Source organism: Arvicola amphibius, chromosome 10 (genome assembly GCF_903992535.2).
Source record: "Arvicola amphibius chromosome 10, mArvAmp1.2, whole genome shotgun sequence".
NCBI lineage: Eukaryota > Metazoa > Chordata > Mammalia > Rodentia > Cricetidae > Arvicola > Arvicola amphibius.
The window spans coordinates 88,089,737-88,143,430 of NC_052056.1; the positions used below are offsets into that span (position 1 = coordinate 88,089,737).

General features: G+C 48.0%; 1 protein-coding gene and 2 long non-coding RNA genes across 3 annotated transcripts; 2 read left to right on the forward strand and 1 right to left on the reverse strand.

The window, feature by feature from the left end:
• The first annotated feature begins 17,103 nt into the window (after nucleotides 1–17,103).
• LOC119825556 lies at nucleotides 17,104–23,338 on the forward strand. The gene is made up of 3 exons (XR_005287237.1): nucleotides 17,104–22,460; nucleotides 22,836–22,972; nucleotides 23,108–23,338. It is a non-coding gene; the product is annotated as an uncharacterized LOC119825556 (long non-coding RNA).
• Nucleotides 23,339–25,696: 2,358 nt separating this feature from the next.
• Asl (argininosuccinate lyase) lies at nucleotides 25,697–40,981 on the reverse strand. The gene is made up of 17 exons (XM_038344792.2): nucleotides 40,897–40,981; nucleotides 40,672–40,726; nucleotides 35,583–35,777; nucleotides 34,983–35,066; nucleotides 34,699–34,755; nucleotides 34,455–34,552; nucleotides 32,061–32,138; nucleotides 31,875–31,952; nucleotides 30,703–30,755; nucleotides 29,801–29,863; nucleotides 29,273–29,387; nucleotides 29,064–29,148; nucleotides 28,910–28,969; nucleotides 28,572–28,655; nucleotides 26,205–26,285; nucleotides 25,991–26,097; nucleotides 25,697–25,896 (listed from the first exon to the last, which is right to left on the reverse strand). Exons 2-17 carry the CDS (start codon nucleotides 40,681–40,683, stop codon nucleotides 25,752–25,754), a joined length of 1,395 nt encoding a protein of 464 aa, XP_038200720.1. The 5' UTR covers nucleotides 40,684–40,726; nucleotides 40,897–40,981; the 3' UTR covers nucleotides 25,697–25,751.
• On the forward strand, nucleotides 40,482–48,682 carry LOC119824581. The gene is made up of 3 exons (XR_005287115.1): nucleotides 40,482–42,067; nucleotides 48,065–48,163; nucleotides 48,472–48,682. It is a non-coding gene; the product is annotated as an uncharacterized LOC119824581 (long non-coding RNA).
• The last annotated feature ends 5,012 nt before the right edge of the window (nucleotides 48,683–53,694 follow it).

The window sequence follows — 53,694 nt, forward strand, 5'->3', positions numbered from 1 at the left end:
TCACCATTGTCTGAGGGTCAGAGAGTTTGAGAGACTAACAGGCATAATTGCACCTTCTAACTCAGGAGGTGGTTACCTGGCTCTTTTGAAGTTAAGACAGCTCGGTGCCATCCCGACAGGTGGTCAGGATATGCAAATGTGCTTCTGCTCCTTCCATTGTAACTATGAGGTCACCTGGGGAAGGGCTGTTTTCTGTGTGTGTGTGACACAGTGTCTGTGAGTGTAGGTGACTTGGGTCATCTGGCTAGCTAGGCCACAGAATGCTGATGATGGGAAGTCTCATAGTGAGGGTGTGAGATAACTTTGCCGTATCATGTTAATGAAGCATTTTGTTACCTTCCCTCTAGCTTATGGTGGGTATAAAAGCTGTGAAAAATAAATGTGGGTGATTTTAGAATCTGAGTGATTCCTGAAACTCCCTCCAGATACTGTTTTATAGTTTCTGTCTTGTTATTTTATGCATCTTCTCCAATTCCAATGCCTAAACACTGGTATGAGTGATTTTGTTGAGGCTGGTCCTCAACACTGAGGGAGGTCAATAAGAGTGTGATCGACATACATCCCACAGTGCCTAATCCACATACCTTACTAGCTCATTGCCCCCGGATTGGCAATGGTATATTATCCTAGACATAAAAGATGCCTTTTTAGTCTGCTCCAAAAGACCCCCCAAAAGCCAACCATATTTTGCCTTTGAATGGCATGACCCAGAGATTGGGGCCAGCAGTCAGCTGACATGGACCAGACTACCCAAGGATTCAAAAATTCTCCTACCATCTTTGTTGAAGGTCTGCATGAGGACCTGGGTGAGTACTAGACCCAGAGCCCTGATGTTAGTCTGTTGCATTGTTGATGACCTACTGGTTACAGTTGTAGAATGGGCGACCTGCTTGGCTGGGACTGAGCCACTACTGTGAGCCCTGGTGTGTTGTGATCTAGCTGCCCTCATTCCCCCTGACCAACATCAGAACTCCCTTGTGGTCTGTAATTGACAAGGATGTTTGTGTTCTTTCTGGCCAATGGTTTTCCACAGAAGCAGTAGGCTTTAGCTGAGGCAAAATAAAGGTTTCTGTTTTTCCACCTGAAAAGAAGCCTCCGTGTCTCAATCCTGGCACCCCCAGCCAGTCTCTGCTATCCAGGCTGCACCAGCAGCATGACAAGTAGAGGTCCCACTGAGATCTGGAAAGTGGGTATACGTGAACAGGGTCGCTCCGTCCACCGGCTAAATCAAGGAACATATTGGGGAAGGTAATGTGTTTTTTTTTTCATTCCCAGAGATACTCTGAGGGACACCTTCCAAAAGACTAGCAAGTATATAGAAGAGATGGAGGGGGGAGTGAATTGAAGGCCTCAAAAAGTAACTGAAACTCTTAAAGCAATAAGGCACAGAAGTAACAAAGAAGACAGCCAAGGATTTCATACAAACAATAGCTCAAGTTAGCCCCTGGTTTATTACAGGAGGGGGTTTAAATGTTCCAGACTGGGAACAAGCCAAGTCAGATTAAAAGGAGTATGTGTTTTGTCATCCCCAGAGACGCTCTGAGGGATGCCCTCTGGAAGATTGATCAGTAGGGAAGTAATAAAGAGGAAGCAGGGAGGCGAATTGAGGGCCTCAAAAAGATAGAATGTGTACAGATGTATGTTATTATGTTGATTGTGTTGTCTTTTGTGTTCTGGACTGGAGAAAGACATTTGATTCTAGGAACTGCTAAGAAAGGTATTTTGACTTTTTGATGCTTTGGAAAAGAGGTTCTGCTTTTGTCTCCACAGAGGATGAGAACCTGTGGATTCATTGCAAATTTATGTGGTTTGAGTCACCAAGACCTCCTGAAATGTTGATGTAAAATACTCCCAAGAATGCAGTACTCCCACTCAGCAGGAAGTAGCCAGACAGGTTGGCAATGCCCAAATTCCCTAAAAGATTGTTTAAGTGGGGCCCCTTCAATGGTTCCACAACAGTAGCAGTGAGCCTGCTTCCCTGAGTTCTGCTCCACTACATGCAGCAGTTTGTACCCAGAGCGAGTGCATCTGTGGCCAGAAGGCAGCTGGAGCAGAGCTTTTCTAAGCATGTTGCCATGGCCCAGTCGGTGCCCAGCCTGGGGAACACCACGGCAGTGTCAGGAGTATCAGCAAATATGGCAACAAGTGCTGGACCATAGAAGGTCAGCAGAAGAGAGACCTTGGAATCACCACAGCTGTGGTTGCAATTACTGCCATCTCTGCCACTGCAGATACTGCTGCCAGAATTGCTCTTTCCCAGACTGTGCAGATGTCTGAGACTGTCAACCAGCTAGCTGAGTCAGCAATGCTTTGGATATTGACTTTAAACCAGCAAGTGGCTCTGGTTCAGGAGTAAGTGGACTTTTCAACAGTTAATCATGTTATGGCACTGTATTGCATGCTTCTGCTACTGTTATGGAACTCAACCATCATATGAGAGGGGTTTGGAATACTGCTTTTGTTAATTTTACCACCCAGTTAGTGCATGCTAGATGGTTGCAGTGCTGGTCTGGCTGGTTGGTGCTATCAGTCCTGGGGATACTTGGTTTAGGGCTATGTGTCTGGGTAGACATGGATGGGCAATAATTGGGGGCAGGATGCCACCTAAGACAGGGAATATTAGAGGGCTATTCCCCCATGACAGGCAAGGTATTCCATCAAAGTAACAAAACAGGCACCGTTTATTTTATAAAATAAAATGGGGGGGGAGTTGTTGTGATCCAGCTGCCCTCATTCCCCCTGACCAACATCGGAACTTCCTTGTGGTCTGTAATTGACAAGGATTTTTGTGTTCTTTCTGGCCCGTGGTTTTCCACAGAAGCAGTAGAGGTATAAAAGGCTTTAGCTGAGGTAAAATAAAAGTTTCTGTTTTTCCACCTGAAAAGAAGCCTCCATGTCTCAATCCCAGCACCCCTGCCAGTTTTGGTATCCAGGCTGCACTGGCGCAGCACTGGTGGACATAAGATACCATACCTCAGTTAAGAAAGCCCAAATCTGCAAGCAGCAGGTAACATACCTGGGGCACATCCTAAAGGGAGGACAGTGGTGGCTCTCGGATGCACAAAAAGAGATGGTGCTTAAGTCCCGACTCCCACCATGGCTAGACATGAGGGAGTCCTAGCTGGATTTTGCTGCTTGTGGACTCCAGGCTTTGCTGAACTGGCTAAGACCTTATATGAGGCCACCAAAGAATAGCACATTTTATGGGCAGAATACCATCAGCAGGCCTTTGAGAAACTCCAACAAAGCCTGCTCTTGGCCCCAGTACTGGGCCTGCCAGATGTGACTAAGCCCTTACACTTAGTTGTGGATGAGCACAAAGGAATAGCTAGCTAGAAGTGTCCTGACCCAGATCATGGGTCCTTGGAAATGACCAGTAGCCTATCTGCCCAATAAATTGGACCCCGTGGCAGCTGGATGGCCTCCCTGTCTGTGCATAATAGCAGCTGTGGCCTTCCTAGTAAAGATGGCGACAGATTGACTTTAGAACAAAATCTCACCATAACGACCTCTCATGCTTGAGGCGGCCTCAAGCAGCTCCCGATGGGTGGCTGAGTAATGCCAGAATGACTCACTATCAAACCATGTTACTCAATCCTGCTAGAATAATGTTCCAGGTACCCTCAGCCCTGAACCTTGCCTAACCCAGACGTGGAAGCACCCTTGCACAACTTCTCTGGAATCTGGGTTCAGGTACACTGTGTCTGACCTGATCTGAGGGCACCCCTCTGCCTGATGTGGAAGTCACCCCGTACAGTGATGGGAGCCGCACTGTGCAGAATGGACAGAGAGGTGTGTTGGGTTGCGGTCAGTACCTCGGAAGAAGTAGTTTGGGCAGAGCCAATGCCTACTATCACCTCCGCTCAAAGAGCAGAATTAGTGGCCCTGATAAAGACTTTAGAATTAGGACAGGAGTGGAAGATTAACATTGACACCAAGAGCTGTTATGCATTTGCAACTGCCTGTGTACACGGGGCAACATGTAAAGAAAGGGGACTGTTGACTGTGGAGGGAAAGGCTATCAAAAATAGAGAAGAAATTCTGGGCCTTCTCAAAGCCGTGTGGAAACCCTAGAAAGTGTCTGAGGCACCAGAAGGGGGACGGGTCTGTCCCTTGGGGCAACAATTTGCCAGATAAAGCCACCTGGGAGGTAACAGTACAGATCAGCCCGATCCTGGCTTCAGTTCTAGTAGACCCAGGACCCTTGTTTTACCTGACACTCCCAAATACACCTGGGAGGACCTGGCCTGGACAAAATCCCTCCCCATGGGGCAATGCCTGGAGGGATGGTGGTGACAGATGGACAGCAAAATTATTCTGCCTGTCCAAATGTTACTGTGGGGTTAAAGGGACAACTGGAGCAGGAAACCAACCAATCACTGAGCTCTCTGACTCTGAACCCAGAGCCAGTGAAAGAAACACACCCTGTATTTGAGGCCTGGGTCAGGAAAGAAACATCTTTATCCCTGAATCCAGGACTTAAGACCTGTGCCCTGGCTCTGAAGCTAGTGTCAAAAAACACACTTTGTCCCTAGAATCAGAGCCAGTGAAAGAAATATGCCCTGGCCCTAAGATTAGAGTCAAAAAGCTAAAAAGGACCAGTAAAATAAACACACTTTGGCCATGAAGGCAGAACCATCCCTGCCCCTGATCAGCTAAACTGACCAATCCCTGAGCAGGGGTAAAACTAACCAATGCCCCTTCTCCCTGGGAAAACTCCGCCCCTAAGAAGCCCTACATAAGCCTCTCCACCCCTTCAGTTAAGAGCTGCTGTTAATCCCTCCCTGCAAAAGTAGCCACTCTCCTGGATTCCTCCCTCACAAATAAATCTTTCTCAAAAGAGTCTTGGGTGACGACCTTCATTTGCAGGTGCAGAGCAGAGGAACCTGGCTGGAAAGTCCCTTAGAGGACTGAGTTGAAAAACCTGGCTGAGATGCTCCCTAGGGGGCCTGAACTAGGCGGAGCATAACAGAAGAGCCTTGCTAGGATGCTCCTTAAGGGGGCTGAACAAGGCCAGCGGAGGAAAAGTAGCAACTTTTTGCTGGAGGAGGAGGAGATTGCTACATTTCTGCAGGGGGCTTGCCCTAGCAGAGTGTTAGCAGAAGAAGCATCTTGGGTGGGAGAAGCAGATAGCTCTGCTAGGATGCTTCCTTAAGCAGACAGTGCAGAACTCAGCTGTAGTGGCTCTACAGGAGAGGAGCAGGATCCCCACATCTTGCGGGGAGACCATTCCCCACCGCACCCCAGCTTTAGGTAGCCTGGCTTCCCTTGAGTCAGGACACCTTTTCTCCAGGGCTGAGTGGTCCCATCGCAGCTCCAGCCTCCAGAGCTGTCCTATAGCAGCTCTAAGTATATCCTGGCTTCCCGATAAGTCAGGATATCCCAACACCACTACTGTACTACATTCCCCTACAGTTACTGCAAAAGATTCATTGAATGAAAGATCTACAGAGGTGCTCTGGAGTTAATATCAGGGATCAATTAATATAATTAACAGCAGAAAATTATGGACGTAGTCTCTTTAAGTAAACCAGTGCTGTGGCAAATCCCAGAAACTCTGGAATCTGACTCAGAGGGAAAAGCCTGGGGCATGCTGGGAGGTAGATTTCACTGAAATTAAACCTGGCAAATATGGATATAAGTATTTACTGTTTATAGACACTTTCTCAGGATGGAACCACCAAACATGAGACAGTGCAGGTGATGGCAAAGAAGCTCCTAGAAGACATCCTGCCCAGGTATGAATTTCCTACCATGATAGGGTCAGATAATAAACCGGCTGTTGTATGCCAGGTGAGTCAGAATTTAGCCCCTGTCCTGGGGAGTGATTGGAAATTACATTGTGCTTATAGACCCCCAGAGTTCAGGACAGGTAGAATGCATGAACATGAAAGACCCTAATTTCTAGGGTTCAGGGAAGGATCTCCCAGACTCAATAAGCCACGCAATGGATGCAAACAGCAAGAGGTTCTTTAATGTTGAAGGCGCCAACGGGGCACTCAATACTCCAGTGAGACTGAGCCCCCCCCTACTCTTCCTGCAAGCATTTATAGGGTCTCAGAGTTACATAATAGGGAACCATAGCAACAGCAGTATCATTGGTCAGCTCAACTTAACATATGGGGGGTCAACATCAGGATGAAAACAAGTCCAACAGGATAAAAACAAGTCTAACAGGGCGAAAACAAGTCTAACAGGGCGAAAACAAGTCTAACAGGACGAAAACAAGTCTAACAGGACGAAAACAAGTCTAACAGGATGAAAACAAGTCCATTTCCTTTTGGTAGAAATGGTCCACAGCACTCACTGATAAGGCTATTGTACAGTAAACTGTCAGTATTCTCTGGTTCAGCATATCTTATAACCTATATTAACTGTATGGATTGTGCACTTAAAGCTGTTACCAAGTTGTCAGAACCTTAAGAACAAAAACAAGTCTAAATTAAGCCAGTTTTCAGCCAGTTTCTGCCTCCTGAGCTTTGATACACAAAGGACTGGGTGTTTTTCCCAAGACTGCTCCTGGCACCCACAGATACCCTGTTTTGCCCCCTTGGCAGGTGCAGCTGGTCTCAAGGCTGCTTCTGCTACTCATAGGTATCCTGTTTTTCCCTAGTTGATCACAAAAAAACTTAAGATGGAGACTAGGGTTGGGGTCTTTCAAACAGAACTCTAAAAGACAGCCTTACCAAATTAGCCCTGGAGACTGGTGCAGACTAGGTGGCCCTCCTCCCTTTTGCCTTGTTCAGGGTTAGAAACTCCCCCTATCAAATGGGGCTGACACCCTTTGAGTTTATGTTTGGTACCCCACCCACTAATATTCCAAGCCTGCAGACAGACCTGCTGGTGGAGCTGGATGACCAAGATCTCCTTGATGCCATACGAGGAGTCCAGTGGGCACATAAGCATGTATACATACATACATACATACATACTACATACATAAGCATGTATGGCCAAAGTTTAGGGCCCTTTATGAGTCTGGTATCCCTCCCGAACCCCACAGATTCCAGCCAGGGGACTGGGTTTATGTGAGAAGGCACCGTCAAGAAGTGCTAGAACCCAGGTGGAAGGGACCCTCTGTCATCCTGCTGACTGTACCCACTGTCATTAATGTTGACGGCATAGTCACCTGGATCCACTACACCCACGCCAGGCCTGCAGACCTGTTTGCCCTCAAGGAGGACTACAGAGGATGAGAGGTTGCCAAGGACGGAGCAATCCACTCAAACTCTGGGTTCCACGAAGTTACGAGTGGCAGCAATATCACTGTGATTCCCAGTATCCCTGTGGATCTCTGCCAGTTCTATCCCCCTTATAATTCAGAAGTGGTTCAAAGTTCCTATTTACCCTACACCTCTGTAGAACTGCAGAGCAGAGAACCGCATTCCTAGTATGCCCAGAACATGTGGCCGGTAGAGCTTGGAAGGACCATCTGAAATGCGGGGGAGCAAGTGACTACTGCACCAGTTGGTTCTGTGAGTCCACTGGACACTTACGGCGGAGCCCTCCCCTTAAGAGAGATTACATTTCCCTCAAGTGTCTACCCTTCCAACACGTATTAAAAGGTAGGCATTTTCTGCACGGGACTTCAGGAGCGTTGGTGTAACCCTGTGACTATTACGTTTTCTTCTGCAGGACTGCAGAAAGAGGTCAACTGGAATGGAGGATACAGTTGGGGAATTAGGCATCCCAACAAAGGTTGTGCTTTTGGAAGGGCACCGGATCCAGGGGCTTTATTCACCATACGACTCTTTACGGGATGACTCGGTCTATGGCAGCGGGGCCCAGCCAAGTGATTAAGCCCAAGCTTACAGAATAGGAGGGGTGTGGACCTGATTTTTCTCCAACAAGGGAGGGGGCTCTGTTCTGTGCTGTATTAGGGGAAGAATGTTGGTTCTTCTTCTTCTTCTTCTTCTTCTTCTTCTTCTTCTTCTTCTTCTTCTTCTTCTTCTCCTCCTCCTCCTCTTCCTCCTTCTCCTCCTCCTCCTCCTTCTTCTTCTTCTTCCTCCTCTTCCTTTTTTTTTTTTTTTTTTTTTGGTTTTTCAAGACAAGGTTTCTCTGCAGCTTTGGAGCCTGTCCTGGAACTTGTTCTTGTAGACCAGGTTGACCTTGAACTCACAGAGATCCGCCTGCCTCTGCCTCCTGGGTGCGGGGATTAAAGGTGTGCACCACCACTGCCTGGATTATGAAGCGTTTTTTTTTTTTTTAAAGAATGTTGTTTCTATATAGACCATTGTGGAAAGACAACATGGCCAAAGCTAGGGAAAGACCAGCAAAGCGAAAAGGGAACAAGAAGCGAATCAAGGATGGTCTGAGTCCTGGTTTAAGAGCTCCCCCGGCTGACTATCCTAATCTCGGCCATATTGGAGCGGCTCCTCATATTAATTCTTCTCCTAACCTTTGGTCCTTGCATTTTAAATAGGCTAGTAAAATTTATGAGAGACTTGGGACTATTCAACTAGTGATTGCCAGATATCACCCAGTGGCGACAAATGCTTTAGGGGAAGTTCATTGTCAGCCCTTGTCTGAGAGGGCGGGGGGGGGGGGGGGGGGGGCAGGGCTCTGATGGAATTAGGTGAATTGCGACAAAGATAAGACCCATGATTTGGTTCTCGTAGGCACAAGAAAGAGGAGGGAATGAAGGAGCAGGACAGACTCCATTTTGATAAAGAACTCCATTTTAGACAGGGTTTAATCAGGGGATGAACTCAGCTCCAATAAAGTCATAAACAGTTCCAAGAAAGGAACTTCCAGGAACCATGTCAGGGCAACCAGATGTGTGGGTGAGCCAGCCAATGAGAAACTTTGGCAAACAACATCTGCAGGCTCCAGATGTCCTTGTCTTCATCGATAAACACGATGTTGAAAATTCTCCTAGACCCCAGCCAATGAATTTAAGGGCTGCATACCCTTACCCAATCCTGAAATGCCAAGGCTTGTACCACCCTGCTTGAGGTTTTTCTGCTTTAAAAACTCTCCAACCAGCCGGGCAATGGTGGTGCATGCCTTTAATCCCAGCACTCGGGAGGCAGAGGCAGGCGGATCTCTGAGTTCGAGGCCAGCCTGGTCTACAAGAGCTAGTTCCAGGACAGGCTCTAGAAACTACAGGGAAACCCTGTCTCGAAAAACAAAAAAAAAACCTCTCCAACCCCAGAGGCTCAGGGTAGTTCTCCTCTAACAGCCCTGAGCAGCCCTGAGTGCTGGATGACTCCGGGCTCATGCTTGTAATCAATAAACCCCTGTGTGTGCACTGGATACCAGCTCTGTAGTGGTCTTGTTTGGGGGTCTTGCGACACGAGCACAACGCATGTGTCCCTAACAATGTGTTCATTCCACCCAGGATGATCAAGTTGCTCCCCCCAGCTTCTTTTTTTAAGATTTATATATTTATTGTATGTAACACCCGATTCTGTGTTACCCCCTCGGTACAGTTCGCGCGCCACTGTACCTTACGCGAGTCGGACAAGGGCCTGGAGATTGAAAGAACACACAAAGAGACCTGGGTCATTCGAAAGGAGATCAGCCGAATGCCGTTTATTTAGCCTTGGGGAAAATCTTATATACCCCACTCCTGCCCAAGGAATTCCACCCAGGCAGGTGGGAAATTACCATATCTAACTGCTGCACAAGGACTTCCACCTAGGCAGGTGGGAAATTACCATACCAACAATAGAGTCAACAATGCCCTACAACAAATCACCAGGCGGGGCAGAGGGAGCACAGGAACAAACAGGATGCTTAGTCATCTGACCAGAAACCGTCCTCAAGGTGAGCCCCAGGAACAAGGGCAGACCCGGGCCCTACAGGTCTCCCTTTTTATATAAATTATGACTAGGCCTGTCTTGGGTGGCATTGGACGTCAGGCAATACCCCTTACCCGTCATGGGAAAGCATTCAGGTCAAAACACATTTCCTGTCTTAGGTTGGGGTAGCCCCCCAAAAACCTTTCCCGTCATTGGCTCACTAGTCACCCAACACCGAGTTCAGCCAGATTTGTGCTGAAAGATTCTCTGGGGCAATTGCTAAGAGGGCTTGCCACGTGGCAACATTGACCTGAGTTTGCCTTTGGCTCTGGCACCATGAAACCATGAAGATGATGCTCCAGTGCATTTAAGCATTCCTTAGGAGACTGTGCTTGCTTAATAAGTCTGCCCAAAATGGAGTCCTTTAAGTAAGGTCTCAGCACTGGTGAAAGGAACCCTGGTATATTAAACTAGAATAATCTCAAGAGCCAATTAGTAAATTGTATACTCCAGGGTCCACGAAAAACAGCAATAAGCCTTTACTGTAACCTAGCAGTGGACTTTAACCACAACCAATAGCAAAATTAACTGCAAATTTCATTTGTAAATTTAGCTCAATTTGAATGGCCAAGGCATTTGCAACCTGCCCTGAGAGGGTATCCATTGTGCAAGCAGAAGCAACTGACTGACTAATGGAAAATCCAGCAGCTCTAGCTGCTCTGGCAGCCGCAGCAATGGCTGCATTATCATGGGATGGGTAGATAGGTCCTTAGCACTCGGACCACCACAGCTAGCTCCTCAGGATCCCAGCAACTCTTCAGTAGACAAGCCAGTATCTACTTGATCTCTTGGCTCTGTCCTGTCTTCAGGCTTCTGGACGGGAAAATCCACAGCACGCACCAGACGCTCAGGTACCCATATTGGATTGTCAGCATCCTGTGGGAAAACACAAACAGCCCCTCTTCCCCACACCAGTACAGGATCTGGACCATACCAGGTGCCATCTGCTAGATTCTTCCATATAACATGAGGCATCCCGGAAGAATCTGGCCGCCAGTGCCGGTCAGCAGCGGTATGACATTGAGCATCAACAGTCAAAAAATTTAAAATGTATAAAATAAAAGACAAATGATCTCTGGGGGTAGAACCATATTCCCCCTTTTTTGTTTTATGCAGATAGGCTTTGAGCGTACGATGCGCTCGTTCCACTATAGCTTGTCCTTGAGGATTATAAGGTATTCCCGTTTTATGGGAAATGAAAAAGTCAGAACAAAATTTAGTAAAGCCAGAGCTGGTGTAGGCTGGCCCATTATCAGTTTTTACAGTTTTTGGAACTCCCATGTAGGCAAAGGCCTGGAGACAGTGACTTTTAACATCACGTAATTTTTCTCCTGTATGAGCTGAGGCAAAAATAAGATGAGAATATGTATCCACGGTTATGTGAACATATTGCATACGCCCAAAAGAAGGAACATGGGTAACATCCATTTGCCATAAATGATTAGGAGCAAGCCCACGAGGATTAACTCCCAAATGGGGAACAGTTAAAAGTTCTGTACACAGAGAACATTTTTTAACAATATCAGTGGCTTGCTCTCTAGATATCTTAAAATGAAATCTTAACGACCCAGCATTGAGATGAAAACGATTATGAGCTTTTTCCACAGCTTCATAAGATTCTAGACTAACCGCACAAATTTGGCGGGTAAGCTGATCAGCCAATGCATTCCCCTCGCTCAAGGGACCAGGGAGGTCAGTATGAGCCCGTAAATGCCCTACGTAAATGGGAACAGACCGGGCCCAAAGCAAAGTTTGAATAGCCAATAACTGCGTCTGGACTTGAGATACAGAGGCAATATAAGCTGCAGTTTCCAAAGGTGCAAGAATTTTGCTTATATACTGACTATCAGTAAAAAGGTTAAATGGAATATCAGCATATTTCTCTAATGCCATTTGTACAGCGATCAATTCAGCCACCTGAGCAGATTTAGTATCAACAGGCTGAATATCAAAATCAGGAGGGGAGGCTACCACAGCTCTCCCTGTGGAAGATCCATCAGTAAACACATTCCGAGCCCCTGCCAGAGGCTGCAAAGAAATAACTTTAGGGAAACATACCGGATGATTTTTGAAAAAGGTGACCAACTTATCTGAAGGATAATGATTATCAAACTTGCAGGGATTAGTGCATAAAAACAAGGTCCAATCTTCAGCAAAATTTTGTAACCAAGTTATTTCTGCCTGGGTATAAGGCATAATAACCTTATCAGGTAACATTCCAAAGGTTTGCAAACTAAGTTTATACCCTTTCTGAATAACACGTAGCACAGCTGATGGGTACGAGATAACAATTTTTACAGGTGACACGCGTTCATGTACCCATAGGATGGATCCTCGCTGCCAAAAAACTCCAGTAGGACTATGCTGAGAGGGAAAAATTATCAATAGCAACGGCTGACTATAGTCAATATAATGAGTATGAGCAGAGGCAAGCTTTTTCTCAATTAAAGTAATACATTCCCTTGCCTGAGGTGTCAATTCACGAAAGGAGGTTGGGTCTGGATTTCCATGTAGAATGTCCATAATTATTTACTGCTCTAAGATCTTACAACAACCTCCATTTACTAGACTTTTTCTTAATAACAAAGATAAGAGTATTCCAAGGAGAAGTGGATGTCACTATGCATCCTGCCTCTAGCTGTTCTAGGAACTCACTCTAGGACAGGCTGGTCTTAAACTCATAGAGTTCCACCAGTCTCTGTCTCTAGTAGCTGGGTCTAGTTGCTGGGATTAAAGGCACGTGCCACTACACCTGGCTTTTTTCCTGGGCTGATTAACCATCCCTTTACCTGCAGGGCAGTTCCTTTTGTTGTGTCCTGACCTTCCATATTGAAAACAATTCCTTAACCTGGCTTCACCTTGACCTTCCTTAAGGGCAGAAACAATTACCCTACCCATCACGTGAGTGCCATCAATGTCCCAGCCTAACCGGATAAAGTCATTTAAATCTCCATCTCTATGGGGGCGTAAAACCTCTTGACAAAATCTATTAGCATTTTCGTAGGCCAGTTGCTTTATGGCTGGCATAGCTGAGTCCACATCCCCAAAAATGCTACTCCCCACCTGAAGCAGGCGGTCAATGAACTCAGAATAAGGTTCTGAAGATCCTTGAAGGGTCTTAGAAAGCTGATCTCTTGCTCCTTTGTTAGGTAAAGTTTTCCAAGCTTTAACAGCTGCGGCAGCTATCTGAGCATAAACCGCAGGGTCATAAGCAATCTGTGCTGCTAAATCAGCATACTGTCCTTCACCAGTTAACTTGTCAAGGTTATGCTGGGGGAAACCCGCCTCGGCATTTTCCCGTGCTGTCTTTTTGCAATTTTCCTGCATTTCACCTCTCCATAACAAATCTCCCCCTGAAAGACAAGCCCTGCAAAGCTGCATCCAGTCATTGGGTATAAGGTTGAGTTCTGCAAAGGATTCCAAAAAAGCTATAGTGAAAGGAGCATGAGCTCCATAATCCATAACTGCTTCTTTTAACTGCTTAATATCCTTAAAGGCCAGGGGGTATGCTGCCTGACCCTCTGTTCTTGCGGATCAATAATTTCCACAACAGGATAAATCTGCCTCTCTCTACTTAGATTATTTAATCTGTTTTGGATCTCTCGAATTTCTGCCTCTAAGTCTATAGGGGCGGAAGCACTGGTATAAGGATTTGAAGTGTCAAGAAATGTATTTTGCGGCGGAGGTCTCATGAAAACATCTCTGTTTGCTTCCTTCCTTTCCTCTTTTTCTAACTTCCTTTTTATCAGTGCGATCTCCTTTTCTAAAATTTCTTCTTCCTGTTCTATATCCCTTCTAATACTCTTAACTTCCTGTTCCTCAAAACTCTTAATAGAACTCACAGATTCTACCTCCTGAATCTCCTCAAGGGTTTTGTTCAAATTCTCTAATTGCTCTTTTACTTTAACATCATCACTGAGAAGAGCATCTCTGACTAAGCGCCATAGCGGAAATATTGCTATGGGGAATTCTTCTGGCCCTCGATCTTTTAGAGCATTTTGAAGGTCAGCCTTTACCTGCTCCCAATCAGTAATATTAAAACCCCCTGCATGTAGAAACCAGGGACTAAACTCTAAAACTGTCTTAACGATCTCTTGTGCTGTCTCAACTTTAATACCGGTGCCTTGTTTCTCCAAAAGACTTAACAACTGGCCTGTTAACCGGCCCCTTAACACTGGAACAGAATTACTTGCACCCATAACCAATACACCCTCACCATTCAATTTCTTACCTGCTGGCCAGACTTCCGAGGGCGACCTCTCAGGAATCCCTACTTCCCGATCTCGCAGATGGGTCTCCGACTGTAGTTGATGATGATCCCGGCGGGGCCTCCAATTGTAACACCCGATTCTGTGTTACCCCCTCGGTACAGTTCGCGCGCCACTGTACCTTACGCGAGTCGGACAAGGGCCTGGAGATTGAAAGAACACACAAAGAGACCTGGGTCATTCGAAAGGAGATCAGCCGAATGCCGTTTATTTAGCCTTGGGGAAAATCTTATATACCCCACTCCTGCCCAAGGAATTCCACCCAGGCAGGTGGGAAATTACCATATCTAACTGCTGCACAAGGACTTCCACCTAGGCAGGTGGGAAATTACCATACCAACAATAGAGTCAACAATGCCCTACAACAAATCACCAGGCGGGGCAGAGGGAGCACAGGAACAAACAGGATGCTTAGTCATCTGACCAGAAACCGTCCTCAAGGTGAGCCCCAGGAACAAGGGCAGACCCGGGCCCTACAATTGTATATACAACATTCTGCCTCGATGTATGCCCGCATGCCAGAGGAGGGTGCCAGATCTCAGTACAGATGGTTGTGAGCCACCATGTGGTTGCTGGGAATTGAACTCAGGACCTCCGGAAGAACAGCCAGTGCACTTAACCTCTGAGCCATCTCTCCCCTAGCTTCTACATCTGTTCTGCCTCTAATGCAAGTGAGGGTTTTTCTCCCCCTCCTTCCGGGGGGCCTGTTCTGCAACTTCCTCATGTTTCGTTGGTGGAAAATGTCACCTCATTGGCATTGCTTTGTCTGTCTGTCGTCTATCTATCTATCGATCGATCGATCAATCTATCTATCTATCTACCGATTTGGTTTTTCCAGGCAGGGTTTCTCTGTGTAGCCCTGGCTTTTCTGAAACTCTCTGTAAACCAAGCTTGCCTCACACTCAGAGATCCACCTAGGATTAAAGGCATGCACCACTATTACCCAGCAATTACTGTATTTTTATTTGATTTTGTTTTATTGAGACAGGTGCTCATGTGGCCCCAGGCCTTTAATGTGTGATTTTCGTTTTGTTTGTTGTTTTTCAAGGCAAGGTTTCTCTGTGTAGCTTTGCAGCCTACCCTGGAACTCACTCTATCCACCAGGCTGGCCTTGAGTTCACAAAGATCTGCCTGCCTCTGCCTCCCGAGTCTTGGGATTAAAGGCGTGTACCACCACTGCCTGGCTAACATGGGGTTTTTAAAAAAGATTAACTAATTAAAAAAATAAGTGCTTGTGGTGGGGAGGAGTATGTGGGTGTAGTAATGAGCTGGCTGCTTCCTGCTGCCCCGGCTTTGGGCCGCCTGACTAGCTTATGCCCTGAAATAACAACACACAAACTGTATTCATTTAAACACTGCCTGGCCCATTAGTTTCAGCCTCTTACTCACATCTTGATTAACCCATATCTAATAATCTGTGTAGCACCACAAAGTGGTGCCTTACCGGGAAGATTCTAGCGTAAATCCATCTTGGGCTGGAGCTTCATCGTATCTGTCCCAGAGAGGAGAGGCATGGCTGTCTGACTAACTTCCCAGCATTCTATTCTGTCTACTCCACCCACCTAAGGGCCAGCCTATCAAATGAGCCAGGCAGTTTATTTATTAACCAATGAAATCAACTCAAACAGAAGACCCTCCCACATCACGTGGGTATATGCAATACCCATGGAAGCCAGAAGGAGGTGTCAGATCACCCTGGAGCTGAAGTTCCAGATGGTTTGTGAGCTTCCTGATGTGGGTGCTAGGAACCTAACTGGGGTTCTCTGCAAGAGTCAGCAGTGACGAATCTCTTCAGCCCCTCTTTATGATTTTGTGTTGATCATGCATTCATAGCTGTGCTGCCTGCCTGGGGCCTCTGGGATAGGACATGTAGAGCATGGAAAAGACAGCATGGAATGTGAGCCTCGAGCCCCTCCCTGGCTCTCTTACCATTGGCATTCAGTTTTGTTTTTCTGTTATGGTCTGTCCTGTCCCTTTAAGAGACAAGCCCCGCCTACTCCCTCCCACATCCACCAAGGCAAGTGAATCTTCCTTCTGCTTCCAGCCTAATCCCCTTCCTCCCTTTCCTTTTCTCTCTCCTGAAGAGGCAGCTTCTGCCTTTCTCCCTTCTCCCTACTTCTCTTCTCCCTCCTCCTCTTTCTCTGTTTTCTCTCTCTCTCTCTCTCTCTCTCTCTCTCTCTCTCTCTCTCTCTCTCTCTCTCTCTCTCTCTCTCTCTGCCTCTCTCTGCCTCTCTCTGCTCTTCCCCTTTCTCCCCTTATGCCCTTTCCCTTCCATAACCCACTAAATAAATACCCACTTTCTCTGCATGGTGCGTCTCTGTCTCTCATGTGCTGTGTGGCTCCCTGCCTGGGACAGGACTGCCTCTGTGTCCTGCCATGGTCCTGTCCCTGCTGCCCACTGCCGCCACCCAGGGACCTGCAGCATTTTACTTAAACCATAACATTGGTGCTTGTAACTTGGCCAGGCTCTCTCCAAGTTCCCTCCTACCCACAGGCGGGCCAGCTGAGAACACGTGGAACCCTGTATTAATTCAGGGGCCTCATCCCAGCCCCCAGCATCCATCTTTGGAAGGCCACCTCCCCAGGGAGGGTCAAGGAAGCCCACGAAACCTTGACACTTTCCCCAGGAAAGGTCAAGACTACTCCCACAGTCTATTTAAACTGCCCCCCAGAGAATAAACATGTGGTCTTCCCTCTTCCTCTTGGGTGGTTGTGTCTGCTTTCTTTCCCCCCCCCCCCCATCACCTGAGAGATCAGATGTCCAATTCCTGGATATCTTTTAATTTGGTCTGATTGGGATTATTTGCATAGGCAGAGAGGCTCAGCTTTAAGAATATTCCTAACATTTTGGAGGTCCTACAGTAGGGGGCATTGTTTTTCCTGTGGGCTCAGGGCCATGTGTTGGAAAACGCCCTTCTAGCACACGCAATCTTCTCCAGGCTAATATTGGCTTTGTCTCAGTGAGTCTCCCCCCTCCCCCCCCCCCTTTTTTTTTTTTTTTTTTTGCTTTATGCCGGTAGGGAGACAGGACACATTCACATTTATTTTTGTCCATTTTTGGGCTTTCTGTTGAATTACCATTGTGCAGTGAAAGTCCAACCCAAGCGGCAAAGGCAGACTTCGCTGAGGTGAAAATTGTGTGTACCAGAGACGTCTGCCACTCATTTTTACAACCCCGTTTTTTAAAAATATTTATTTATTATGTATACAATATTCTGTCTGTGTATATGCCTGCAGGCCAAGAAGAAGACACCAGACCTCATTATAGATGGTTGTAAGCCACTATGTGGTTGCTGGGAATTGAACTCAGGACCTTTGGAAAAGCAGGCAATGCTCTTAACCACTGAGCCATCTCTTCAGCCCCTATAACCCCGTTTTGGCTCAAGAGTAGTCCTGGTGAACGCACTGTGACAGAGTTGAGTCCCACATTTTGGCATAGACTTTTAAATGAGTTCTTGCAATTTGAAGCCAGATCCGTTATCACCCCTGGGCAGCCTCCTACAAAATCTTTGTAAATTGGGACTGTCAGATACAATCTGTCCCAAAGGGCTAATTTCTCTATGCACTAAGATTTGGCTTCAACATGACCTTGACAATGAGATGTGATGGCCACCAGAGGGAGCTCGTGAGCTTTCCATCCTCCAGGACCTCGAAAATTTTGTGGCCATGAGGACAAATGGACAGAACTCTCCTCATATGTCCACAGTTTCTGGGCACTGCGCCCTTGCCCCTCCCTCAGTAGCCAGTGTCTTACAGCATCGGTTCTGGTCACCAGGGTAACGGCGCCTCCAGATTGCTGATCATCTGAGAATTGGTACCCAGAAAGCTCTGCCATGACCATGCATCCAAAGACACTGGCCCCTCCCCAACTCCCTTGAACCCTAATACCCAACTCCCTCCTGTGGAGCAGCAGTCTCCACAATCCTCCCCTTACCCACCCCTACCTACTTCCTCCCTAGTCAATCCAGAAGTTCAAGATCAACTTTCTCCCTACCCACTTTCCTCCCCTCCCCTCTCTCCTATCACATCTCCCTATCCCCCCATGCCATCAACCCACTTCTTGAACCCCTTTACACACTGGCCTAACCCCTCCCAATTCTCCCCTGTCTCCTCTCACCAGATCTCACTATAACACTGCCCTTCTCTGCCCTCTCCAGAAGGTAGTGGGAGCCGATGGCATTATTAAAGTCCTTGTTTCCTTTTCTCTTCCGGATCTCTCTCAGGTAGAAAAGCAGTTGGGTTCCTTCTCTGCTAATCCTTCTGTTTCTATTAAGGAGTATCACTATCTGTCACAGGCCTCCAATCTAACCTGGCATGATTTCTACGCCATCCAGGCCTCTACTCTCTCTCGCTGAAGAGCAAAGTAGAATTCAGACAGTGTGCAGACCAGACCCACCTAGTAGATAGTACGGTCCCTGTGGGGGAAGTGGCAGTGCCAGCCACAGAACCATACTGGGATTATCAACCTGGCCAAAACAGCCAACAGAGGCGGAACATCATGGTCCGATGCCTCCTTCAGGGTATGGAGATGGTCTCAGAAAAAAGGGGTTAATTTTGACAAGCATTGAGAAATCACATAGCTAGGCGATGAAAACCCAGCCATTTTTAAAAACCAATTATAAGAGATCATGGTTCAATATACTAGACTGGACCCTCCCCAGTGGGAGCCACAGTCCTGGCTACCCATTCCGTTTCTCAGTCAGCACCAGATATTAGAAAAACGTTTTTTTAAAAAAAAGGCTGAGGAGGGTCTCCAAACCACCATACAGAAATTGGTGAAAATGGCCTTTAAAGTTTTTAATGCCCAAGAAGAAGCAGCTGAGTCCTCCCGACAGATGAGGCTGCAACAGGCAGCAACGCTCCAAGCCCTAGCAGCTACCCTGAGGCCACGGGACCCCCAGAAGGAGGACAAGGAAAGTTTGCCAGTAGGCTACTATATTGTGGTCTAAATGGCCATTTGGCACGATATTACCCTGGGCCTCTGCCTACAAGGCCATGCCTTATCTGCCAGCAACCTGGACACTAGAAATCACAATGGCCCCATGGGGGCTCGTCCTCTATGCTATGCCATGGAGGTTCAGCCTCACCAATATTGGTAAGTGAGACTGTGCCAGCCTTCGAACTACTCTGCCTGGCGGAGCATTGATGTGGCCCCCAGACTTGGCGACTTCCATAGCCCTCTCCGAGCCTAGGGTAACACTGCAGGTAGCAGGTAAGTCCATTTTCTTTCTTTTCGACATGGGAGCGACCTCTGTTTTAACATCTCAGTCAGGCCCTACGTTCCCCTCACCAGTTTCAGTCACGGGGGTAGACGGGACCTGCTCCTCCCCACTTAAAACTCTGCCCTTCCAACAGCTCCTGCACTTGCTCTTCCAGACCCCACGAGACCTCACCACCTCTATACAGATGAGAGGTCAGATGTGGCCAGGCGAGTTCTAACCCAACAGGCTGGGCCTTCGATTCCAGATGTCGCCTTTTTATCCAGACAACGGGACCTCACTGTCTGTGGATGGCAGCCATGTCTAAGAGCCTGTTGGCAGTAGCAGCTGAACTCGGGAGGCTCTCAAGATCCCCTTGTCTGGGCCAATCACAGTATATTCCACCCATCGCCTCTCAGACCTTCTGAGACACTCCTTTCTCTCTCTTTCCTTGAGCCTTCGCAAGTCCAGGTTTTTCACTTACTATTTCTAGAAAACCCCCAAACTACTTTGGCCTCCAGTCCTGCCCTAAAGCCCCCCCAACTCTCCTTCCTGCTTCTTCCCCCTCGAGTACCTCCTCTCACTCTTGCCCAGAGGCTGTAGAGGCTTTAAACTTACCCTGGCCAGGTCTTCTAGACCAGCCACTTACAGATCCCCAACTCACCCTGTTTGTTGATGGAAGCTCCCTTATAGATAAATCAGGAAACCACCAGACAGGTATGCAGTGGTCATTTCCACTAACAGTAGAAGTGACCCGCCTGCCAATGGGAAACTTCTCACAAAAGGCCGAATTAATTGCCTTGACTAGGACACTCCAAATAGCCAAGGGCCAATGGGCTAATATCTATACTGACTCTAAATGTGCCTTCTTGATAGCCCACATTCATTCTACATTCTGGAAGGAAAGTGGCTTCCTTACTACCAAGGGCACTCCCATAGTTAACAGACCCCTTATAGCCAACCTCTTGGAGGCCCTTCTGCTCCCCACAGAAGTAGGCATTATTCACTGTCAGGGACACCAATCCTCCTAGGACCCAGTGGCCTTAGGCAATGCCAAGGCTGACTCAATGGCCTGGGGACTGGCCTCCAGCTCCTCTTATTCCTCAGAACATATTTTGTTCTCCCTTCCCCGCCCTTCTGTAGCTTTGGAGCCTGTCCTGGAACTCACTCTGCAGAATAGACTGGCCTCAAACTCACAGAGATCCACCTGCCTCTGCCTCCCAAGTGCTGGGATTAAAGGCGTGCGCCACCAAGCCCGACTACGTATTTTGTACTTAACTCCCTCCTATCAGCCCTATTACCAACCAAAAGAGAGGGACAAGCTCATAAAAAGGAGGGCCACAAAAACAAAGGATGGATGGTTCTACTTAAATAACCGTCCCGTCCTTCCTCATGACCAGGCATTGTTGACCATTTCAGACATCCACCAGACCTTACACGTAGGCCCCAAAGCTTTGTTCCACTTCTTGGAGCCCCTCTTTGACCCCACCCATCTCTGAGATCGTATTTCACAGGTTCACTCCTCCTGCCAGACATGTGCCCAGACCAATCCACAGGGGGCTCTCCACATACATCAGTCTCTATATCAGCTTTGTGGACACCAACCAGGCGTGGATTGGTAGGTTGATTTCACCCACATGTCTACTCATAAAAAACTCTGTTATCTCCTAACACTTGTGGACACTTTTACAGGGTGGATAGAAGCGTTTCTGGCCTCTAGGGAAACGGCAGATGTGGTGGCTCAGGTACTCCTGGACCATATCATTCCTCGGTTTGGCATTCCGCAGGCCATCCACACAAACAATGGCCCAGATTTCACTTCCAGGGTCATGGAGCTCGTGTCAGATGCTCTCAACATCTCCTGGAAATTCCACATCCCCTACCACACACAATCCTCGAGAAAGGTGGAGAGGGCCAATGGACTCATCAGCCAACAGCTAATAATCTCTCTATTGAACTCAGGTTATCTTGGCTCCCCTCTTCTCCCCATTGCCCTTACTCACCTCAGGGCCACCCCACATTTCTCTACAGGTCTGAGCCCTTTTGAGCTCCTTTACAGCAGGCCATTTCTCCTTAACCATCACCTCCCAGACCAAACTCCTCCTCTGGTGGGGTCCCTACCCTACCTCTCCCTTCTGAGGTCTCTTCTCTGTTCACATGCTGACAGCTGTCTACCTGCCTCCACACCAGTGGACCCTAATGCCCCTGAACCTGCCCCGCTCTCTCCAGGGGACAGAGTATTCCTCAAACAGCTAGTTCCTAGGTCTCTTGAACCTTAATGGACAGGACCTCACACGGTAATCCTCACTACCCCCTCAGCTGCCAAGCTCTTGGGACATCCATGCTGGTACCATCTCTTCAGGCTCAAGTGGGTCCCTACTCAGGATACTTTGTCTGTCCAGCAGTTAGGACCTTCCACACTGTGGTTTTCCAAGATGCCACAATGAGGGGCGTATCAGCTCCTTATCCTGGCACACTCATCTTTGTTGATACAAACAAGATGAGTAATAACAATATTTTTTTCTTCTAGTCACCTGCCTTCTCATCTCCCTCAAGGAACAGATGCCTGGTGTCTCTGGGATGACAGTAAACAGGATGCCTTTTCAGCCACACCTCTTGCTGAGTGTGAGCCCACCTCTCTCCCTCCTAATATCACCCCTCCCTGACATCACCCCATGCCCACAGGAAGTAGCCAGACTTGAGTCAACACCCCTTTATCCAAAGAGAGCCTAAAATGTTGGTCATTAGCATCACCTCAGCTCCTTGCCACCCCCTTATACAAAGAGTCTGGAATATTAAGTTGGGGGCCTCATCCCAGCCCCTGGTATCCATCTTTGGAAGTCCACCTCCCCAGGGAGGGTCAAGGAAGCCCATCAAACCTTGACCCCTCCCCAGGAAAGGTCAAGATCACTCCCACAGGCTATTTAAACTGCCCCTCAGAGATTAAATATGTGGTCTTCCCTGTTTCTCTTTGGTGGTCATGTTGGCTTTCCGTTCCCCCTTTGGGCCATCCGAGAGCGCAGATGTCCAATTAAACCTGGATATCTTTTAATTTGGTCTGATTTGGTCTGATTGAGATTATTTGCATCAGTGAAGAGGCTTGGCTTTAAGAAAAATTCCTAACACCCTGGGCTCGGGAACCGGAGAATCTGCCTGAACAGCGACCTCTATGCACACCAGTGGCTTTGGTGGTGAGTTTTCCCCTTCCAACCCCCAACCACAGCCTATCATGGCTACAGTTGAGCCCTTTGCTGACATTCATCTCTGGTTGTTTCCCTTAGCTAAAAAACGTAGTCGGACTACCCAGGGTTGGTTTTCCATGCACACTCTGTGTGGTGCATTCGATTTGGGGGCCCGGGTTCCCTCCTTTCCTTTCTCCTTTCTTTTTCTTTTCCTTTGGACCACTTGTAAGTGGTCCCTGCCCTGAGAGACAGACAGCTCGGAGCAGCCTCCAGCCTCTGGCTGCTGAGTCGCCTGGACCGGAGCCAGTCAGGCTTTAACACCCCACCTATAGAGAGGAGATACCCTTCTATAGGTCCTGTGGTGTTCGTTTACTGTTTTCACAGGTTTTCATGTTTTCAGCTATGGTATAAGCCCTCAAAGTATCAGCCACCCGCCTGTGAACGCTCTGCCGGTATCCCGCCGCCTCTGCTTTTCCTCAGACTGTCCCTGCCCCCACTACCGCTGGTCCCACAGAAACAAGGTTAGTCGGATCTGTGAGGCAGCTGTTTTCAATTTCAGCCTCTGCTCCCCACCATGGCTTGTGGTGTGGCGGCTCAGCAACAGGGTGGATCATGCCTCTAGGTTTCTCTTGTTATTATGTTTAAAACTCCCGCAGCTCAAAAAACATGGTTTCTCCATACAACCCGTGGCTGCCACCATCTTAACTGAGGTCAGGTGACTTCACCACCATCTGAACTGAGAGCCAGATAAGGTGACCAAGTCCCGCCGTCTTTACTGAGGTATTCCCTGCCGGGTTCCCCCCCCACCCCCCCACCCCGTGCTGACTCTGTTACATGTGTGTTTTGCGCAGTGGCATGCCTTTGGTAGGGCCTACCAAAGCATCCACTTTGCCCAATTCCTGTTTTCTGTGTGTGTGTGTGCGCGTGCGCATACACGTAACTTAAATGCACCTATGTTTACTGTTAAATATCATAATTGTCCGTCCATCGTATCTCATTCCAGACTACAAAACAATAAGTCTCATGTTTTAAATTGGTATGTGCTTTTAAGTCTCTTACAAAAATAGAGTATAAAATATATTAAGCTGTTCTCTATTATTGTTAGTTCTGCCGTTGACCTTCTAATTGCAGTTTTTTCTTCTTTCTGTCTTTTTACGAGTGTAAATCTTACATGATAAGTTGAGAATCAGTACAGTCTAGCTCGGACCCAGATTCTATCCTGTAGTTACAACTGATAAACAGCCCTCAACTGCTCAGAGATCTGGGGAATATGGCATTTGAATATTTAATTATTAAAAAACTTTTCATAACAAAAGGAGACAGGTTGGCTCCTAGCAGCAGCATTCTACGTCCTCCAAAGAAGACAGAAGACAAATGGGCACAGAACAATATCCATTCGCAATTTGCTTCAACTGCCAAGTGCTGACCACTGGGTAAAACTGCCTTTCATCTAAACTGAAGATCTCCAGACATGGACAGAATTGCTGGAATCGACAGCCTAGCTTCTCAGGTCAAGGTAGGCTTGTCTTCTGATGGAGGCGGGTCTTCTATCATCTGTTGATTTCATTGGTTAATTAATAAAGAAAACTGCTTGGCCTAATAGGTTAGAAAATAGGTGGGTGGAGTAGACAGAACAGGAAGAAGGAAGTGAGGTAGATGGCTCAGACAATTGCCCTGCCTCTGCAACCAGATGCGATGAAGCTCCAGCCCAAGATGGACGTATGCTAGAAACTAAACGGTAAGGCACCACTTCGTGATGCTACACAGATTATTAGATGTGGGTTAATCAAGATGTGAGTAAGAGGCTGAAAATAATGGGCCAGGCAGTGTTTAAAAGAATACAATTTGTGTGATGTTATTTCGGGGTATAAGCTAGCCAGTGGCCGGGAGCTGGGCAGGATGAAAAGCAGGACTGCCCGCAGCTCCTCACTACAGTCTTCCTACAGAAATCTTAGCCCACAGGATCTTCTGGAGCCTGGCAGGCCCTGCACTAAACAGCAAAAGGCGAATATGACCCTCGGTGACCATGGAGGATCCTGAGGAGTAGCTCTAGGTGCCAACCAAGTTCTCTGTTGTTTTTTAACCAATAATTTAATCAAGTAAAATGTTATCCTTCTCAAAGATCTCTGATGCAGTTTGACAGCTGAGAGGTTTTGTCAGTTAAAAAGACAACCTCACCAAACAAATTTCAATAAGTACAAGTTATCAAATCTCTCTTATGCTGCCTTTCATAGTCTTAAAAACACTTTTCATTGTGCAAAAATATCTGTCCCAGTCATTCTGACATAGACATGCTACTGTTTATACAATGTATATGTCTAGAACTTTTGTTTTCACAAACTCAAAGAATTCATGTGAGTTCCAGGGGGCTGAATTGAAGGCTCCACCTTAAACAGGTCAGATACCCCCTCTCAATTCCCTGGTCCTAAAATTTATTTTTCCTAAACTTAACTTTGTCCTCTGTTCTGCCAATACCTTAAACAGGTGTAAGAGACACCAGACATTTCCATACCACAAACACCAGACAGGAGCAAAGAGACCAGCTATGCCAGGATGTGACCAGCACCCAGCTTTCTCAAGTCCCTCCCCCAAGATGACGCCCACAAATAAGCAGGAAGCAGTCTTGAGAATCCACTGCCTCAATTCTTTTAACCTGTTGTGCCTAACCTCCCTCCTTTTTATTATAAAAAAGAAATGGGAATGTAATGGCCTTTCCTGCCCCTTTAAGAGACAAGCCCCACCTACTCCCTCCCCCATCCACTGAGGCAAGCAGATCTTCCTTCTGCTTCCAGCCTAAGCTCCCTCCTGCTGCTGTGGCTCCTCTCCTCTCTTCCCCACCTTTGTTTCTCTCTCTCTCTCTCTCTCTCTCTCTCTCTCTCTCTCTCTCTCTCTCTCTCTCTCCCTCTCCTCTTCTCTCTGCTCTTCCCCCTCTCCCCTTCCCCTCCATAACCCACTAAATAAATATCCAACCTCACTCTGTATGGTGTGCCTATCCCTTCTCTGTCTCTCACCCGCAGTGGCTGTGGCTCCTCGTGAGACTGGCTGCCCAACCGAGGTCTCTCACCCACCGCATGGCTCCCTGCCTGGGACTTGCTGCTCCTCATGGCCCACTGCCAGCTGCTGCCACTCGGGGAATAGCACCAATTTATTTTCACCATAACAACTTCCTTCTTGCCCCCACGAGCCAGTTCAGCAAATCCCCATTCCACCCACGAGGAAGACAGTCTGAGGCAGGAAACATGTGGTGTCTCTTCAGAACCCCCACTTTATTATTGGGGGGCAGCTTTAGGTGGGTGGAATCTAGGCCTGCTGGGCCCGCAGCAGGGCCCTCACCTGGCTGATCTGCCACTCGACACTGGATCGTGCTGTGCCACCCAAGGCACTATACTGTTCCACGCTGTGGCCGTAGTCCCACACGTGATTCACGTCACCTGAGAACAGGGGACTGGGGAGAAGGAAAGAGTCAGGATAGTGCACTCCATGGAGCCGCCCAGGGTCAGCTTGCGGGATGGGGTGGGGATGGTGGGGGTGGTGCACACCTGATAGTCTGCAGTTCCTGTAGGGACAGCTGGTTGAGGGCGACTCCTTTAGTCTCTGCCATGAACACAGCTTTTCCTGAGGCCTCGTGGGCCTGGCGGAACGGCATCTGGATACAAGGCAGAAGGTGGGCCATTGGGAGTTTGTTTTCCGCTGCGACCTGAGTGCCCGGCTTTGGGGACACCCTTGTCACATGCCCAGGTGTTTCACACTCACCCCTTTGCGGACCAGGTAATAGGCGAGGTCGGTGGCCAGCATGTCAGGACTGAGCGCCTGTGTCATGTTCTCGCGGTGGATCTGGGGGCACGGGTCCAGCAAATGTGAGCTGGGGGATGGTGTGGAGCCTGCCCTACCGTGGTCTAAAGCAACTGACAAGTCTCTTTCGCCCCTACCCCACTCAGCCCCTCCCCACCCCACGAGCAATCCACTCTCTGCTTGAACATTCTCATCAATATTAGTTTGTTTTTATCTTTTGAGACTTTGTAGCCCAGACGAGTCTCAAATTTACAATCCTGTCTCAGCGTCCTTAGTGTTGGGGTTACAGGGGTGCATCCGTGCTCTCAGTATAGGATTACATTTTTTGTTATGTATGTGTGCTGTGCTTATGTGTCTGTACATGATTGTTTTTAATTCAGGGTTTATTTTCGTTTGCTTAAGATTTATTTATTTATTTATTTATTTTAATTTTTTCCTTTTTTGTTTTTCAAGACAGGGTTTCTCAGTAGCTTTGGAGCCTGACCTGGAACTAGCTCTTGTAGATCAGGATGGCCTCGAACTCACAGAGATCCGCCTGTCTCTGCCTCCCAAGTGCTGGGATTAAAGGTGCGAGCCACCACTGCCCAGCTAAGATTTATTTATTATGTGTAGTATGCTGCCTGCATGTATGCATGCCGGCCAGAAGAGGGCACCAGATCTCCTTACAGATGGCTGTGAGCCACCATGTGGTTGCTGGGAATTGAACTCAGGATCTTTGGAAGAGCAGCCAGTGCTCTTAACCTCTGAGCCATCTCTGCAACGTCCCCCCCCCCCATTGTTTTTTATTTTAAATATGTGTGGGCACATGTGCACATGTGCACGTCCATACATGTGAAGACCTGAGGTGCAGGGATCATCTTTGTTAGCTCTTCCACCTTATTCACCGGGGAAGAGTCAATCAAATCCAGAGCTCACAGACATGACTAGTTTCACTAGCCAGCTCCCTCTGGGGATCCCTGTGTGGTGGTTTGAAAGAAAATGGTCCCCAAAGGGAGGGACACTATTAGGAGGTGTGACCTTCTTTGAGTAGATGTGGTCTTGTTGGAGGAAGTGTGTCACCGTGGAGGTGGGCTTTGAGGTCTCATATATGCTCAAGCCATACCCGGTGTCTCAGACCACTTCGAGCAGCTCCTTCTCCAGCATGATATCTGCCTACACGCCTCCATCCCTGCCATGGTGATAATGGACTAATCCTCAACTGTAAGCAGCCACCTCGATGAAGTGTTTTCTGCTTTCTTTTTTAAGGGATGCTATGGTCATGGTGTCTCTTCACAGCAATAGAAACCCTAACTAAGACACCCTGCCTTTTTTTCGGGGGGGGGCGTGCTGGAATTACAGATGTGCCTCCATGCCCGGCTGGTATCTGCATGTGTTTCTAGGGATGGGAACTTGGGAACGTCACATTTGGGAAGCAAGTGCTCTAACCACTGGGCCATCTCCCCCAGTTCCTATCAGGTAAGCAGAGGCACATTTTGAGAACCAGTGCTTTAGAAACAGTGGAACTATTCAGGGGCGAAATGATGTGAAGTTTGAAGTTGACTTCCGAATAACTGTCGGAGAGGAAAAGAGATGAATAAAGACACCAGAAGCAACCTGTGGTCACAGTGAGGCTCTGTCGTAACCACACAGAGAATGGCCACGAGGCGCTTGTTTTTAAAGCTGGGTCTTGGCACATGGGGGTTCTCGGTGTATCTTTGTGATAAAAGGCTACAGCAGAAATGTGGCTAGCGGTGAGGTGCATGCCTGCAATCCCAGCACTTAGGAGATTAAGACAGTAGGATGGTGAGATTAATACCAACCTTGGCTATATGCAAGACCCTGTCTCAGAAGGAGAGGGGCAGGATAGAACACAGTGGGGCAGACCTATAATGCCAGCACTTGGGAAGCTGAGGCCTCAAGTTGGAGACCAGCCTGCGCTACAGATTAAGATTTTATCTCAAAACCAGGCGGCGGTGGCGCACGCCTTTAATCCCAGCAGAGGCAGGCGGATCTCTGTGAGTTCGAGACCAGCCTGGTCTACAAGAGCTAGTTCCAGGACAGGCTCCAAAGCTACAGAGAAACCCTGTCTCGAAAAAACAAAAACAAAAACAACAAAAAAAAAAGATTTTATCTCAAAAAAAAAAAAATTCCTATTCTGGCCCAAACCTGGGACTTTGGTGTCTAACCAATCCCTATTCTGTGCCAGGTTTTGGTGCCTTGCCCTCCTGATTCAAAGTCTTCTGGCCTCATTCCCCGTCCCCTCGCAAATTACTGTCTGGCATTTCCACAGACCAAGGGCCTGGGGAGGGGAGATAGGAGATGTGGAGATGTGGGGAGCGTTAGTCTTGCCTGCAGCGTAGAGATGGCTCCGGTGGCCACTTGGAGGACGGCACTCATGGTATCAGATACTTCAAACACAGCTTCCTTGTCTTCCTGGAAGGCGTGCAGCAGGTGAGGGGCCGGCGGCCCCGCCCTTCACCCAGACCTCTTCCCTTGTTCTATTGGAGACACTTAGCACCTCTCCCTGCTACCCCAAGGAGCAGCAGGGGACGTCTGAGGGTAGTCTGTGGACTGTGTGCCCAGGACGGGAAGGAGTCACCCCAGGGGCTCCTCTCTGGGTGTCACGGCTCTGAGAAGTAGTACGTGGTACAGCCAGAGGTATCCTCATCACATCCCCAGCCTCCTACCTGTAAATCCTTGTTGTACGTGCTGGGGAGTCCCTTGAGCGTCATCAGGAGCCCAGCACACTGTAGGAAGAACGAAGCTGAGGAACTGGGACACCAGAGCCAGTCATGAAGTCCCCCGAGGTCCCACCAGGTCCGTCCTCTCTTCCCAGCTCACCCGCCCAAACACTCGGCCCGCCTTGCTCCGGATCAGCTCCAGGCTGTCTGGGTTTTTCTTCTGAGGCATCAAGCTGCTTCCAGTACTGGGGACAGAGGTGTGAGGACTGAGGTTCTGCTTAGGCCTGGCTGGCCGGCTGGCAGAGGCACTGGGCGGGGCAGACTGGGGTGGGAGGAAGTCATTCCAGCATCCTGAGATACGGGCCTTACCTGTAGGCATCTGAGAGCTGCACAAAGTTGAATTCCTTGGTGCCATAGAGGATAAGATCCTCTGCCATCCTGCTGAGGTGGGTCATACACAGAGAAGCCCAAAACAGGAACTCCGCTAGAAGGGACAGCAGGTGTTCTCTTTTAATTTACCTTCTGTGCGTGTTCATTCGTAGAAGTCAGAGGACAACTTGCGGGGGTAGATCTCTCCTCCTACCACGTGGGTTCAGGGCATCACACTGGGGCCATCGGACTTAGAAGTATACACTTTACCCACGGAGTAATCTTGAAGGTCGTTATTGTTGGTGGTGGAGTTTTTTTGGTTTTGTTTGTTTGAGACAAGATCTTAGATAGCTCAGGCTGGTCTCAAGCAGAGGATGTCCTTCAGTTACTGGTGTTCCTGCCTCCACTTCCTAAGTGCCATGACTGTGGGTGTGTGCCAACATGCCCAGTTCATGCAGTTCTGGGGATCACACCCGGAGCTTCATGCACCCTAAGAAAGCATTCTGTATCCCCAGCCCTGTATCTTACCCACAAAGTCTCTCTCGCTGGTGGCATCCATGCTGTTGAGCGTGATAGCTCCAAAGTTCAGTTCTGGATGTGAGGGAGGAAACACAGTCGGACAGGGAGCTGAGAAGTGCTCTTCTCTACCCGGAACCAGGATGCCCATCCTCATCCTTGACCCCTTCTTGGAAATGAGAATCGAGGAGGAATCTGAGGTGGGGAAGGGGGTCTCTGTACCGATCTCAGGAGGGTGGATGGAGGTCTAAGTATTCCCAGCAATAGGTACCCCTGCCATAGGCAACCTCAATAATCTCAATGCCCAAAGGCAAGATACGAGGGCCTCTGCCCTCTCATTGTGGGAGGCACGGAAGTCTTTGAGCTCACAGATGAACCAGGAGAACCAGGAATGCTAAACACTCAGGGTTGTCACTTCACATGGGGAGATGTATAACCTGTTTTCCACCCAGAAGGCTGGGAGCAGAAGAGGTTAATAGCCTGGTGACCTTTGTACTATCTGAGTGGCTGAGACTCACCAGATCCTCCTCTGAACCCTTATCATGAACTTGTCAATCTACAGAACCTATCTTTATGGAAGGTGCCACATGTATTATTCAAAGAGTTTCAGGGTAGTCATGCCATAAATTTTATTGTGACATGGTATTGAGTTAATCATCACCAAGAAAGATTTCATCAAATTGTGGCGTGCTTCAATATGCCTAAAATAAAATACGTGGGATAAGACTCCCAAAGTTTGAACCAACACTGTTGAACCTACAACCCCATGTGTTTAACATTCCTGGCTCCCCCTAGTGCTTAGCTGTGAACATGAGGACCTACGTGTCTTCCACATGTCACCCCTTCTGTCTTTGGAACCCAGCAGGGGCTAAGAGTGACAGTCTCCAGAGAAGGATGAGCAGAGTACACCTCACCTGCTCGGAGTAGCTCCCGGTCCACACCCAGAGGGTTGCCCGCAATGGCCCCGCTGTAGAGACAAGGGTTCATAATGATTAAAGTTCTGGATACCACACACACGCAACATGCCGGGTTAAATCTTAGTAACTCAGCCCCTCTGCTGGCCCGGCCACCTTAAGGACCCAAACATTTGTCATCATGCAGGGAAAATGGTGCCCAGTGGAAAGTCGGCTGGAGATTCAGGAAATTCTCAAGTTTGGCTATCCCCATGTTAGAGATTGGGAAGGCCAAGTAGGGGCAGCTTTTTGTTAATGGTGATAAAAACATTATGTGTGTGTGTGTGTGTGTGTGTGTGTGCGCGCGCGCGTGCATGCGCTTTCTTGTCTGTATGTGAACCACATGCATGTAGGTGTCCACATAGGCCGGAAGAGGACTTCAGAGACCCTGGAACTGGAGTTAGAGGCAGTTGTGGGCCTCCCAACATGAGTGCTGGGAACTGAACCTGGGTCTTCTGCAAGAGCAGCCAGTGCTCCTAACCATCTCCCCGGCCTTTAGAGCTTTGTTTTGCTTTTACTATTTTTATTTATGTGTACATATGTGTGCATATGTGAAGGCGCCCATGGAGGCCAGAAGAGGGCATTGGATTCCCTGGAGCTGGAGCTAAGGGTGGGTTATAAACCACCCAATGCGGGTGCTGGGAACTGAATCCACTTCCTCAAGAAGAGCAGCAAGTGCTCTTAACCAGCGAGCCATCTCTCTGCCTACATTAGAATTCTTAATTAACATGTATATTGTACATATCTGATTTCATTATGACATTTTCATTCATGTGTAAAATGTATTTTAATCATATTCATTCCTCCATTATCCTCTCTTGCCCTCCTATCCTGCTGATCCCTTTTCCCCAGCTCCTTCTATGTTCATGTCTTTTTCCGGTGACCCAGTGAGTTTTGCTGGGGTTGCTTGCGGGGCCATGTGTGAGTGGTTACCAATAACAGCATGGGCAGTTTCTTCAATCACTGAAGAAATGTCCCTTCCCAGCAACCACAACTGTCTATATATAGACTCTGAGGAGGGGGCAGGGCCTCTCAAGCCCCTCCCTCTAATCCCCAAGCTTTCTTCAGTCCTGCTCACTATGTAGCGATCTGCCTTCACCTTCCATCAGGCCTTGGGGACACTGGGGCCTTACCTCCCCAGCGGCAGGACATTGATCCGCTTCTGCACCTCCAGCAGCCTCTCTGAATCGCGTGTCAGCGCAACAGCGTGGCTGTGGGCAACCAGAAACCAGATTGGCTGATGGATACCAAGGAGCCTCCCCTTCTACCAAGGCCCCCAGTCAGGGCTCCTGCTACTGTCCCTGCTCCACAAAGCTCACCTCAGGATCCAGTGGCTCCAGCGGATAGGCTGAGCCCTCTGCAGGTGTGTGTACCCCGGAAAGAGGACATCACGTTCCCTGTAATAGAAGAAGCAGGGGACCTGAGGGGTTGGGATCCAGAGGGCCAGGTAAGACTTGCCTAGGACCCCTGGAACCCTACAGGCTAGACTCTTTGCATGGAAGGTAAGAACGGATCTGTGAGCTCTGCCTGAATAAGGGACCAGATGCTCCTTAGGGGAAAAACAATCCTTAAGGAAAGAGATCAGAAGCAAGTCAGGAGATGAAACATTACACCAGGAAGGACATGGTGGTGAAAGTCTGTGGACCCAGTGCTGGGGAGGTTGAGGCAGGAGGAATGCTGTAAGACTGAGACCAGCCTTGGCTATATGTTGAGTCCTATGTAGCCTGGGTTACAGACGAGACCTTGTCTGAAAAACCAGGCTCAGCTCGGGTGGTGGTGCACACCTGTAACCCTAGCATTTGGGAGGCAGAAGCAGGAGGACCTGAAGTTCAAGGTCAGCTTCAGTTACGTAGTGGGTTGGAAGCCAGTTTGGGCTGTCTAGAGAAAAGAAAAAAAAAAAAAGAAAGAAAGAAAGTCCAGGACAGGAAAGAAAGGAGATTAAATTTGAGGCTAGCCTGAGCTACACATAGCAACTTCCAGGCTACCTGTAGTGAATAACCATCACCACATTCAATTTCAGAACACCATCATCATGCCATTAAAAACAACCTTGTATTCATTAGCCCTCACCCTCCTCCTCCTCTTCCCAGCATCCCAACCCTACCTCAGGTCATATGCCCTTGAGCAGGCATAGTTGAGGCCTATGAGCGGGGAACACAGAGTTGGGAAAGAAGAGGAGCCGTCCCTGATTCTTGTACCACCTAAGATATTTTCAGGGGCTCCTTTGTCAAGTCTGCAGGGGACAAAGCCAGTCCCAGGGACATCAGAACATGCAAGGGGGACGAGGCTGGTAGGGGCAGCCTTTGGTCCCATTGTTTGCCTTCCATGTTAGGGAGGGATGTGGGTAAGATGGGACGGTAAGGGCTGAAGGGTGACTGCCTGCGGCTGGCTCAGTTAGGACCTTTCCTTGGGCACCTGGAACTTTTGTCTCCAAAGATCCTTAAAGGATGACTGGCCACTGCCCTCTGATCTAGGCTGGCCTGGGTAGGAGCTACTAAGACGTGCCCCACTGTTAGCTAGGTGGTGGGGGTGGCGCCACACAACTTTAATTCCAGTGCATGGGAGGCAGAGGCAGGCGGATCTCTGAGTGATCTCAGGGTGAGTTCTAGGTCACCCTGGTCTACAGAGCAAGTTCCGGGATAGCCAGGGCTACACAGAGAAACCCTGTGTCAAAAACCATCAACCAAACCAAACCAAAAGAAAAAAAAAAAAAGCTATTCAGCACTCCTTACTATTCTGTATTGGTTTTGAACCTCTAAGCCCACCAAACACCTCGGGGCCTTGGTCTTCAACTCTCTTCACCCCTGCCATCAGAGAACAGAGCCTGGTGGCCCTCTGTGACTCTCGGCGTCTGTTTTAAGGCTTTATCCTCTGAACAAACTGTTGCCGTCTTCATGAGAGTAGTGAACCTATCACAGTTGGGCTTGTGGGACTGGAGGGATGGTTTATCGGTTAAGACCATTGTTTTCGCAGAAAGACCGGGGTGTTTGATTCCCAGTCCCCACATGGTGGCTCACAGCTATTCACAGCCTGAGCTCCAGGGGATCTGATGCCCTCTTCGGATCTCCACAGGCATCAGACATGCAGGTGGGGCATATATATGCATGCGATCAAAACATTCATATATGCCTGGCGGTGGTGGCACAAGCCTTTAATCCTAGAACTCAGGAGGCAGACAGAGGCAGGCAGATCTCTGTAAGTCCATCTCTGTAAATCCAAGGCCAGCCTGGACTACAGAGCTAGTTCCAGGACAGTTAGGGCTCTTACACAAAGAAAACCTGTCTCAAAAAACCAAACCAAACCAAAAACCCAAAACACTCATACATAGAAAATAAAATAAATCTAAAACAAACAAAGAAACACCCACCCCCAAGCCCACTGGGCCTGTGGACTGTTGATATTTGCTTCCTTTAGAAAGAAGCAGGAGATTCTTTGGTCCCACACTTGAGTATTTCACTATTCCTCTCAGGCCTTTATGTGCAATTCTGCCCTAACTGTACCCGCTCTCGCATCTCGTCCCTGGAGGAGCTAGCATATAGACGGGGCAGACCAGTGGAAGACTAGGACCCCATCTACTATGAGCCACGGGGAGCCATCATCCATGCTGGCTGCATACTTCCGGCCCGGCCGGTTTGGGGTTACTAACACTCATTCCTTGCTCAGATTCCGCCCGGGGAGAGAATTCTTGTGGTGGTGTCCCCCAGAAGACTTACGCCTCAGCCCGGTCGACCATGCTTCCAATGAGCGCCCAGAGCAGGGCGGAGAGTTTGGAACAGGTCTGCCTCATCCAGAGCCTGAGGTCTGTGACCACCTGTGGGAAGGAGACGGCCACGCTCAGGGAGTGGAGCTTGCTGCTTCCTTCCCCGGAGAACCAGGACTGCAGCAGAGCGCCAAGAGCCTCCGGGGTTCCCAGGGTTGAAAAGGTCACAGCAGAAGGCAAAGAGGGGCTGGTGTCACCTGGTCATTGCGGCTTCGTCCCGTGTGTAGCTTTCCTGCAGTTTCACCAATGAGCTCCTAGGGGTGGAGAGGCATGAAGATAGGGCTAGAATACCCTAATCCCAGCTCAGTGGGGACACTGAGTCTAGGTAGTAGTCCTTGCCAGCCTTATGGCTTTCCCTCCCTATGCCAGGGACCCAGTCCTGCCCAAGTCTCTTGCCATTTCTACTTTGCCAGTGATGGTGAGTGCCCAGGGTAAAGTTGATAAAGAGAGACCGATTTTTAGGAAGAAGGGCATGCCATACCTTCAAGCGCCGTTCATTGGCTGTGTGGATGTCTTCATCATTAGGGTGCAGTTTGAAGGTGCCCTGGGCCCACTCGTCAGCTACCTGAAGCAGGAGGCAGCAACCCAGGGTGTCAGGTTGATAGGCATCAGGAATCTCCCTGCCTTGGTCTTGGATCCACCGTGTCTGCTAAATGCCCTTATACAGAAGCTGAGCCATAGACTATTCCCCATCCCTGAGGGATGATCTCTGACCCAGTCCACCTTGGTCTTGAGCCATGAGGAGTCATTAAAAGACAGAGCTGGTGATTATAGCACACCTCTCCCGTCACCTACTTACTACAAGGTCAAACAACAAATCTGAGATACTACAGCTTGTACCCAGGGTGTAAGAACTGGAATATGGCTCAATGGTAAAATTGAACACTTGTCTAGAATCTCCCAGTGAGGGGCTGGGGGGTGTGGCTCAGCACCAATGCATTTACCCAGCATGCACCACAGGTCTGGGTTCCATCTCCAGCCTCAGGAGGAGGGCATAGAATGCAGTGCTTAGGGACTTTGGGTAGGAGCCTGGGTTCCCAGGGGAGTGGATGTAGGGTGGACCTCGGGTCACAGAGGCTACCTTGTCCAGGCCTTGCAGTATCTGCTGCGTCTCAGCTTTGGTGAGAAGCCCCGCCTTCTCCAGGCCCCTGCTGTAGGCCTTGCTCCCCTGCACATCCACGTTCCACAGATGCCGGTCATAGGAGATAGATGAGTTGAACTTCTCCATGATGGGGTCGACAGCACCCACAAAACGGCCACCCCATAGCTTCCCACTCTGGACAAGAGGGCAGAAGAGAACACAGTCTCAAAAGGGACCCTTAGGAGAGATACCCAGAAAGGTATATGTGTGTGTGGGTGGGGGGGATATTAGACATTATTCTCACGGGAAAGATGGGGCAACTGAGACTCAGAAGGTCGGGAACTTGGTAAGTGTGCAAGGGATAGGATAGACACAGACGTGAGCGCTCTTTCTCACCACATGGCATGGACCAGGGAGATGGTGGCATTCCTTGGAACACAACAGAATTTTTTTTCTTTAACTGACAGACAACATAGTATATACTTATTCTATGGTCATGTATAAGTACATATATATGTATGTGTGTGTATATATATACATATATTTGTGTATATGTATATATTAATACTGGAGATTAAACCTAGGGGCTCTGGCATGGCAGACAAGCATTGTGTTTGAATTATATATTAACAGTCCTCTTTTACTTTATTATTTACTTTTTGGATTTATTTACTTTATCTTATGCATGTTTTTGCCTGATGTGTGTCTGTGCACCATGTGCCTGCCTGGTACCCGCAGAGGCCAGGAGAGTGTGTTGGACCCCCTAGAACTGGAGTTATGGATGATTATGAACCATCCTGTGGGTGATGAGAAGTGAGCCTTGGTCTTCTGTAAAATCAGTAAGTGCTCTTAACTGCTGAGCCATCTCCCTGGTCTCATATTTTTTTTTTTTTTTTTTTTTTGAGATAGGGTCTCACTGTGTTCGGCTGGCTTGGAATTCTTAGAGATCTGCCTATCTCTGTCTCCTGAGTATTGGGATTATAAGGTGTGAGCCACCGTGTATGATCCTCTTTTAATTTTGAAATAGTTTCCTAAGTTGCCTAGGCTGGCACTGAGCTCACTCTATGGCCTAGGCAGATCGTCCTGCCTCAGCTTTCCAAGCAACTAAGATTACAGGCCTGTACCCCAGACCTTACAAAGACAATGCTTTGTAGTTCTTAATAGACATTAGCCCCCAACCCCAGGCACCAAAGGGCAGAGGGGTGGGTCAGAGAGGCACCTCTCTGAAGGAGGAGGGCACAGGCCAGGATGTGGACAGGTAGGAGGATGGGACACCAAGCATGCAGGACTCGGAGGAGAATGTGGTAAGGACAAAGTTAAGAGACATGGTATGTCCATCGCTGGTAACTTTCCTCTCTGTCTGTGGGTGTCTACAAGAGCCACTGGAGACATATCACTTCCGCCCCAGAACTCTGAACTGACCTTGGACCTATCATATAACTCCTTGGAACCTCAGTTTTGCCTCTTTGCAAAGCAGGAAGTATACCCACACGATAGGCTTGTTATAAGCCAGTGGTTCTCAACCTTCCTGATGCTGCGACCCTTTAATACAGCTCCTCAGGGTGTGTTGGCCCCAACCATACGATTATCTCATTGCTACGTCATAACTGTAATTTTGCCACTGTTATGAATTGAAATGTAAATATCTGTGTTTTCTGATGGTCTTGGGGAACCGCTGTGAAAGAGTAGTTCAACCCCCCCCACCCAAAGGGGTCGAGATCCACAGGTTGAGAACCACTGTTATAAGCATTCAACCTGATATCATTTGCAAAGTGCATGCATAGTGAAGGGGGGCTGGGAGTGCTCACGGACAGGGTGGGCTCTCTCTACTCTCTCTCTCTCTCTCTTCTGTATGTACATGTTCACATGTGTACACAAATGCCAGAGGTCAGTGTTGAGTGGCTTCCTCAATTGCTCTCTACCTTTTTATTTATTACTACTGTTTATTACTTTTGAGACAGGGCCACACTATGTAGCCCTGGCTAGCTTGGAACTCACTATATCAATCAAGCTGGCCTGGAGTTCACAGAGGTTGCCAGCCTCTGCCTCCCACGTGTCGGAATTAAAGTGTCCCGTCACATTTTTAGAGACAGGATCCCTCACTGACCCTGACCCTTGTCCATTAAGCTGGCCTGGCTGGTCAACAGTTTCACCTTCTTCAGCACTGGGACCCAGACTCAGGTCCTTTTGCTTGCACAACAAGCCCTTCACCAGCCGGGCCACCTCCCGATCCTGGGGCTTGCTCTACCATCTGTGCTCCCGGGTCTGGTGCTGTGGGCGCCGTGGGAACATCCACTGTGCTCTGGCTCCAGGCTTGGAGTCGACCTCCTCCGTACTCAACAGTCTTACTGTCAAAGGGCTCTGACCCATAGAGTCAGCCTCCACCATCACCCCCGGCTTTGAGAGGTTCTGCACCTGACCCTTAGCCGCCTCAACAAAAGCCAGATCTCCTTCAAAGTGCTGCGCGTGGGCCCTTGGGGCTTGGGGGTCAGGGCCAGCCGAACAGAATAGGGAGCAAGTCAGGGGTCTGTTGGGGAAGGCCCAGGAGGATCCTGTGGCTGTCTTTCTTTCCAGATTTCTGGCTTCTGCGTCTGGTTTGTTGGTAATAACAACCCCTTAACAAGCAGGACAGCAGCCAGAACAATTAGTACCAACCCACAGAATGGCTTAAGGCAAGCTGAGGTCATCTGCAGTCCAGTCCACTGTGTTTGGGGAGCAAACAGCTCCAATCCCACCAGCAGGCTTCCAGGCACACACTCCCTCTGTCCCCCTCTGATATTTGGTGTTGAACCTGAGACCTTGTGGGTGAAACACAGGTGCTATATCACTGAGTCATACGCAGCCCCTTTCTGGAGGATTCTAAGCAGGTAGTTTACCAATGAGCTAACAACCTCAGCCATGTTTCTTTGGCTTGTGGAGATAGGGCCATGCCATGTATTTCAGGCTGACCTAGAACTCATTACAATGTTAAAGCTGGCCTCTAATTGGTGATCCTTCTGTTTCAGCCTCCCGAGGCCTGGGGGTACAAGTGTACCCCCACACTTAGCCCTGGAAAACGTTTAAAACGATCTTGGGAAGTCAGAGTGCAGTGTCTCCAACTGGGCAGTAAATGGGCAAGGACCAATGCAGTTGGAGAGGGCGTTGCTCCAGGCTAGGAGTCTGGGACAAGGCGAACGCGTCTCAGAGTTGGGCCAAGTAGAATGAGCAAAATTCAATTCAAGTGCACAGGAGAAGTATCAAAGTGGTTACTGCTTGCTGGGCGTAGTAGTGCTCACCTATAACCCCAGCGTTAGGGAGGTAGAGGCCGGAGGATTAATAGCTTTTTGCTTTGTTTTGTTGTTTTGTTTTGTTTTGAGACAGGGTTTCTCTGTGTCCTGGAACTCACTTGTAGACCAGGTTGGCCTCGAATTCAGAGATCTATCTGTCTCTGCCTCCTGACAGCTGGGTTTAAAGGTGTGCGCTGTGACACCTGGCATTGCAATTACATCCTTTTATGAAGTGGACACAATTACCCCTGCTTCACAAAGGAACTAACAGGTCAAGGCTGTCCCTGATGTACAAATCACATCTGTTTGGCTCCAAAGTCCAGTCCTTGTTCCTGACCCTCCGCACGACCCAGCAGCTAAGTAAATCAGGCCATCTTAATGTGTTCAGATGAGTGGAGAGGAAGGAAGGGACTCGCCAGCTACTGAAGATCAGAAGGGACTGGGCACGCTGGCATCTGTTTCCCTACAGCCCCCCCTTCCTCTGTGAGGTCAGAGTGATAACTCCATGATCCATCCCTTATAGGCGGAGCCCAATAGCTCTCATTAGGCCATTTACTAGCTAAATCAACCAAGTCCGTGGAATTTACTAGATAGATCAGCCAAGTCCGTGGAAGGGACCTATGTCTTGCACACTTGTCATTAAATAGGAAGAGAAGCCAGGAATTCCTGGCCCAAAGGAGAGGACAGGGACACCCTCGGGGGTCACCGGGGCCACAGAGAGAGGTCCCTACCTTCTGGGCTCTTTCCATATGACAGAGCCCAAGTACAATTTAGGGACTCAACTTTTCCTATATGTGAGGACAAGCACAAGGCACGAGGGGTATCCTACAGGGTGGGGACTGACAGGAGGATGTGGGGGTGAAAGACGGGTGTTGAGAAAGGTGAGGGAGATAATTGGGTAAAGGCCCTCGCTGCCAAGCCTGTTGGAAAGAGAATCTCCTCCCACAAGTTCTTCCCTGATCTCCACATGTGTGCCATGCCTACACATGCACATACTCATAAATAGATAAACAAACAAGAAAATCCTCAAAGAAAAAAGTAAACGGGAAGTTTTGATGTGGTAGCTCACACCTGGAATCTGAACGTTCTGTGGGTGGAGGCAGGAGAATTGCCAGAAATCTGAGGCCAATCTGGGCAGACAGTGAGTTCCAGTCTAGCCTGGGCTAAAGTGAGCTGAGAAGGAGAAACAGGGGCAGGAATGATGGATCCTCCATTAAGAGCACTGGCTTCTCTTCCAGAGAACCCAAATTTGATTCTCAACACCGATATGGTGGCTCACAACAATTTGTCCTGTTCCTGTAGTCTCACACCCTCTTCTGACCTCCATAGGCAGTAGTCACCCACGTGGTACACAAACATACATGCAGGCAAAACATCCATACACATAAAAATTCTAAACTATTTTTTAAGGGAAAACAGTGCCGTGCCGCCCATGATAGCGCTTTTAATCCCAGCACTTGAGCAGAGGCAGTAGATCAGTTTGAGGCCAGCTTGATCTACAGAGCGACAGCCAGGGTTATACAGGGAAATCCTGCCTCAAAATACAATTTAAAAAAAAAGGGGGGGAGGGTAGGGTGGAGGCCACACATGGTGGCCACTCGCAGTCATTAGTGAGATCACCTCCTGAGCCACTTGGCGGCGCTCGATGGGCAGAAGACGGTGGGGACATCCCTGAGTGAGCCTACATTAAACTGGGCTTTGGAAGTGTGATCGGGAATTTCTGTATCACGGCAAGTCTTGTCTGGCTGGAGGTGGCCCCAAGCACGGGTCAACCCAAGTGGCTCCTCCCCGCTCGTTTGCAAGGTCCCCGAAGTCCTACACACCTCTGATGCCATGCTGGGCGGTTCCTCCTTCTCCTGGAGCTTCGGTTCTAACGATCTGGAAAACAAGATCAAACTGACCACCTCGACTCTGCAGGTCTGCGGGGCAGGGACAGCTCAGAGTTGGGGACACACGCTCGGCTTGCGGGACGTGGGCAGCACTCAGCAAGCGCGCCACAGTCCTCGGCGTTCCCTCGTGCTTGTCCTTCTGTCCCACGCTCCCCGGACCTGGTCGAACAGACTCTCAGTGGACAGGTGCCTTCTGATCTCTTCTGGCCTTTCCTGGCCCGGATGGCGGCTGCTGCCCCTCTGCCTTGTCCCCGCCTCCTGGCAGCGTAGAGCCAATTGGGAGAGGTGGGTGTGTCGCCTGTGGGCGAGACCGCCTCTGGCTGAGCTACTAGCCGCCAGAGGAAGTATGGGATTTTCAACCAGTTAGCTGTCGGCTGTTTGGAGGTTCAGACAGGTGAGACCCACGCTAGGAGGGAAGAAAGGTGAGAGGAATGTCATCCCAGCAGCACCCAGGAGTCCGAGGCAGGAAGATGGCTGGGAGTTGCAATCTGGGTTGCAAATGAACCTGTTTCAAAGATAAACAAAAAGCTGACACAGAGGCGGTGCCCCCAGCCCGTAATTTTAATTTCAGCACTTGGGAGGCAGAGTCAAGAGTCTCTTTCTCATTTCAAGGCCAGTTTGGTCAACGTAGTGAATTCCAGGCGGACTACACATTGAGACCCTGTCTAAAAGCAGAGGACGAGCACATGCTAAATCAGACGTGGCTTTGTATGGTGGTTGTGGCAGTGCAGGCCTGTAATCTCAGCATTGGGGAAAATAAAGGCAGGAGGATCAGGAAGTTTGCGGTCATCCAGAGCTGCATAAGCCAGCTCAAGGGCAGCCTGGGTTACACAAGAGCAATTTAAAAACAAACAAACAAAAAGATCGGTAGTCAGAGTAGGGAAAGATAACTGCTAAATGTTAAGCTACCTGTGCTAGCGAATACCTGTGATCTCAGCACTTGGGAAACTGGGCAGGAATATCAAGAGTTTGATATTCCTAGGCCCTTGTGGTTCTTGATGTTCCTAATACTGTGACCCTTTAATACAGTTCCCCATGTTGTGGTGCCCCCCATCACCATAAGATTATTTTCATTGCTACCTCATAACTGCATTTTTGCTACATTTTACGTAATGTAAATCTCTGTGTTTTCCAACTGTCTCGGACAACCCCTGTGAAAGAGTTGTTCAATCCCCGAAGGGGTCAAGACCTACAGGTTGAGAACCGCCGGCCTAGAGAGATGGCTCAGCCAGTAGACGAGCCAGCCACGAAAGCCTGGGAACCTAAGTTCGATCCTGTGAGGCCCGTCTGTAATCTCAGCACTTCCAACTCAAGACAGGAGAGACACTGGGTAAGGATTTGGAGGCTGGTTCCGCAATTAGAGTGCCTGCTGAGAATTCCCCAGTAAGGAGCTAGGGGCGTGGCTCAGGGTAGAGCTCTGAAAAGGAGAATCTGAATTCTCCCTTGCTCTGTAAGCATCACCCTAGAAAACCTCAAGTTCTGGCTCTTTCCCAAATGACAAAGTTCAAGACACTTTAGGAGAAGGCTGGGGACATAGCTCAGTTGGTAGAGTGCTCGCTTAGCACACAGAGAGTTCTGGGTTTGATCCCCCAGTACTGCCTAAAGCTACCATAGTGGCTCATGCCTGGGATTCCAGTTCTTACGAGACGGAGGCAGGGTCAGGAGTTCCAGGTCTTTCTCAGCTACACAGTGAGTTCAAGGTGAGACTAAGCTGCACGATCCGCCTCAAATAAACAAAACAAGTGGAAAACATTTAAGGGAGCTAATTGAGGCATTAGCTCTATGTGTAGAGAATAAACAAAATAACAATAATTGTATTTCCTTTGTTTACTTCCTTGTGTGTTTTGAGGCAGGATCTCTCTATGTCGATAGACTTAAATTCACTGGGTAGCCCAGGCTGGTCAGAAATTTGACATTCTTCTACTTCAGCCTTTCAAGGGCTGGAGTGGCACGTGTGTGCCAGCACTCCTGGCAATAGCTTGACTTCTAACAGTATCGTAGGCACCATGTTAAATATTTCATATGGATAACCTCACAAGCTTGGCAGCATTATGTCCTCACAAGCACTCCTAGAAGACAACCCCGATAGCCCCTTGGTTCTCCAGATGAGGGAAGGACAGTTGAGGGGAGAACGAGCGATTTGCCTAAAGACACCAAGACAGGAAGTTGCAGAGCCAGGAACTAAATCTAGCATCTCAGGATAAACATGACATCTGCCTGGGAAGCTCTCCAAAGCTGGCTAGTTGGAGACTAATTAATTACCCGAGGGATCACATTAATGACCAACTGGCTAACAGGATTGCTACTGAACCTCACATGACAGTCACCTGCCTTTCCAGTCCCGGGAATGAAAACAGACATTTGGCAGGGAAAGACTGGAGAGGTATGGCTCAGCGAGAGAGGGCACTCACCAAGCACTCCCAGCACTGCAGAGAAGAGGGATGAGGGAGCTCTGAGAGACCACTCAGCTCAGCAGGGAAAGACATTGCTGCCAAACTTCATGACTGAGCTTTGTCTCCAGAATCCACAGGGTGGAAGGTGAGAAATGACTCATGAAAGTTGTCCTCTGACCTCCACATGAACACTATGGGATGTGCATGCATGTGTGCGCACACGCGCGCGCACAGATACACAAACACACACACACACTCCACATGAACGCTATGGGATGTGCATGCATGCGCACACCCACACACTCACACACACACCACATAAACGCTATGGGATGTGTATGAATGCGTGCATGCGCGCAAACACACACATACCACATGAACGCTATGGGATGTGCATACATGCGTGCGCACACACACACACACACACCACATGAACGCTATGGGATGTGCATACATGCGTGCACACACACACACACACACACAGCCCACATGAACGCTATGGGATTGCATGCACGCACACGCATGCGCACACACACACACACACAGCCCACATGAACGCTATGGGATTGCATGCACGCACACGCATGCGCACACACACACACACACACACACACACACACACACACAAATATATAACAACAGCGATGCTCACCTCAGCACTACATTCTTTAAAATTAGAATTCTACAGAGAAGATTAAGCGGCCCCTGCACAGGGACGACAGTCGTGTGAAGTCTTCCGTATTTAAGATGCACTAAAAGAGCTGTTTACTTCCCATCTGCTGTGAGATGAGCTTGCTTTGTTCCACCAAATGCTGTTGGCCACAAGTTAGCATCACCCTAGATCCGCGGCAATGGAGTCAGCTTACCGGGGATGTAAACTTCTGAAAACCATGAGCCCAAATAAACTTTCCTTCCCTAAACAACAACAAACAGGCAAAATAGCTCATGCGGGGAGGCTGCCTACTGTCCATTCCAACTACTTAAGTTTCATCCCTCGGGCCCACATGTGAAGCACCTGGGGACAAAATTACTAGAAAGAAGACATACCTGTTTGGCCACAGTCTGTTAGAACCTGGAGATCGTGGAGAAGTTGAAATGTTGCAGATACAAAGCCTAATTGTAACTTATCTTGTGTGTGACCTGACATTTTGTGAATATCAAGTAAACTTTTGGGAACGTACAAGAACCTCTAGAACCTGTAGCCTCTGTCGACCCAAATGCAAGAACGTTAGCAGAGGAATCTGAGGACTAGAGCAGACATCTCCCTAGTTTTCTGTAGTCCAGTTTCCTGATGCTTCCATCACTGCATTCAAAGAATGTTTTAATTTGTGATGCTCTTTACTGTTACTATAAAAATCTCATCTGACTGGTACCATATCAGGACATAGAATTTTAGGTACCCTGACTTTTTTTTTCATGGGCCATTGTCATTCACACTTAATTTCAGGATAAACTGTCTCTTATACCCTTTGAGGAGAGAGTTGTGTTTTGCCGACTCACCCCAAACTTTATTTTAAGAGGTTAATATTGAATGGAAGTTATTGTTGTTGGTGGTATTATTCTGTTTATCAATTATTTCTTTATGGTGCGGGAAATGTAAGCAAAATATACCGCCTCTTCTATTAATGGGTTACATAAGACAAAACTCCATTTAAAAAAACTGTAATGCATAACAGAAATCAAAATTCCCCCAGGGTCAGTTCTCTCTTCTTCTTCTTTTGTTTTGTTTTGTTTTTGTTTTTCAAGACAGGGTTTCTCTGTAGCTTTGGAACCTGTCCTGGAGCTAGCTCTTGTAGACCAGGCTGACCTTGAATTCACAGAGATCTGCCTGCCTCTGCCTCCCAAGTGCTGGGATTAAAGGCGTGTGCCTCCACCACCCAGCCAGTTCTCTCTTCCTGATATCAAAATATTTGTTCAAGGCTGCATTCTCTATGAGAAATTGCATTCTTCTTACTAACTGCATCTGTTTGTGAGGTTAAGCTCTGGCCACTTAGGGTGAGGCACAGGGACCCTCTGGGTTAGGAATAAACACCCAGTGTGGATGCCCTACCCTCAGGGTGCCCTTGCTCTGGGTGCACTTGCCTGATGGATTTGGCACCACAGAGTTCCCTTCTGCCGGGAACCCTTTTGTGTTCCAAAGTATTTTGGACTGTGTGCTCATTTTCTTGAGTTCACAAACCAATATATCACAATGGTAACAACCCTACCAAGGTCAAAGAGAATATTTACTAGTTAGTTTAGGGGCTGAGGATGTAGATCATAGGTAGAATGCTGGTCTCACAAACACAAAGCCCTGTGTTCCATTCCCAGCACCTAACACGCTAGGTGTGGTGGTACTTGCCTGTAGCCCCGGCACTTGAGAGGTAGAGATAGGAGGAGCGAGAGTTCAAGGTCATCCTTGGTTAAGCCAGTTTGAGACCAGCCTGGACTACTTAAGGCCTCATCTCAAATCAAGCAAACAAACCAAACTCAAACAAAAGCCCATTACTCAGGACAATCAATGACGCATCAATGAGGTTGACAGAGGTACCTAGCAGGTACCTAGAAGGATACCATTTCAGCATGGATGCAAACCAATTCTCTTACTTGAATTCATCTCTGAGCCATTTTATGGTGTGGCTCTCAGAGGCACTTAGCCTGTGTTCCAAAAGAATCTATCTCTGAAGCCTTGGTTTTTATTATTCCTTCTTCCACTCACTTTAAAACACTTCTGGCTTGGGGACGCCTCTCTGCCTGTTAGTTAACCCCTCCTCTATACTACAGAGTCAAACACACAGTGTGTCATAGTTATTTACGTCCAGAACTGGTCCTCCAACTAGGCTGTCAGCTGGCTTGGACAGGGAGTGTGTATTACTCATACCTGAGTCACCAGCACCCAGCGGGCAACCGCTGTAAGACTGTTGAGTGGATAACACAATGAACATCACAATGAACACAATAATAACACAATGGACATCACTGTGGGGCTCGCTCTGTTCAAGACAGGTACAGGGCATATTATGTCAGCTGGACCTGGGATGACGTTTTGTTGACTTGTTGATTTTTCATTTCGTCTTTAAATTTTTATTATTTTTAAACAGGGTTTCACTCCAAGTCCCTATGTAGCTGAAGAGGACCTTAAACTGATTTTCTTGCCTCCAGCTCCAAAGTGGGGGAATTACAGGCATGTGTCACCATGCCAGACTCCCCGCACTTTTAATCAGTTCCCCAGATACAATCACCTGTAAACCATGTTAACATGGTTGGGCAGTCGTGGGACACAGCTTTAATCTCAACACTGGGGGGGGGGCAGAGGCAGGTGGATTTCTGAGTTTGAGGCCAGCCTGGTTTATATGAAATTTCAAGCTACTCAAGGCTACACAGTGAGAACGTGTCTTCCTTGGAAAAATCTTAACAGGTTTTTGATACATAATTTACATATTCCATTATTCACTCATTTAAACCATGCAGTTCGATACTCAATATTATTAATCTATTTTGAGGCAGTGTCTTCCTGTAATCTTGGTTGTCCTGGAGTTCACTATGTAAACCAGGCTGGCCTCAAACTCACAAGAAATTCTCCTGCTTCTGCCTCCCAATTTATTCAATATTTTAAAAAGTTTATTTTCATGTGTGTGTGTGTGTGTGTGCATGCGTGAGTGTGAGCAGTGTGTAAGTGCAGGTGCCCCAGGAGGTCAGAAGAGGGCATTGGATCCCCTGGGCCGGGGTACAGGGCCTATATGTGTATTGGTGATAACTTGGATACTCTGCCAAAGTAGGACTCACCCACCCTTCATGGCTGAGCACCAATAGTCAATGTTTTCAATATTCCTATAATTATGCCATCATCCTCATGTAGTTCCTCTTGTTGCTGTTGTTTGGGAAAAAGGATCTTCCTACGTATCCCAAGTTGACCCAGAATGCACCATGTAGCCCAAACTGCCTTCAAATTCAAGGCATTCCACCCACCTCAGTCTCCCAAGTACCTGGATAACAGATACATTTACCACCCTAGATTTCCTGCAATAGATTTAAAGTGTTTTTGTGCCTTCTAAAAGAAATTAAGTATCTTTTAAGTCACTCCCTATTTCTGTCCAGCTTCTCTTTTTTTTATATTAACCAACCACTAATCTACTATTTCTATATATTTGCTTCTTCTACTTTTGTTTTGTGCTGTGTGCGTGTGTGTGCATGTGAGTTAGAGGCAGGGTTTCTCTGTGTAGTGCGTGTTGTGGAATTTGCTCTGTAGACCAGGCTGGCCTCGAACTCACAGAGACCCGCCTGCCTGTGCCTCCTGAGTGCTGGGATTAAAGGTGTGTGCCACCACCACCTGGCAAGATTTGCTTATTAGACTCTTTTTCTTCTCTTTTCTTTCCTTTCCTTTTTCCTTTCCTTTCCTTTCCTTTCCTTTTTTTTTTTTTTTTGAAACAAGGTCTCCTGTATCCCAGTCTGGCCTTGAACTCATTGTATAGAGGATGATCTTGAATTTCTAATCCTTCTGCCTCTAACTTCCAAATGCTGGAATTATGGCAGATATGGGCCAGCAAGTCCAGCCCTTTTCCTTTTTAAAGGTTGATTTTATGTATATGTGCGAGTGCCGGCGTGTATGTATATACTTAACATGAATGTCTGGTGAGAGGCTATAAGAGGGCCCTGGATCCTTTGGAATTGAATTTATAGGCTGTCCTGATCTGCTAGAATTGGAAGTACTCTTAACAGCTATGCCATCTCTCCAACTCCCTCCCTCCCTCCCTCCCTCCCTCCCTCCCTCCCTCCCTTCCACTTTCTGTGTGGCCCTGGTTGTCTCTAACTCAGAGATGTGCCTGCCTCTATCTCCCCTTGCTGGAATTAGAGGACGTGTGCCACCACGTCCTCTAATTTTTAAATTTTAAAAAAATTAAAAAAAAATTAAAATTTTTCATTCATTCATTCATCCATTCATTCGTTTAACACAGGGTCTCCAATAGCTCAGGATGGCTTGAAACTCAGTATGCAGCTGGCTAGGAACTCGTGGCAATCCCCCTGCCTCAACCTCTCCAGGGTTGGAATAACAGGTATGAGCGAACGTGATCGGCTTGGGGTTTTTAACGCATCCAAGGCCGGAACCTTATCTTATTAAAACACTAACAAGGCCGGGCGGTGGTGGCGCACGCCTTTAATCCCAGCACTCGGGAGGCAGAGGCAGGCGGATCTCTGAGTTCGAGGCCAGCCTGGTCTACAAGAGCTAGTTCCAGGACAGGCTCTAGAAACTACAGGGAAACCTTGTCTCAAAAAACAAAAATAAAAAAAAAACAAAAAACAAAAACACTAACAAAACCTAGACCACGAAGATGTTTAAATTCTCTCTCCAAACACTGGACAGGCTGAAAGCCGAAACAGCACGAAACCCAGGACCAAGGAGGAGCCCCGCCCGCCCTGCGGCGGACCCGGCGCGCAGCAAGCCGTCCCAGAGTGCCTTGCGGCACGCAGAGCGGCAGAGCGCCGTACGGCGGTGGCGCAACGTGAGGCTCGTCCCTTCCAGCGGCTGCACGACGAAGAGGCGGCATGGAAGTGTAAGCGGCTCGTCCAAGGGAAACCCGACTCATCTGGGGACCGTGAGGCGGCTGGGGGCCGGACCTCCGGACCGCGAGCTGGACGGGTGGGCGGAGTGGACGGGCCGGAAGTACCTGGTGCCGGCGACAAGGGAGGGATCATGCTGGTCTGGCAACCGGCTCCCCTCCCACATCCTTTAGGGGAGGGGAATGTGGGAGGAATAGAACTTTCTTTCTTTCTTTCTTTCTTTCTTTCTTTCTTTCTTTCTTTCTTTCTTTCTTTCTTTCTTTCTTTCTTTCTTTCTTTCTTTCTTTCACATCCTTTAGGGGAGGGGAATGTGGGAGGAATAGAACTTTCTTTCTTTCTTTCTTTCTTTCTTCCTTCCTTCCTTCCTTCCTTTTTTCTTTCTTTTCTTTCTCTCTTTCCTTTATCCCTCCCTCGCTCCTTCCCTTCCTCCTTCTTTACTTTCTTCTTATTATTTTTTTTCCTGGTTCTGGGCTTGAAACTCAAGACCTTCCTTACCCATACTCCGCAAGTAGTCTGCCCCCGAAGTACCTCGCTGTCACAATTACCGTTTTGGGATGCGTGCTTCGCATATGCTAGGGAAACACTCTACTGCTGATCCATATTCCCCCAGCCACTGCCATCATAGTTTTGTAATGCTGGAGATGATACCCAGGAGTTCGCACGTGCTAGGCAAAGGCTTTGCCACCGAGCTGCATCCCCAGCCATTCTCTCCGTTGTTATTTTGTGATACGGATAACCAGGGCTGTGAACATACTAGGTGTACTAGTTTCCTTTCTGTTGTGTGACAAACACCACGAGCAAAAGCAGCTTAGTGGTAGAAGGGTTTATTGCATTTTTTTTTCCCTCTGAGACAGGGTTTTTCTCTGTATCTGACTGTCCTAGAACTAACCCTGTAGACCAGGCTGGCCTCGAACTCACAGAGATCTTCCAGCCTCTGGCTCCTTGACTCCTGGGATTAAAGGTGTGTCACCACTGCCCGGCAGGGTTTATTACATTTTACACTTCAGGACACAGTTCATCATCGAGGGAGGTCTCGGCAGGAACCTGAAGTAGAAAGCATTCAAGAACTCTGCTCTCTGGTATACTCTCTGGCTTTTCCTGACTTTTTTTTTTCAAGGCAGGGTTTCTCTGTAGCTTTGGAGCCTGTCCTGGAACATAGCTCTTGCTAGACCAGGCTGGCCTCGAACTCACAGAGATCTGCCTGCCTCTGCCTCCCGAGTGCTGGGATTAAAGGCGTGCACCACCACTGCCCGGCTTTTTCCTGACTTCTTTATACAGCCCAGGATCACCCTACCCAAGGATGGTGCCACCACTAGTGGACTGTACTCTTGTCACTTAATAATCAAGACAGTTCCTCATGGACATGCCCACAAACCAACCTGACAAAGAGACAGCTCCTCAATTGAGGCTTCTCCTCCAGATGACGCTAGGCCGTTTCAAGTTCGCAATTAAGATCCAACTAGGCAGCCGGGCGGTGGTGGCGCACGCCTTTAATCCCAGCACTCGGGAGGCAGAGGCAGGCGGATCTCTGAGTTCGAGACCAGCCTGGTCTACAAGAGCTAGTTCCAGGACAGGCTCTAGAAACTACAGGGAAACCCTGTCTCGAAAAACCAAAAAAAAAAAAAAAAAAAAAAGATCCAACTAGGCAGAGCCAGGCAGTGGTGGTGCACACCTTTAATCCCAGCACTCGGGAGGCAGAGGCAGGCGGAACTCTGTGAGTTCGAGGCCAGCCTGGTCTACAAAAGCTATGTTCCAGGACAGGCTCCAAAGCTACAGAGAAACCCTGTCTTGAAAAACAAAAACAACAACAACAACAAAAAAACAAAACAAAACAAAAAAACCCCAAAACAACAACAAAAAATCAACTAGGCAAATTTTTGAGCTATAAACCTCCCTTAGCCATCATCATCATCACCATCATTTTTTGGTGTTGGCGATGGTTTCCAAGAATCTTGCATGTGCTAGGCGGGTACCACTGAATGGCACCTTCCACGAGTTTATTATTGCTGCTATTATTTGTGGTGCTGGGGATGGAAACTAGGGATAACTAGTGCTTTAGCACCGAGCCAACCCCCCATCCTCGTATTGTGGTGTTTGGAATGGCAGTGTCCTGAACATTCTAGGCAGTTACTCTCCCACCAGCAAAGCCATCCTAACAGTTTTTTCTCCATACCTTTTTTTTAAAAAAATGATTTGATGGCCGGGCGATGGTGGCACATGCCTTTAATCCCAGCACTTGGGAGGCAGAGGCAGGTGGATCTCTGTGAGTTCGAGACCAGCCTGGTCTACAGAGCTAGTTCCAGGACAGGCTCTAAAGCTGCAGAGAAACCCTGTCTCGAAAAAAAAAAAAAAGGAAAAAAAAAAGATTTGCTGTGCAAGTGACATGATTTGCATCTACTCTGCCTGTGGCCTTGATATGTGTACATGGTTGACATACCTAAATTGTGTTATTAACATTCATCTTTATGTTCTGTTCACTTGTTATGTCTACTACAGTTGGTCAGGCTTTTTTGATACAGAGTCATAAGTAGCCCAGGCTGGCTTTGAACTTGCTATTTAGCAGAGGATGACCTTGGAGTTTTGATAGCCTGTCTCCACCTCTCAAGCCACCACATCAGACTAGCCCTTCAGTATCTGAGATGGGGGTCTCTCACTGTGTAGCTCAGGTTGTCTGGTTCAGCTTTCCCCACCTCTGAGTAGCTATTGCCAGAAATCCTGGAAATTCTCAGCTCCCTGACATGCCCCTGGATTTCCTCCTTCCTCCTACTGCTTGGGAGTCCTTTTCTAACTCCTCGTCCCTTACTGGTGTCTAAACGTTGAGCATCTTAGTGCTTCATCTTGAGGCACTTTCTTTGTACACATTCTGTTACTTTATTCATTTATATGATGGTGGTTCCTCAATGTTTATGACCTTTTTTTCCCACTCATTTTCTCTCTGATTGTTTACACCAAAATTTAGCTCTTTCCCAGTCATTAGACAGTCTTTTTTCCTGTTTTCTGGTCCCCCCCCACCCCTAAGGTAGGGTCTCTTGTATCCAAGATTTAGCCTTGAACTCACTACGTAGTCTAGAGTGACCTTGACTACTTCCCAGAGCTGAACTATGGTGTGTGACACCATACCCTGTTTATGCAGTGCTGGGGATGGGGCTCAGGATTTTACGCATGCTAGAAGAGCACTCTACTAACTGAGCTACATTCCCAACTCATGGTACCCCCCCCCCCCCGTTTTTTTTAAGGCTTTAAAAATTATTTTTTTATGCTTGACATTAGTGGTGAATGACTTTTTACTCACAGCACTCAGGAGGCAGAGACAGGTGGATCTCTGAGTCCAAGGCCAGCCTGGACTACATAGTGAGTTACAGGACAGCCAGAATTACACAGAGAAACCCTGTCTCGATTAAAAAAAATCAGTTAATGTGTGTATATGTCTTTGTGGGTTTGCACATGTGCTTGCAGTGCCCTTGGAGGCCAGAAGAGAGCATCTGATCCTCAAGAGCTGGAATCCATTATCAGCCTCCTGATGTGGTACTGGGATGCAAACCGAGGTTCTCTGCAAGAGCAGTACAAGCTCTTAACTGCTGAGCCTCTGCAGCCTGCTGTGGCTTTGTCAAGTAGTGTATAGTCAGAGTTGAACAAATGGACCTTGTCTTCTGTAGTGTGTGTGCATTAGGAGTGCTAGCAATATGGAGATTCCGAAAGAGAAGCAAAAGATACACCACAACCCGGCAGTGGGCTTAGGAAGAGTGTGCTTCTTGGCTAGCTAGGAAGTGCAAGGTACAGGTTAAAGTGTTCATTGACTTTGAAGCTTTTAGTTTTCCTGTATCAAAGTTTAGTTTTTCAGAACATGAATTGATGACATGTTTTAAGCATAGAAGAGTTTAGCAATTTTGTTCGTCATTTCGTTTGTAAGTTAAGTGTGTGGCAATGAATAGATACGGCTCACTTTTTTGTTTGTTCTGTTTTTAGGTGTTTATGTGTGTTTTTAAGGAAAGTGTCAATAGATCATTTTGTTCTGTTTATTCAGGATTCTGTTTTCCAAAGTGGTTGTTTGCTTTCGTTAAGTTGACTCAGCACATTAAGCACACTTCACAGGTTAAATTTCAAATAGTACGACAGCTTCAGTCCAGTAATGAATTACTTAAGGGACAGTAAGTAACTGCCTACCTATAACATAGTTTCCATAGTCTTTAAAGATCACTTAGGCCCAGGTTTGTATTCCTAGCATTTAAGATCAGCAGCAGGAGGATCACAAGGTTAAGGGCAGCCCCAGCTCATAGCAAGTCCCACGTCAGTCTGTTACACAGTGAGACCTGATCTCAAAAATAAAGTAAAACCACAAACTCTGAGCTGAGGAGATCTAGCCTCCACCCTCCTAACGCTGAGGTTACAATTGTGAGTTCCAGTACCCAGTTTAAACACCAAATGGCCTGGAGAGATGGCTCAGCAGTTAAGAGCACCGGCTGCTCTTGCAGAGGACCCAGGTTCAATTCCCAGCACCCACATGGCAGCTCACAACTGCCTGTAACTCCAGTTTCATTGGATCTAACACCTTCCCGCAGACATACATGCAAGGAAAACATGAATGTAATGAAATAAAAATAAATAAATTTAAAAACTTTATTTAAAAACAAACCAACCAAAGTTCTCACCTTATAGCCTGGGCTGCCTTTGAATTTCTGATCCTCCTTCCTTAACCTGACGGGTGCTGGTTTATACTGGGTGCCACTATACCTAGCTCCTTTGTTAACATAACTTTTATTACATTTTAATTATTTAGAGTATATGTATGTCTTGGTGTACATGTGGGGGTCAGGACAACCTGTGGGAGTCAGGTCTTTTTTTCCACTCTATGGGTCCCTGGGATTGAACTCAGGTCTTCAGGCTTGGTGGCGGGTTCCTTCACCTGCTAAGACATCTCACTGAGGCCTTACTTGTTAAAAACTTTTTAAAAATTGAGTTATATTTATTTATGTATTGGGATACATGTGCCCCAGCACACATATGGAAGTCAAGAGGACCACTTGTG

Bases quoted from the DNA above. Each gene is read 5' to 3' on its own strand.
- Asl (XM_038344792.2), bottom strand. The intron at 28,970-29,063 runs GTGAGCTGGGAA...TTCTTCCTACAG, and splicing joins CGGGCCGAGTGTTTGGGCGG to TGTGCTGGGCTCCTGATGAC. The intron at 26,098-26,204 runs GTGAGTGTGAAA...CCTTGTATCCAG, and splicing joins ATTACCTGGTCCGCAAAGGG to ATGCCGTTCCGCCAGGCCCA.